The sequence below is a fragment of the Oxyura jamaicensis genome, chromosome 18 (genome assembly GCF_011077185.1).
Source record: "Oxyura jamaicensis isolate SHBP4307 breed ruddy duck chromosome 18, BPBGC_Ojam_1.0, whole genome shotgun sequence".
Taxonomy (NCBI): domain Eukaryota; kingdom Metazoa; phylum Chordata; class Aves; order Anseriformes; family Anatidae; genus Oxyura; species Oxyura jamaicensis.
The window spans coordinates 12,499,168-12,570,529 of record NC_048910.1 but is presented as its reverse complement, the minus strand read 5'-3'; the positions used below and the strand labels follow the sequence as shown (position 1 = coordinate 12,570,529).

The 71,362-nt window shown below is 38.5% G+C and overlaps 3 protein-coding genes across 18 annotated transcripts in view; 2 read left to right on the top strand and 1 right to left on the bottom strand.

Moving 5' to 3' along the window:
• The window catches only part of CSNK1D (casein kinase 1 delta), a 22,876-nt gene extending 7,064 nt beyond the window's left edge, over positions 1 to 15,812 (top strand). Inside the window, exons 3-11 of one of the 5 annotated variants that reach the window (XR_004755158.1) lie at positions 267 to 415; positions 845 to 1,073; positions 1,448 to 1,618; positions 3,097 to 3,245; positions 3,788 to 3,959; positions 4,237 to 4,376; positions 9,564 to 9,630; positions 11,191 to 11,253; positions 11,400 to 15,812. Coding sequence is in view for 4 of the 5 variants with exons in the window: in XM_035342461.1 (XP_035198352.1) it covers positions 267 to 415; positions 845 to 1,073; positions 1,448 to 1,618; positions 3,097 to 3,245; positions 3,788 to 3,959; positions 4,237 to 4,376; positions 11,400 to 11,450 (1,061 nt within the window). In the remaining variant the exon portion in view is untranslated. The remainder of the gene's footprint in view (positions 1 to 266; positions 416 to 844; positions 1,074 to 1,447; positions 1,619 to 3,096; positions 3,246 to 3,787; positions 3,960 to 4,236; positions 4,377 to 9,563; positions 9,631 to 11,190; positions 11,254 to 11,399) is intronic. The other 4 variants (XM_035342464.1, XM_035342463.1, XM_035342461.1 and 1 more) reach the window with 4 other exon arrangements.
• A 4,282-nt stretch (positions 15,813 to 20,094) lies between these two features.
• On the bottom strand, positions 20,095 to 30,901 carry SLC16A3 (solute carrier family 16 member 3). The gene is made up of 5 exons (XM_035342460.1): positions 30,772 to 30,901; positions 24,035 to 24,276; positions 23,484 to 23,627; positions 22,325 to 23,092; positions 20,095 to 21,108 (listed from the first exon to the last, which is right to left on the bottom strand). Exons 2-5 carry the CDS (start codon positions 24,255 to 24,257, stop codon positions 20,822 to 20,824), a joined length of 1,422 nt encoding a protein of 473 aa, XP_035198351.1. The 5' UTR covers positions 24,258 to 24,276; positions 30,772 to 30,901; the 3' UTR covers positions 20,095 to 20,821.
• CCDC57 (coiled-coil domain containing 57) lies at positions 25,855 to 68,374 on the top strand. Of its 12 annotated transcripts, XM_035342457.1 has the most exons (11): positions 37,832 to 38,127; positions 38,258 to 38,362; positions 45,069 to 45,177; positions 46,750 to 46,883; positions 49,316 to 49,530; positions 51,348 to 51,448; positions 56,416 to 56,644; positions 57,293 to 57,429; positions 60,153 to 60,275; positions 60,631 to 60,853; positions 67,416 to 68,374. In XM_035342457.1, the coding sequence occupies exons 3-11, from the start codon at positions 45,127 to 45,129 to the stop codon at positions 67,640 to 67,642; spliced, it is 1,440 nt and encodes a 479-aa protein (XP_035198348.1). In that variant the 5' UTR covers positions 37,832 to 38,127; positions 38,258 to 38,362; positions 45,069 to 45,126; the 3' UTR covers positions 67,643 to 68,374. The 12 variants fall into 12 exon arrangements, with proteins under 12 accessions (XP_035198349.1, XP_035198342.1, XP_035198346.1 ...); XM_035342451.1 differs by lacking the exons at positions 37,832 to 38,127; positions 38,258 to 38,362 and adding an exon at positions 25,857 to 26,176; XM_035342455.1 differs by lacking the exons at positions 37,832 to 38,127; positions 38,258 to 38,362 and adding an exon at positions 31,010 to 31,352.
• Positions 68,375 to 71,362: the final 2,988 nt, after the last annotated feature.

Below are 71,362 nucleotides of genomic sequence, written 5' to 3'. Positions count from 1 at the left end.
AAGCCTGGGAGGTGGCAGGAAAGAAGAAAAAGGCTGTTTTTAGATCTCTAGTTATAATTTTGTATTGGTTCTGCTATGAAGTGATGAAACTTTTCAGAACAGCTGAAGGTAGCATAAGGTACATAGGTACATCTTTGCTGTAAATACAAGCATTGACAATAATGTTTATGATGCTTAGAATTCATCTTTATGAGCTTTGGAGATTTGTGTATATGAACTCTATAAATCAAATTAGTATACTGAATAAACTGTTTCCTTTGTTCCAGTGGGTATTCCCACAATTAAGTGGTGTGGAGCTGAAGGGGACTACAATGTCATGGTGATGGAGCTGCTGGGGCCGAGTCTTGAAGATCTCTTCAATTTTTGTTCAAGGAAATTTAGTCTCAAGACAGTCTTGTTACTTGCTGACCAAATGGTAGGAAACAATTTTCTTGTTCTTGGCAGTGAAATACATTGGGCATATTAAAATTTCTTGAGTGACCATATCCAACTGTATTTTACTTCTTTAATTTAGAGGCAATTAGGATGTATCATTATAAGAAGGAAAAAAAAAAAAAAACCTTTTGAGTTTTTTCTCTAAATACGAATTGTCACATCAAAAGTAATGGAATTCCCCCAAGGAAGTTTTTAAAAACAAATTTAAAATAGACACTAATCTAAATCTAAGAAAGAGCTGGAGAGAAGGTTTACCTACTGTCTTCTAAATTATACTCTCTGTAATGTCCTTATATTTTTCATTAAAAAATCTTTACCTGTTTTATCACAAAGACAGTGTGGCTAGTGTTTTTCTAAGAGAAAAAGTGTATGGCTGATCTCTCCGTTGTTTCTCATCCTCTGTATTTAGATTAGTCGAATTGAGTATATTCACTCTAAGAATTTCATCCACCGAGATGTGAAACCAGATAACTTCTTAATGGGCCTGGGGAAGAAAGGAAATCTTGTCTACATAATAGACTTTGGATTAGCAAAGAAGTATCGAGATGCTCGAACTCACCAACACATCCCGTATCGTGAAAATAAAAACTTAACAGGAACTGCTCGTTATGCATCCATCAACACTCATCTTGGAATTGGTGAGCTGGGGAAAAGCAATAAGTAGAAACTTAAAAAGTGTAAAAAGATGATACACATACTTTTAGTGCAACTGCATGTTACTTTTTGGAGGCATAGAAGACAGTCCCTATTTCTGGCAATAACAGTGTGGTATGCTTGGGCTCTTAACTGTTGCTGGGGTGGGATTTAGTTGGTTTGTAATTCTAGGGAATTAACACATTTTTTAATAACTGCAAGGATGATAGGCTTTTTCTAATACTGGACGAATTTAACATGAACATAGTAATTTTCATCTATTTGTTATGTTTCTAAGGATTTTTATGACACGTTGCAGACTTGTGTTTTTCCACTAGATAATGAAACCTAATTAGTCCACTTTTTTATGCTGTTGTAGAGCAATCTCGCAGAGATGACTTGGAGTCCTTGGGCTATGTACTGATGTATTTTAACCTGGGCTCCCTCCCCTGGCAGGGACTGAAAGCAGCAACAAAGAGGCAGAAATATGAACGTATCAGTGAAAAGAAAATGTCTACACCCATTGAGGTTTTGTGTAAAGGATATCCTTGTAAGTTACTCTTTTATGTCACTGGGCCCACGTGTTCATTTTTTAGTGGTATTTCTTTTTTATTTACACTATGTAGTTCGAAGGGTAGCATGGTATGTGTGATCTGCACTATATTGTGTGTACATGCATATATGCTGGCTGGATAATTCCAACAGCCAAATAGCTTTTTGAGAAACTGCCCATTTCTTCATATGTGTGGATACTGTTTCTTTGATAAATCAGATTGTATACAGAATTGCAGTTTTTATCTGTTGCTGTTTTGTTTAGGATTTGTCATTCTAGGTTCATCCAGTTTGGCCTGTGGATGGCCAGCATCTGTGAGTGGCATAAGAAACCCTCCTGTATCTTAGCGTTGTCCCTCAAAACTGTTCTGTTTCTTCATTTAGTATTTACACCACACTATTAATTAGGCATTTTTAAGCCATGCAAAATGATACATTTGTTTTAAAACTTGTTAACATTAGTTACCCTCAGAGAATATTGTTCATATTTCATAAAGAGATCTCTGTTCTATCCTTGCTCTTGTCTTTAGCAGCTAGGTATGATAATGAGAACTGTAGTTATTGTTAAGGATGTATGGAAGCTCATTTTCTTCAGTTTGTTTCACAAGTAATTTCATATATGTTCCTTTACACTCCTTTACTCATAAGGAGTTGGACTCAATGATCCTTATGGGTCCCTTCCAACTCAGGGTATTCTATGATTTACTCTTTCTTTTCTCTGGGGTTAACAGACAGGGAAGACTAGCCAACTTTTCTTGTGCTGTTTGTTAAAACTCCTTACTTAACATGAATTAATAATACATTATTTTATCTGGAAAGGCTTGAATTCAAAAGCGGGTAGTTTGATAATGTTTTTTTCTCTGGGGCACTGAATTGACAACAGCATTCTGTTTTTGTTGTGTAGCTAGTATTTTGTGTGCCATGTTAAAAACAAAACAAAAACCACAACAGGTGTTCACACTATTGCAAGTTTAAAATTGTAGCATAATTTACATGGGAGATTTATATTGGTCCCCATTCAGATTCTCTTCATCCTTCCTGCCCCTTGTTTTTGTGAGGTAGCAGACATACATCTTCATGTAACTTAACAAGGGAGAGATGCTTTTTGATGTCCTAAAATAAATTAAATTTAAATACAGGCAGAGCTAAAAAGGCAAATAAATCTCTTCTCTTTTGCTCAAATGTAGTTTTAAACCTGTTTTTACTCTCTCTCTCTCTCCACCCCTCCACGTTTACTATTCAGTCCTCTCCACTGTTGACAAATGGGGTCTTTACCTAATCTGTGATAGACAAATAATTTCCTTTTCAGGCCATATTTGATCCCAGCACTTGGGATATAGTGTTGCCTTCAGTAGATGTCTAGTATTAGGTCAGTATTTTTTTTCTTATGTTTAGCAGATTTTTTTTTTTTATGGTTCAGATTTATAAAAAGCAATTGTGAAGCTGAAGGAAAAATGCGGCTTTCTTGTATTACAGCTGAATTTGCCACATACTTGAATTTCTGCCGTTCTCTGCGTTTTGATGACAAACCGGACTACTCCTATCTAAGGCAATTATTCAGAAACCTCTTTCACCGACAAGGGTTCTCCTATGACTATGTGTTTGACTGGAACATGCTGAAATTTGTGAGTAGTTGGTGTAGCATTCTAAAACAATTTCTGTAATGATTTTTTTTTACTACATTTTCAGATTTAAGTTCTTAACTGATACTGTAAGAGTGTTTTGTCCCAGAAGATTTATTGTCTAAAAAAATAAATTTAAAAAATCGGGAAAAGCAAGAGATAAGGGAGCCATTAGATTGGGGTTTAATGACAAAGTTGCGGTTAACAGTGTAGTAAGTGTATAAGACTTCTGAGATACCTCCTTCAAGACAGTTGCCATGTAATGTTACTGAATTCCCATTTTCTTATATTTTGGTCTTCAGCACATGTCCCCTGCAACTGTTTAGATGTCTAGCTGCCATAACCATATGTGTGTACATTTTGAAGACTATCCCAACAGTTGTATGAACTGAATATATGATAGTTCTTGAGAAAATTTACCAAAAATTTAGTACCCTAGCCAACTTTAATTTATGGGTTGTCTAGTTCTTTTTTTCTGCACTTATCCAAATATATAGTTGTAAGCTCAATAATCCCCTAAGTTGTTCACTAGTCCTGACCCATAGGGTGCAAGCAGAGCGACTGAAGATGCTGAACGTGAAAGGAGAGAACGAGAGGAAAGATTGAGACATACACGAAATCCAGCTGTTCGTGGACTACCCTCCACTGCTTCTGGCAGGCTGAGGGGAATGCAAGATGTAGCTCCTCCTACTCCTCTTACCCCAGCTTCACATGCTGGTAAGTAAGCAAATACTTACTTTGGAGTGGTATTTGTCTCTGATCAGGGTTTCATTTTTTTTGCTTGTCTGATTGTCTTAGTTTTCCCCCCCCCACTTTGCAGTAGATTGAAGATAATTGTATATATTCATTACCTGCCAATTGCTACTTAGAGGTAACTGAGGAGGATGAAAACCTTGGTTTCTGTGGTTTGATGTCGAATTTACATGGGCAAACAAGAGCTGCACTTTAATCCCATTTCTTATTAGGAAAATTCTAATGTATTTTTTCCTCACAGCCAACACTTCTCCTCGACCAGTGTCTGGTATGGAACGAGAAAGGAAAGTGAGTATGAGATTGCATCGTGGTGCCCCAGTCAATGTCTCATCATCTGATTTAACAGGCCGACAAGATACTTCTCGCATGTCAACTTCGCAGGTAAGAAAGATTTTTACGTAATGGAAGAATAATGGTGATTTGATAAAGTTAATTTACCAAAACAACATGCCAGCTAATTGATGTTATTTCATATTGATTTGATAGTTGACTGAAATAAATACTTGAAATTTTACCTGAATGTAGGTGATGTTGCTGTAGAATATTGTAATATCTTTTTAACCTTAGCAGCAATAAGTTTAACATTCTCAAAGCAGTATGGAATCACTGTTTTATGAGATCATGCAAAAAACTAGAGATTTTACCTAAAATTACAGTTCCTTTGGTCATTGAATATCTTATGTCAGTTTTCACTTAAGAAGCAGAGCAAGTTGGAGGCAGTTGTGAGAGTCGTGTTTTCAAATGAGTAGCACAGAGAATATTGGTGCAGAATAGACAATAAATAGTTGGTAAAGAACAGGAAAGAGCAGAAGTCAAGAAATGCAACGCAGTACTGTAATTCTGAGCAGAAAAGAAGCCACATGCATAGATGATTGAGAGGTTACACGGGGTAGGCTCAGTTGAAGAGGATAATGAGGATGAATGAATGATAGTTCATTCATAGAATGACAGTGTTTCATAGCTGTTGTCTGCACTGAAGTCATTCTCATTGGTCATGGTGACAGCAAAGAGATTTTAAGATCTTGTTTTTAGGATTGGCAAATTATGTTTAAATATATTTTAGCTCTTCATGCTACAGCTGAAACATTAATTCTTCAGGGTATTAACACAGACTTGTCCTAAGTAGTGGGAAGCCTAGCTTTGTATAGCTTACCTTCAGTCTTACCTGTAGCACGCTGTTATACTGCAACAGCACTGGGAGATCGGTATGTTAGGAGGACTGGTACAGTTGCCTACAGTTCTTTTCTTCATGCCTCAGAACTCTGGTGGAGATGTAACTGCATAATTCTTGCTGTGGACTGCTTATTTGTTGACAGAGTATTGATAAAAATGAATTCAGTTCCTTTTGGCTTCATAATTTCCTTGTCAGAATTAATTATTTTGGATAATACGTGTTATGTATAAAGTTTGAGTGCTAGAGAGGGCACTCTTTTGGATGGAGGTGAGATAGTAAGTGAAGACTGAGGGTGCAAGGTTGATTTGGTATATGGCTGCTACATTCTGGCCTGCAGTATAAATCAAAAAGAGGTCAGTGAAAGGATGATGGAATCAGATAAAATACAAATCTGGAGCTGACTGACTTCATTCTCTTTCTCAGAATAAAATGAAAGCGTGTGAGATAGGTTGTGTTTGCAAAAAGAATGCAAAGATATAATTATCTATGTCAGAGAGGTGTTTTCTTTAATCAGTTTCAAAATGCTTTTAAGAAAGAAAGGTAATTTACTTCCCTGAACTGTGTTATAGCAGGAATAGAAAGAGCCCAACAGCTGAACAAGAAGTTGGAAACAGTATAAAAACTATTTCAGTGCTTTTAGGCATATCCACATCAAAGGGATTCAAGTGTAGAAGGTGCCATGTATCCCTTTAGAAATGGTCCTGGTAGGAGATCAGATATGGTTAGTCTGAACTTGTCTTAAATTCTTTTGTTATATTAATGACTTGTGTATGTGACAATTTTTTCTGAATGTTGTAAAGTATGAGAAATACAGAGGGGCTCTCGCAGAGCGTACTGTGAGATTGTGTAGGAACATGAGGTTTTTAAGTAATCTTTGAATACACAGATATATAATTTGTGGCGTGTCAACAGTATGGTCTGGCTTTATCGCACATTTCAGTACCTGCCATTTAACACTGTATTCCGTGTATGGAATTTGACTTCTTTACAATTCCAATAACAGACTAGTCAGGAAGTTCTCGGGTTAAAATTTATCATTAATCATTTGTCATCTTCATTTAATTCTTACCGAGGCAGTGAACAACTGCTGGTCTCCAGTTGTGGTGGCTGAATAACAGTATTCAACAGTAGTATAATTCTAAAAGTTTCCCATGGGCCTCTCAGATTCGGAAGGCAATAGAGATTTACTTAGATTTTACTTTATAACACTTACCTGTGAGTTTATCAGAGACAACTTCAGTTTTCATTTTCACAGTTCTCACTCGAGCCATCTTGACTTCTATGGACTAAGTTGCAAGTTTTCATAGCCTATGCTTTTACTGTTTTCATATTGTTGAAGTAGTTTTTCCATAGTCGAAAATTATCTTCGCATGTTAACCAGGTTATAAAATAGACTATGGATTTCCCATTGTCTCTATACCTTGTTCTTAGGAAAACCTAAAGTATTTAACTTGGATGTCCTATTAAGGACAACTTTTTTTTTGAGTAGGTGTAAAGAATGTAGAAAAATATCTATTCTATGTCATATCACGAAAATAGTAAAGAAAAGCAACTGTTTGTCCATGCCTGTTACAATTATATTAGTTTCCTATCAGAGTCTTAAGAGAATATGTGACCAGTGTCCCTTTTTCAGGAAGTGCTTAGACTAACCATACTCCTGGTAGAAAACAACTTTTAAACTTCACTATTCAGATCTACAGATGTCTTAGTTTAAGAGCTAGATTTATTAGAGTTATTTATAACTTGATTAATTAGTTTTGTTATGTTATTTGGATGGCTTGGTTTGATAAAGCATCACTGCATCTATAATCTCCACCTCTTCATTCAGAGGAAGAGCTAATGCTTGTTAAACTCTGGGGAATGGAAATTTGCTGATGTTACTCAATCAAGTAGAATTCTTAAAGGTGACTCCATGTTTGTATCTATGTTTCTTTCAAACCGAGTTTTGATGAGTTTATACTGAAACTGAAAACTAAGGCTGGGAATGTAGATAATAGAAACCAAACTTACATTACAGAAAATAGCTCTTCTCAAAGAAGTTTAACACTCATGGAAAAATTGTGATTGGTAAAGATGGCAAAATAGATGTCATACATATTCCCCACCTCCAGCGCTTTGACCACATAGTACCTAAATCATTCCAGTTGAAAATACTAGCACTTTGTAATAATACATAAGAAGAATTTATTCAAATAACAATTAGTACATCTCCAAAAGGATTTATGGAACTTAGGGTTTCTGGTGAAATTATGTAACTTCTATGACAGTACTTTTCTTGATGATGTGGAAGTGAATGCAGCAGCTGAAAACCTGCAGGTTTTGAAATGTTTGACAGTGATAAACACTGGTGAGAGTTGGGCAGTCATGTAAATCCTAATCAAATAAAATATATATTAAGGCAAGACTCCAAAACCTAAAGAGCATCAAGGAGTGAAGCTAATTGGCTTCTATGGGCATCAATCACAGCATTGATAGCCTGTCAAAGGAGTTGATTGTTCTGCTCTAATCTGTGCTCTTGCAGTCTCACGTCAAGTGCTGTGTGCAGTTTTGGACACCACAGTATAATAAGGACATAAAACTATTAAGAGAGGCTCCAAAGGAGGTTGACAAAGATGGTGAAGGGTCTAGAGGACAAGACGTATGAGGAGTGGCTGAAGTCACTTGGATTGTGCAACCTGGAGAAGTGGAGACTGAGGGGAGGCCTCATGGCAGCCTGCAGCTTCCTCACAAGAGGAGCAGAGAGTCTGACACTGATCTCTGCTCTCTGGTGACAGTGACAGGACCCAAGGGAATGCATGGAGCTGCAACAGGGGAGCTTCAGGCTGGACTTTTGGGTAGTCCTGTGCAGAGTCAGGAGTTGAACTCAATAATCCTTGTGGTTCCCTTTCAATTCAGGATGTTCTATGATTCTGTGATACGTGGGAACTATACTGGTGATGAATGATGACTGAGAAGGCTTTGGGTGTAACTTTGGAGAGGTTGGTGTGATGTCACAATGAAAGGGTGTAATTTCATCCTTGAATGCATATATAATACAATAATGAACAGAAATAGGGAGGTTATTTTATATCATTCACGAGACAGATGCTATAATATAATGTTCAGTTCTCATGATCTTGATCTGCTGAAGAACTGAAAGTAACAGAGAACAGCTGTAAAAATTGTGCTTGGGAAAACATACTGTACAATACTGGAATTTCAATTTAGTGTCTTTCAGTTTGAAAGATGAGAGATCATCCTGAGTTAGTTGGAGTAGTGTCTTAGCAACAGCAGTTAGATCAGGAAATTCAGTTTATATAGAATATATACATAAAGCACCTGTTGCTTAGTATTAAAACCTCTCATGTTTAAAGAAGTGTGATGCAGAGTTCTAAGTGAAGGCAGTTAACTACTGAAACATCTTCTAAAAGACATATGGGATCTTCTGTCCTCTTTGTCTTTGCATCAAAACTGGATTCCTTTTTAGGTGTATTCAGGTCCAAAGCAAGGCTAAATTACTAGTCTCCAATGTAGTGAAGAGTTGTGATCTGAGCTGGACAGAAAGTCATACTAGCTGTTAAAATACAGTTCTGCTCTTAAGCTGCATGAATGAACTGTTTGCTAAGTCTCCTTTGTGTAGTCAGTCTATAAACACGAAAAAACACAGTGAAGGAAGGCATAAATATTCCAGTAAGCACTACTTTAAAGCAGTTCTGTCAGTCCAGACTGCACAGGCTGACTCCTGAAAGCGTGAATATGCAGTGATCAACTCAAGAATCTAGTTACAGGTGAGTAGCCTTCATTTCCCTTCACAGAAGGTTCAGTCCTGAAAACAAGCAAACAAACAAAACAGAAATCTACTTCAGTTGGACTGCTCATGGTGTACAGTAAGTTATTTATTCCTCTTGAATGTGTCATGTTCAGCACCTGACAGTCAAAGCTGTTCATTATTCCTACTGGTAATAGTCATATCTCTCCTTAGCTGGAAGAAGAGATTGGAGTGCTGCACAAAGAAATATTTGAACAAATATCTTTGAAAAGAGAAGCTTTTGGAAAACTATAGCCAACACTGGCATTGAACAACTCAAGTGTTGTGCCCACTGGGGAAAAAGCAACATTCTTCCAATGCCTTTGCATTTTTCATCTCCTTGTGAGCGAATCCTTCTACACCTATGAGTCTTAATAGGCATCATACTCTGCATTGTTCTTCTGACCCTGTCAGCTTTCTTTGAGAACTAATGATTTTTTCCTTTTACGTATGTCTTAATATGATAGAAATGTCGGATAGAAATCTGAAATCAGAGCTCTTCTAAAGATACATTTGCAACTGCCAATTTAGGTTGGATATTTGTAGACACCTTTATATATTGGGGCAGTGGAACCATTACAAATTGCTGTCTTTTCCCCTACCTCAGAATAGCATTCCTTTCGAACACCATGGCAAGTAGCTGCTCGTCTCCTTTCGTTGGAAGGCAGCACTGGGTGAGTGCTTCTCATTAGACACCAAAACTTTGGATGGGGTGGGGAAAAAAATCTTTAGAAACATCCAACTTTGCTTCTCCTCACATTATCTCATAGTGGTACTGTGCCTTCCAGTCAGATACTTGAGGCAGCATTATTTTTCTCTAAAAGAAAAAATAAATGTCCTTCCAAAAGCTGAAATAGTACTGCTATTCCACTTGGAATCCTCAGCAGAATTGACAAAACAGCAACTTGAAGGGTCCATAAAATCACTCAAGCATCAATAATAAAATAATCAACTCTACAGTTTAGATGGTTTACCGTTACATCTTTCCAGGGATGTTTATGCAGCCATGTATCATCCATTCAAAAACAGATCAGCTTCAGAACTATAAAAGCAAAATGCTTATATGAAGAATCAGTTAACTATATTACTCACACAAGGCTCTGCCTTGTCGTGAATCAAATGTTCTACCACAGCGATATCTCATTTTTTACTGTTTTATTTTCTTCTCTGTTCCTTAAGAGCTATCATTTTTAAAATATTCAGGTACTAATGAGAATAGTTTGAAATGTGAGCATCTTAGAGGCAGACAGACTTGGGTTTGGGTAATTAGAACTCCTTTCCACTGTTCAGTGTAGTAGAAGTTTCTGCCTTTCTGTGTGCAGCTTTCAGCTTTTTAGTCCATTCTGCTTTTGGCATTAACAGGTTTCATCAGACAAATAACAAGTTTTAGTTGGAATCTGAACTTTGATAGCTGAAGGATGCTTTCTTATGTATTTCAAGAGCTTATTCTTTGCTTTGCTTCTTGCTTTAAGAAAGGCCATGAGATTCTGTTCCTTAAGAAATTCTGTTGTATATAACTCCATCTGCCAACCTCACTTCCTATATAAAGCCTCAGCTTGCACTAATCCTGTATCTCTGATTGAAGAATCCTGCTATTCCTCTTTGTTTTCTCCTCCTGCTTTGTGTGCTTGGCTGACTGTGCACAAGCTGTTTCCTAACAGTTTTAATGTTAAAAAGGTCCAGCTGTAAATTGCAGCTTAACATTTTAAATTCCAATATACAGACCTTATTTGAAAATAAAATTAAAAATAATTCTTAAAAGAAACAAGCAAACAAACAAGCTTTGCACTGAAAAGCTTGTGTGGGAGAAGTCCAAATTCTAGTCTGCATAGGGTTGTGTCTGCATTTTTTGGCCTTTACTGTATATGTTACCATTTGTAGCTGTTTACAACTTAAATTAATACTCAATACTGATTCCGCTGTTTAGGCATTTCTTGCTTCTTAAATTGCAGTGATGTATAAAAGTAATATTGGAATAATATTATGCTGTTACTGAAATAGGTCAAGCTACAAAAATTTGTGCAGTGTCTTTTAACAAAATGTTTCATGATAAATGAAAAGCTATCGAGAGCAATTGTTTTTTTTACCCTCTGATTGGGACTTTTTTCCCAAGCTTTATTATTCATTTAGTGTATTTCTACACATTGGCAGTGTTTTCATCTGGTTTGTTCTTTCTTCTATGCATGTTTATGTTCTGTTTACTTTTCTTCAAAACATCTCCTCTGGCTGGAAAGGTGAATTTTCCATGTTAACTTCTAATAGAGGAGGAAAATACAGGGAACTTCGTGTAGCTAAAGGTGGGTGTGAAACATTATGTAGCTCATTGGATTATAAATTCACTCTTTCACTTTTCACAACAAAATATTTCAAAGTACTTTGAGAGCCACTTGTATGTTAACTAGAAGGATTTGTGCTGATGTTTTCTTGTTTTTGGCTTTGGTAGATTCCTGCTCGGGTAACTACCAGTGTTCTTCAGTCCACTGTGCACCGATGAAAATTTATTTTGCCATGGAGGGCAGATAATGCATGGCTGATCTCCTATGTTATCAATGGCTTTACTAGCAAAAATACCCTAAACTAGAGTGGAAACAATACAACTGGAGTTCTCCATGTGACTTAAAAGGCACTTGGAGGAACATGGACAGACTCCAGCAGCTGCCATTACAGGACGCTTTTGCCAGAAACCCAGTGACCTTAAGAGAACCCTGTGGTAACAGGGCTGGAAAAGAAAGATGGTTTACAGAGTTGACCGCCTGTTACTGGATGGCCATTTCAGTTTTCCCTTCACAGGCGGCAGACTTTATCCCCTTTTTATTATTCTACTGTAACTATAAATCTTTTACTTGGTTTAAGAAAGTTTTTGTATCATTTTGCTAAAATTATTGGGTTAATTCTCTGTAAAGAACTCTTGCTTTTCTCTGATTTAAAAATGTAGAATATAAACAGTCCTAAACTAAAGACAATGACTTGAAATTTTTTGTTTAAAAAACTTAGTCTGGCAGGGAGCATGTAAATGAATCAAAATCATCTGACTGTATTTAAACTGTTCACTTATTTGTATGGTCTTATTCTGACTGAGAAGTTTTTCTCACAAAATTTTTAAAACTGTTAAGCGTTTTACTTTACTGTTTGCCGTCTTCATTCATACTAAACATTTCCATGTATTACAGAGGAATTTTTAATATTCATTCTTTTGCATAAAAGAGGAATCAAGACCCTGTAGAGAATCAAAGTATAGTATAGATGGTAAAAATTGATATATTTCTTTCTCATTTTTTTTGTAAAGTATATGAAGAACAAAGTGAAAGACACTGGCATTTAAATGGATTGTTTCAAATACTGTTTTTATTGGTAAAATTTTGTTTCCTGCATTCTGAGGCTGGTTAGCTTGGAGGGTACTATAAGTGGACAATGCATGTTGCCACTGAGTCTTTAGTGAATTTGCACATTTAATTCAGCATCTACATGTTCAAAAAAAAAAAAAAAGTAATGATGATGATTCGGGCCTTCTGTTTCATGCCAAGATTCAAAAAAATGAATTATAAAAAAAAAAAAAAAAAATGAAAAAGTGTTCTTGCTATGAAATCCAGAAAACTTTTAAAACTCAGGTGCATACCATATTTATTCCTGACTGTATTCCACGTGAGTACTTCCAGAGTCATTAGCCATTAGCTTAAGAACGAATGACTCATGTTGTCCAAAAGAATGTTCGAGGTGGTGTTAGCAAATGTCCACATGGAATATGGGAAATACTTTGTATTTTTTGTTACTGTAGACAGTTTCATAAACTAAAAATAGTTATGTTGTCCATGTAGTAATTGGACTGCTATCAGAAATACTGTTTACGCTAGTATCAAAGAAGTAATGTGAAGTTCTGTGTTGGAAATGAAAGTACGTATGCAGAGTTTGCTTGAACAGTTAGTTGTTTTGAGAAATTCCTCCTTGCTTAAAAACAAAATTTTAAAGGATTGCTGGTCTTAAGAGTAATTTGAAGAGTAATTTTTATTGTTTCAAGGTTTGCAGACTCCTCCTTCCCCAAAGAAAAAAGTCCACATACTAGATATCAGTCATTTTTCTTTGGATGTCTTTGTGACATTAAGTATTTGCTTGTGTGTACTCTGGATCGGACAGGGGAAACTTGTCTTGGAGAATACAGTTGAAGAGGTTAAGAGTTTAATCCATGGATAAGTTTGCAATAGAGAATTATTTCCTCAGTCACTATAAACTTCAGTATTTTAGGCATGTGCACTACCATTTGAACAGTTCTACACTTCACTGTGCTTTCCTTGTAAATATCTGTGGTTAATAATGTACTGTTAGAGGGACTTACAAAGGCTGCCTCTTTATTCTCTCTGTATCTGGAACATTAGATTGCTGTGCTATACTTAAAAGTTGATTGCAGACTTCTAGAATTGTACTCAGTTGTGGGCAATTTTTGTCCTTCATAATAGTTAAAATTCCATCATGTGGAAAATAGTTAGACTGTCTGTATAAACCTGTGTATTGGAAACCAGTATCTCAGAGCACTTCATTTGTACTACCACTGTATTTGTGTACTTTAACGATTGTGTAAATACATTCATAATGACTTCTGTTCTTCTTTGGTGTAACTTACTTACAATGACTCTTTACTTGGTGTAAATTTTGTATTATTATTTTTGTAATGGGTTTCTGTACATATAAAGAACATTGTCAATTCCAAACATTTAAAGAAGTGGTGACAGGATTTAAGTAGTCATGGTTAGATTGCAGCAGCTAGGGTATGCAGGAAAAAAGAGAGGACGTTAATTGCTTTGCTCACAAAGAACATGTCTTTTGTCTCTATAAAGGTAAATGTTTTTCTTTAGATATTACTTATTTTGTGGGTCCTTTTTTTTAAAAAAAAAAAAATCATTTTTCAAGTAATACATGAGAGGAAGTATGGAAAGAGAATTGCTATTGAGACTTGATCTGTTGTTAGAGCTGGAAAAAAAAGCAATAAGAAATACTGAGCTCTATATACAAAGCCTTATATAATAAAATTACCGGCTTTTGGTATGTAATCCTCAAAAGTCTATTCAAAATCTGATAGCACACATACCTTCAAAATTACTGTTTCTGATTAGTAGGCCTTTAAAAGCTGGAAGGATATTTATTTTATCTTCACATTTTTATTTAAAACTGGCTATGTGTTTTTATGTGGGAAATCTCACATGTAATGCAGTTCTACAGAATCATAATGGTTAGCAAATCCCTGAATTCTGTGTTACAAGTACCTTGAAAACAATTGAAAATAAGTCCGATGCTTTAACTTTTAAGCTTCTCTTAACGTTACTCATTTCATATATAGAAAATACTAAGTGAAAACAAACAATGTTTCTGTTCTCTTAATAGTGCTGAGCCATATGGTTAGAAATCTAAATTTAATCCAGTTGTGAGGAAGTGTAATCCCCAGTGAACTTAATCTTGCATCAGAGTATCTTCTACACAGAGTAGTTCCTACAATTCACTGGATAAGACAGGTTAATAATAAAAAGTTTTTGCACTTCAATTTGGGAAAATTCTTGACCAAAAGTTATGGGTAGGATTTAGCCATAAGAAATATAAACATAATAAATAAATAAGAATGTGGAAAAGGGGAAATTTGTGTGTAGCATCCTAAAGCATTAAGCACGTGTCTACTCTGTCTTTGTCTCCTGTGACCAATTCAAGATACTTGAGGAGGGTGGAGAGGGGTTGGTGGAAGTAGCACAGAAATAATTTGGTACATCATGGACTGGGAAGATGTGTAGTCCTGATTGCATAACCAGACCAAACATTTAGTTTAACTACAGTCCTCATCTTGGCTCAAACCTGCAAGTGTTAAAGGCATGAAGTCAATGCAGTGCCCCTAGTATCTCCCATAATCCTTAAGGATTCACAGGGTTTTAGGGTCATGCAGTTTTTTTTTCTTGAAAGGCCCCAAACAGATGTACCTCTGTTCCCACTGTAAATTATATTTTAAGTTTGTCTGGCATTGTCGACCAGTGGATTTTATGCAACTTTTTTCAGCAAGACTAAAAAGACTTTTTCTACTTAAGATTTTTAAATACTGAAGTTTAGATGCACTTCTTCATTGGCTTCAGAGTTCTCCACTGAAAACATTTAAACAGCTGAAACAGTAGTAGACAAAGAGTCAGAAGGGCAAGAGCTATCCTCATTTCTTAATGCTCTGAAGCATTCATCTAGGACTAATGAGGAACTTGCCAGATGGAATATGGCTGAGATGATGAAGCAGGTATTAAGATTGGTCCAAGAACAAACAGTATATAACTAGAGGTAAGTAGCTTTTTACTCTGTGTACCTCTAACTTTACATACTTTCTCAGACAAGTGCAGGATCGTCGATCTCAAAGACCAGGTCACTAGAAGATTTTAAGAGCTCCTACTTTTTCAGTAGATGCATGTTCTTCCCACTAGCACAAAGAGTAGCTCTGTGTCAGAAGTATTGAGAGGATATGTTGATGTTGCTTCTCATATGCAATGACTCTGCTATTGTCAAAGTTGTTTACTCTTCAAATACCAGCAGATCACCTTCCTTCAGGTTTCTTGTTTTGGGTCCGGCTGCAGGGAACAAGAGCAGTGCAGTTCAGATCATGCCCATTTTCCTCCACAGTGAATGGCTGGACTCATTTCAGACTTCAGAGAGTACTAGATGCAAAGATAAACTGTGGTTTTCCTTCACAAGGATGTGCTGTGACTGCGTGCTATTAAAGTCTGTCGTTTTGGTTCACCCAGTAACACTCATTCTTGTAGTAGGATGTGGCTTGAGCTGGCCAGTAAGGTAGCATAGCATTTGATTAAACCTTAAGTCTTACCACTTTTGGCTAAACTAAAAATATATATATATTTTTAAAGTAATCATGCATTTATTCAAACATATTTTATGTAAATAAGACCTAGGATCTTCAAAGTGTAAATACACAGAAACTTTTGAAGATGCACTTGGAGAGATTTTTCCCAGATGGCTCAGCAGAGATGCTTAGTGTTGGGCACCAATAGATGTGAACTTCCCAAGTATCCATGCTTTTAGATAGCAAAATGCTTCTCTTACTGCATTGAAGAGACTGTAATTTTGATGGACATAGTGCAGCCTTGAAAATATACTTTGAGGAGGCAGTCTCAGCTGGGTATCCAAAAAATACCAAAATAAATACATTATGAGGCAATATTTTTTTAGGAGCTTTCAAGTTCTAAAGAGCACACTAAAGGGTGTCACTTGATGATAAAGACAACTTACTGACAGTACTCAAAATATTTAGGGCTTTCTAAGTCAAAGCAGCTTGTAAAACTTCACCTGCAAATGAAACCTGGAGCACTGTGTAGAGGACAAGAAAAACTCCTAAGACAAGCACCAGAAAATTAATAGCTATTATTTTAAATAAGTTAATGCTTAAAAGTGATCTTCAGAATCATTTCCAGAAGGGAGACCATTTCCATTTCAGAAGCGGTCAAACTGAGTCATGGCAAAAGCAGTCCCCTTGCATACATCGAATTCTGTCTGCCTGACAGCTGTTTCCTGTTATTTTTCTCTATAAGCACACTGCTCATGTCCCCAGTTATTGACAACCAAATAAATATTTATTCACTATATTTGCAACTGTTTACTAGAAAGGCATAAAACAAATCTAGGTAAATGTACATATAACATTAAAGTGCATTAACAGGAAATAAGTCATCTTGCACAAAACTGAAGTGTACTCCCATAATCCCCAGGAAAACAATAGCAGAAAGACAGACAGGCATACATAAGTGAGTACTTACCATCTAAAATCTAAGAGTTTGCATGCTCCTGAAAACCCTCTGTTTATGATTGCCTACAAAATTTGAACTTTTCTTTGGCAGGTAACAAAGGTACATATGTGAGTGTACTTAGGGATTTAAGTTTGAGCGCTTGACTTTTGGAATCTTTTCATTTCTTCTTAGAGAATGATGTTACATCACCTAACACATGCTTGCGTGGGATTTAATATTAACAAGCACAAGAACTGTCCAATCTTTCATACTATCTACATTTTTCAATTCTCAGCTTTAGGAAACTAGCTGCTATAGGAGCTTGTACTACTGAAGACTTGCTGTAATGTATATAAGGACCAAAAAAAAAAAAAAAAAAGAGACTGATTTTTAAACAGAAAGCTCCATGACTTCAAGATTTTTAGTTCTGCAGGGATCTTGCGGGTTCTAATCAAGATCTTTTATTGAGAAGTGACAATAACAACAACAAAAAGTAAACTTATGTTTGTGTAGGAGGAAGAATAAAATAGTTTCAACTATGGATTGCTCATTGTCCAGTAAACAGATCTCTTTTCCACTCTACTTTGTATTTTGCATGTTTGATACATACATACATACGTGGTCACCTGTTGATATATTCTCTGTGTTACAGGCATGTATACACACATCTTTTTGCATTAAGAAATTACGGGCCTAAGATCCATTATATGATCAAGCATAGAATATTTTAACCATAATTCCTATAGCTCACAATTTATAGAATGTACAAAAATCTAAAAAACATTCAGCATTATGCTAGCCTGTGCACTAAGAGACTGTTAGTTTCAGAGAAATAATCTATGAAAACAGTTTTTCAGCTGTTCTGTATTATACTAGTTAGATATTTTGCATCTCGGATTTCAGTTGTTTCTCTTACAGACTTCTTAAATAGATTCATGAACTACATGTAAAAAAAAAATATATATATATATATTTATATGTACCGGTAGCAGATGCAAGAGCAACTTACAGTATTGTCATTGAAATGCTTGGTAATTCAGTTGTATAATTACCTGTCTTCCAACCTTTTCAATTTTCAAGTCTCAAAATTTTTAATAGGTGAAGGCTGAACAAAGGTTCATCTACATCTACGTTGCACGGCACTATTCTGCTTGTGCTTCCAAGCAATCATTCTCTTTAGCAATGCTTTCTGACTCCAACCATCCCCATTCTCAAAATGAATTAAAGAGCATGTCTCACAAACTGCACATACGGGATTTGCATCCCTACAGAGTTGAGATTAAAGAAGTACTGTACCAAGATACCTGGAGGGGTGTAAAAGCAATTTTTTTGTGAATTTGTAAGCAGAATAAAATTAATGAGAAGCAGGCTAATCTTGCCAAGAGAAAGGGATTCAGATACAATCTTCTTCTGCATGTAAGTTTCTAACTGTTGTTCTTAGACAGCACTGGGAGTCTACTGATTTTTTTTTTTTTTTTTAACATAGTGGAGGAGGAGGAGCTCAATATAGAGGCCTTCGTGGCCATGGCTGTAGAAGCAGTTGGATACATGCTTTTAAGGGGTCTTGCTGAAATGTGCTTCCCTTGTCTTAATAGCTCCCTCATCTGCCCCAGTCATGTAAAAGTGTAACCTAACATTTCTGGTTTCCATTGTAACTATGAAGTTATCTATGGAAAATGAAACATAGTCCATAAAGTCAGTATAAGCCAAAATTTTATAGAAGTTAAAATCTGAATTTAGAATCACAGAACATCTGAATTTAGAACAATTTAGAATCACAGACTATCCTGATTTGGAAGGGACCACAAGGATCGTCAAGTCCCAGTTCCTGCAGAATGTATTTAAAATTGTACTGAACCCTGAGGTCACAGAAACAACTATTTGGTTCCATGGTAACAGTATAGCAAAGAAGTTTGGTGATCAAAACCCATAATAGGACAAAAATTACTATTTCAGAATCTGCGTTCACATTTGGAAGGTTTCTAGTCTTTACTTTTTGAAACGGAATGCAAAACTCCAATCTGCAAGCTGTATTGGGCCTTATTGTATCATCTGAAACAGCCTCTGTGGTTTCCATTTTCCTCTTGCCCTTTGACATGGTGACCTTCTGGGGCTAGCAGAGTAGTATTCCAAGTGCTTATTTAACCTTTGGCAAACTAAGTTATAAGCTAAGTTATATGACTAAATTCTGATGACTTGGACATGCCAGTGGAATTTCTGCTGATAAATAGGAATTTAAAAATAAATAAATAAAAGTTTTAATGTACTATATGTAATATAAACCTTTTAGTTTCGTACAGCATCCATTTCCATTTAAGATCAGTCCAAAAGGGGGGGGGGGGGGGGGAATATGATCCTAAGATTTCAATTTCTGTGCAAATTTTTCCTAACAATGCAAAACCATTTTGAAAAAATTACCAGAGTGGAAGCTGGTGTACAAAATAAATTAGGGAATGGTTCATGGTTTTGGGGGCCTTCCTTAGTTTTACTCTTATGTTTCTGCTAAAATGATGAAATATGAGACAACTAATGATGTTACTTTGTTATGCAGGAATACAGAAGTTTAGGGATTAGTGTCTTACATATTTTAATAAGAGATGTGGAACGTCAAAGCCATTGTTCCTGCTACCAAGAAGAAAAATTGAATCCATTACAAGTAAGCCTGTTTTGAAGATTGTTACTGCAGTCACAAATCCTGCAGAGCTTTTTATAAACATATCCGAAAGTTGGGTTGAAGTAGCGTGATTTTGTAGAGAAGATTACATTTCTTCTATGTATTTGGTTGGAAAGAAAAAAAAGTGGAAAATGTAGAATGCCTTCCTTTTACCTTTCTTCTCAATGTGAAGTTTTCACAATGAATCTTTTGTCTTTCAAATCTGCTGTCCCACAGACTCCCTGTGCTGTTTGTGCAATGCACAAGTACTAGAGCAGACCCCATTCTTGATGGGCTCCTATGCAGTGCTGTCATAATGTGATCAACAGTTCCACAATGTTTCCTCAAACAACAAGAATGGCACCCTGAACTTCTATAGATTAAGCAAAAGGGTAGGGAAGTGGGGTAAAAATAAAAAAATATATATATATATATATTTTTTTTTTTAAAAAAAGCATCTTAAGTCCTTCCTATGTTGCTAACATTGCATTTCAAAGACAGCTAATATGTTTCAAAGTAGTCTCAACCTTTTCCCTCGGATAACAAACATACATCTATCTCCTTATATGTAATCTGGACACTTAAAATGTTTTATGTACAAAATGGATACTCTCAGAAGACTCTAGAAAACCTAATTTCCATCTTCTGGATATTACTTGTAATATTTTCAAATGTTACAGGGAAACTATACTGAAAACTGTATGTGAATGAAGGTTAACTTTGCTTATTGTCTGTTGGGATTTAATCTGCTCATTTTATTTTTCTTTCAGCATTACCTAGGAATACCGCTTGTGTAATCTGCTGAAGACAGTATTCAGCAATGTGCCTTTCTGTGTACAGTGTTTCCAGATGATAATTACAAAGGTTATGTGTTTAGACAAACTCATAGAAATACGTTGGAATAAATCAAAGTAACAGATAATCAAAGTAACAGATAAGAAAATTATATTAGGGCTGAGCCAATTAATCTGAAAATCTAAAAAAGTAAGAAATTCAAAGACCTAATGGAGACCTTTTAAGTTCCTGAGATTTTTCTCCATCTCAAACTCTTTCTCCTTCACAAAGAACACAGCAAGGGAAGGTACATTTAGCTGTACAACACAGCAATTTCATCCATATTGTCTGAAAGCATACATATAGTGCCACTTTTTTAAAGATATATTCTTCCTGTATCTCTTAAAGTGAACAGTTTCTGGTGATGCATAGCAAGATTCTACTTGTGTTTATAAAAGCTTTTTAGTTTACATAAAAAGTATAACCACGCTGTTTCACCTTTTACCGATAGAGCTAATTTTCTGATAACAGGTTGTCTAATAAATCAGCTTTCAGAGAGCTGATCAGCTGACTGTCTTCCAGTTAATAAAGCAGATGGCCCAGCCCTAAACTAGTTCTATTTCTAAAATAAATAGCGTTGAAAATCTTTGACTCTCTTCTAAAGACTTCGTCAGTTTTCTGCCACGCTCACACACAGGTTTCTGGGTTAGTTACAACTTCGCCATTTTTTTCAGGCTCATCTTTTAGAAACTGTTCCACTTCAATAGAGTCCACCTTGGCATCTTCAGGAGTTTTGTCTTCAGATTTGTTTAGTTCCTCTCTTTCTGCTGCTGCTTCTTTTGTATGTGGTTCTTCTGATTTTTTCTTAATGCAGAAGAAATTTCCCAAGGCCAATACAAGTGCTGAGGTGGTAACTTCAATTCCAGCAATAATAAAAACAAACATGTACCTCCGTGTTACATCCAAGAGTTTTCCTGAAAAAAGACAATATTCCAGGTAAATGACAAGTGATTTTCTTGCAAATAATTTTTCTCTGCATTTTAAAGATTTAAATGTCTCCTGTCTAGAAGTACCATAAGTATAACCAAGTTTTTGAAATAGTACTTTAACAAGCTCATAACAAATATTTCTCACACACACACAATCATGCAATTCAGCTGAAATAAAACCAGCATAGTCTTCATATGCAAGAGATGAGACAAGTGTCACGTATTTCAGCTCAAAATCCATGGCCAGAATCTGTATGGTCAGCTTCCTCTCCCAACTTCCTTTATACTCAGGCAGTGCAAATGTCTGTGGAGTCAAATGGCCTGCTAAAATGCATGTCTTACTTAATAGGCAGCCTGGGGTAACTGACTGCTTCTGATGCTTTAGTCAGATTTTCATGAGACTAGGTGAAGGTGAAAGAAGAGGAGAAAGGATGTGAAGAAAGTTTCCCTTTAAACCTGAAGATCAGAGGAAGCAAAGCACAGTACTGTTTTTTTCCATAAAGGATTCTGTCACAACAAAGACAATAGGTGGTTTTCAGTGTCTGGTGTAAACAGTAAACATTCTGCGACAGTGAACTGTTGTTATTTGCAGTGCAGTGTCTGTTAAATTTATGTACTTTGAAATTGAATTCGTGATTTTTGATTCAAATTATGGCAAAATAATATTTTTCAATGTTCCCTTATTCTTGGGCTGTAAGACGTGAAGCAGAAGCAGCCAGTCTACCTTCCTGAGGTTTTCTCCTTGTAAGTTTTTCCTCTTTGTCCTCTGAAACTTTTCCTCCTTCAAATCTACTGTGGTTATACAGAATCTATCCTAGTATTTTCCAACAAAAATTGTCAGGTTTCACAGTCTGAATTCCAAATCCACAGAGGTCTGAACTTCATCAAATTTATTCACTTTGTGTGAAACTCATACAATGCCTTCTAATAAGAGGTCCAGGTCATGCTTAGAGGGAAGAAAGAGCAGCATCTCCAGCTGGCAATTCAACCAATCCTGAAATAGATTCAAGAAGGATCATCCCACTCTGTTTTGGAATGTTTCTAATTACAGCTGCAGAAAGTTGTGTAAGCATGTGCAAGCATGAGCAAAATAAGCACTTCTTTAGTGCCTCATATTGTCTTTTTTCTCCTTTATCATACAATTTGTATAAATAGATGCAACACAAATGATTTTGAATGCTGGAATTGACCGAATACTTACCTGCTGATGGTGGGCCAATTAGAACAGCCATAGCTTCTGCCAGGAGCACTAAACCAATAGCACTGGAAAACTTCTGGGTACCAACAATAGCCATGAGAACTTCAAACTGAAGAGCACCTACCATTCCATAAGAAATGCCAAAGAAAATGCAAAAGACCACCAGGCCACCATAATCAATAGACATAGAACCCATGAGATCTGTAAAGCCATTAAAAATCATAGCAAAACTGAAGAGGTAGACACAACGTGGTCTAACCCACTTGAGACCAGCTACCATTCCACAAATAGGCCGAGCAAAAATATCAATGAATCCCAGAATAGTCAGAAGAAATGCTGCTTTGGTGTCCTGATACCCTAAATCCTTGGCATAACTCACAACAAAAACTGGGGGAACAAAGAGTCCAAGCACCATGATAGATGCTGCTAGTGTGTATATTACAAAGCCACCATCTTTAAATACACTGAAATCCAGAAGTTTTTTCTTTGATTTCTTCTCAGCAGTTTCTTTGGTAGTGTCAGACTTTTTGGGTGGCTCCAAAGGTCTCATTAGTGCTCCACATACACAACAGTTGAGCAGCATCCCACCCAGTATAAGGAATCCTCCTCTCCAACCATACTCGTGTTGAAGTATCTGCCCCAGTGGTGAAAGGGCACAAAGAAACACTGGGCTCCCAGCAGCAGACAGCCCATTGGCCAAGGGCCGGCGTTTATCAAAGTAACGGTTTAACATGATGAGTGAAGGCTGAAAGTTGAGTGCCAGACCCAAACCTGTAATAGAATGTACAAAAACCAAATCAATACTGCCCTCCAATATTGCTTTAAAAAAATTAATTGCATGGTTTCTGATTCATAGTGTAAGATCAGTTTTTCTTCAACTGGACAAAAGAATTCTCAGGTAACATTTGTAAGAGAATTTCACCTCTGTTATTCTTATACTCTATGGTTTCACTTCACTGATAACAGCAGTGGCTATTAAACATACCAGAAAAGATAATATTCATTAAAAAATAATTTAAAAAAATTCAAATTTATCTGCTGTCTTTATAAAAGCCCATGTCTTTATAAAATCCCAGTAGTTTAGATATTTGTCATTTATATGAAACTTCAGCCTAAAGCAAACACATTAGCTAAGTCATTTTCAATCATGCACATTACTTACCAGTAATCACACCTGCAGTTAGATAGATCTGAACGATACTTGTGCAGAAGGAGGCTATCACCATTCCCATTGATGCAAAAAGGCCACCCACCAGCATGACAGGCCGACAGCCAAAGCGATTGACACATACACTACAGAGCGGACCTGGGCAAGAAGACCAAGTTACAGTTGTTAAGATAAACCAATTTTTGCAATTGATTTCATGTCAGTTCACATTTCTTTCCTTACTTTGCCCACACTGTGAGGCCAATCCAGAAGGTTGTGCTTTTCTCTGGAGTCAAATACTTCATCTTTTTCATTTTCAGTGTCATGCAACTTTTCTTTTCCATCATCTTTAGTTATGGAATCTTTAGTTAAGAAGTTACAGAGATTTTATATGGAAGCTGTATGTGCCTAAATAATTTCTGGATTTATGTGTTTAACAATAATTCTTTGAATGCCTTACTTGTACACAAGTAATGACACACCATCATGATTCACACTGTGAATCTCCGTATGATTTACAAACATTGTATGATGCAACAATGGTTCAAAACCAGAGAACTACCTACCTGTTCCATAAAGCATGGCCAACAAAATGGAGGAAATCCATGCAGTGTCACTATATCCAATACCAAATTCACGGATAAGTTCTTTGAAGAAAACACTAACTGCCTTAGGAAAGGCATAGGAGAATCCTGTGATGATAAAACAGCCAAAAAGGACAGCCCAGCCCCAGCCTCCATCAGGGGCTTTAACACCAGATGGACCATCATCAGCTACTACGGCTCCCATGACAAAGCTCTAGTGTTCCCTAAGAAACAAGAAACAATTAGTTTACAGACATTAGGGCAATTATCTACCCAAAATAGGCAGAACCTGCACTACAATTAAAGTTACAAACAAGATATTAGACTATTTTAAACAAATTTTGAAGACGCAGTGCTTTTTAACTATTCCTTGTTATTAAGGCTTACAAATCTACAAAAAATTACACAAAAATGAGACAGTAGAATTTTTAATGAACATCCCTTCACAGCTCTCCCAAAATCAAACCTGTGTTTCAACTGAACCACCATTTCATAGAAAACACAGAGCCATTACAGCAGGTCAGTCATGTATTCAACTTTCCTAAATATTTAACTAATGCATTAAAGCCTGGGATTTTTGTCACAAGACCTTTTACATGAAACTCTTGGACTATTCACTTAGAAGACCTGGATGCAAAATCCCAGTGCATCACAAGTGTTTTGTGTAACACTGGACAAATCGATTTTCTGAGGTCAACAATACAGCCTTGATGCACAGGTATCTTGAAAAGATGGACATCTCTTCAAAATTTTCATGAGCTATTAGTTTCCACACATGAAGCAAGCACCTAAGCTAAAATGCAATGAAAATCAGCATGGGCAGTTTTTGTGGAAGATCAGAGTTAGTAACTTCAGCAATGTTCAGTTTTATTGTGTGCCTGGATGCAATGCTTTCTACTGTTGTTATTACAGTATCAGTTTATTTGTTAAAATATTTTATTTACTGAATCTCATCTTTTACACCTTCTATTTGTAGCCACAAGCTCCTTAATAAATAAAAACTTTTCTTGTGAGAATTTTATGTACTACACAGAAATGCCACAAAGCTTTGAATGAGGAAAAAAAAAATCTGAAAAGGCAGAAAGTGTTACTGTTAAGTGAAGACAGCAGAGAGATACTAGGCATCACATCAATTAAGTTTCTGTAAGGGGTCCTTATTACAGAAGACTTGACTCGTAAAGTGAAACTTCAGAAAAATGATACATAAAATGTGTGAATAAAATGTGGCAATTTCTTTAAAGGACAATTAATACTCCTGTTGGCTCAATGTTCCTCTGTAGTACTACCTAAAAGAGGAATGCAAGCACGGTTGCACATCAGGGAGGATGTTCATCACCAAAGAATGCTTCTGCTTTGAGAAACGTAGGTCTGCCTAACAATCGTTGTGCTAGGAATTATGTGACCCAGAGAGTAAAGTACATCCAGACAACCTCAGTGGCAGATGACCTGAGCCAAATCACCCTCGAAAGCTATTCGACAGCACGCTTGTTCCTTCCAGAAAAGAACTGCCAAAGATTCTCGGAGTTTCTCCAGGGCAGAACACACCGCAAACCGGCACACCGCAAACCCGGCCCGGAGGAAGGCCCGGCTCCCCCCCCCTCTGGCTCCACTAGGCTACTAGCCTCCGAGCAGGGAATGCGCGGAGCCGCTTCCTCCCTGGTGCCGCGCGGGTCGGGCCGGGCCTGTCGGGGCGCTTCCCCTGCTGGGACCCAATCTCCGGCCGCGGACCGCCGGCGGTGGCACAGGGCGGCGCCCGCGGGGCGGGCCCAGTCGCCACGACCCCGCGTGATCCCGCTGCTGCGACGTGCGGCATCGCGAGCCTCCACGGCAGTGCGCGCGCCGAAGGCCGCCGCACTGAGACGTGAAGGACGTGACTGGGCGGGCGTGCGGGAGGGGCGCCTCCTGTAATTGCAGGAGACGCAGCCGACCGCGCCACCCGGGGACGGCGCTCCTCCTTGCAGCGCGCCTTCCCTGGCGCGCGGCGCGAACGTGCGGGCAGGGTTGACGCGGGGCCCCCGTGCAGTGCTCGCAGCCCGCGGAGCCTGGTTCGCTCGGGACAGGTAGAAATAACCTCCTCACCGGCCGTTCACGTGCTCTTCCGCGCCTAGCAGAGCAGGTCACGCGGTAAGCGAAGTATTTTGTTCCAGCTGGCCTACATGACTTACCAGATTTGTCTGCCGCAAGACAAACAAGCTCTAAGACGGCTTTATTTTCTGTTATGGTGAAAAGGCCAGACTTACAGACATGGGGGAACATGTACTACTCCCAGCATTTCATAAAAATAAGGCTATGGGAAACAATAACATCCATTTACTCTTCATAGTATCTACTAGCATGTATGGCTAAGAATCACCGTAAAACAACATACCAGACCCTCAGATGCCACCGTGTACACACTCATGCATCAGTCTTGGTCTAGTTTAATCCATGCATAGTTCATGTTAACACATCAGAATTAAAAACCACTGACCTTAGCTAAATGAACAACATCCCTAAATACAGAGCAGGAAATTCACTTCATCCTGTTCCCTTCATCATGTTGCAGAGTGGCTTACTAGGCTTGTCTGTATTTACTTCCTGAAGAACTGAAAAGGAAGTAGCAGTGAGGTTCCTCTATAAGGTTGCGCAAACTAGGGCCAGCACCAGAGGAGGTGGGCTCATGGTTGATTTGCACAATTTTTTTCTTATAATTTTGCTTCCAGTACTTGGTATGGGGGTATTGCCAAAGTCTTCCACGTCTTGAGGCTACTGCGTAACTACTGCAAAAGATTGCTTTTCTTTTTTTTTTTTTTTTTTTTTTTGCTAGTTCAGCCCTGTTTAGAGGCAAAGGATCGCATTTTAGCTGTCTGCAGATGAGTTTTAGTATCTACACAAACAGATGTGATAGAATTGCCAGTATTTATTCCAGATTCCTTCCATCATAAATGGAATGGAATTGCTCAGAAAAGCTGTGGATGCCCCATCCCTGGGAGTATTTAAGGCCAGGTTGGATGGGGTTTAAGCAACCTGGTCAGGTGGAAGACGTTCCTGCCCATGGCAGGGAGCTGAAATTTGATGATCTTTAAGGTCCCTTCCAACCCTATCCATTCTATGTTTCTATGATAAATGGGTTCTTCCTTTGGTAATGTGTGAAACAAAGGGAGCAAGTGTTAAATCTGTGTTTTCATGCTGTTGCCATGGGAACTAATATAGTCTCTGAAGGAAATCTGAGGTGGTTGTAGGTAGCATGGTCAGCGGTGGGTTTGGTGTGACAATGCATGTAGTGCATATATAGAAAGACATTTGTATTATAAAAAGCAGCAGCTAGAAATGGCAAGAATCTAACATTAGCATTTAACCAACTTTACACGGTACTTTGTGGTCAGCAGTATGGGTGAAAAGGACATTTGTGAGTCTGTAGGCTGATCCATGTAGCTTGAGAACTTCTCCAGAATGTATTTAACTAGGACAGATTTGCTAGAAATCTAGCCTAGGAATTCAAGGCTGGGTAGAAATAAATAATGATGATCAAAGAGAAGAGATGAACTTCCATGTAGGAGTCCCAGTTCAGCCTGGAACCCCACTAGATGAGAGTTGTATAATCACAAAAGGCAGTCCAAGCTGAGCAAGGTAGAGATCCTTGTCTAGTTTCTTATCCATGGAATGAAAGCAATAATGATTGTCTCTTTATAGAGTGTTGTGAGGGCAATGGGTTGCCCTGCATCCCAACTGCCATTGGTCAGACAGCACTGTCTGGGCATTGAGCAGATCTGGTGCCAGCCAAAGCTCTGCTCTGGCTACTGCAGAACATCACTGCCTCTGGCTTCCTCCTTCAGCATCTGGTCACACCTGGGAGTGCAGAGCTACTGGCCCCAGTGCATGAGCAGTGCTCCACCAGTGGCTCATGAGGCACCCACAAGATAGACTTTATTCCTGCCATCACTGGCTTCAGGCCGGTTCCAGGATTTGAAGGTCTCCACATTCAGCCTTGCCTCCTTAATCCCTTTGCTACTACTGCTCAACTTTCATTTCAGTTTAGAGCCTGGGGGCTTACATTCCTGAGTTCCCATTGTCACAACAGTGACAATTTAAATCCACCAAGGCAAGCAAAGCACAGTCTGAGGGATTGTCCCCGTAAGGACATTGCCACAGCCCTGGACATTAATGCTGTTACTCGGCTCTACGAATACTCTGAAAATGCTTGGTTAGGCAATTGGGCGCTGAGCCTCGCAGCCGTCCCTCTAGAGTGTGTCCGCAGCAGCGGGGAGGGGAGCACCCTGCAGGCATCTTCTCGGCTTCAGGCTGTGCAGCTCTGTGCCTGCCCTGGTGCACAATGCCTGCCACCATCGTGCTCCTGGCCCCTCCTCACACACACGGGGGGCAGCCACGGCCCCTCTATACCGGACTCTGCCTCTGTGGATTTACTGCTTGTAATCCACATGGAAAGATCTTTGACTTGCCTTACTCTAAATGCTTTGCACAGGAAAAAAAAAAAAAAAAGCACACAAACAGCAGATTGAGTGGCAGCAATACGACTTCCTTACCAGCACAGAACACTGGAACCGGCAACTGCTAGAAACAGTGAAAACATGCTTGGAAACATGCTCTCCTGGATGGTAGATTTAAGTGCTTTTTGGATAAAGCAGTTGGTAAACAGTTTGGTTTAGGATGTCATAGGGTGAAGTCTTGTATTGTTTTGCAATATTTATTTCTGAGGGAGTGGAAGTTTGTTGAGGTGTGGCACTCAGCAGTTTAAAAGGTAAAAGAATCTGTTACTACAGTACACCTGTTGTGGTTCAGTTAGAAGTATAACTCAAGGGAAATTATAAAGATATTAAGGTGACTTATATTGTGAATGAAGAGTGAAGTCACATATATCGATGTGTGATACCATGTTATGCAGCTGCACTATGCAGAGTGATTGTGTAATACGATACCCATGGGCCAGCTGATCTTTTCCCAATACATTCAGCTACATTTGCTAGCCCAGCTTGAGATACAATGCATATGCATGTGAGCACCTTATATATCAAACCAGTCCCATGGTATTCCACAAAAAATAAGCATGTAGGTACTGCTGGTGATGGGACTGAATCCTTAATTAGTATTTATCTATCCTTATCAGTTTTTGTTTTTACACAAAGTAATTTCTCTACAGTAAACTGGAAAACCAAATTGCAAAAGCACCACAACTGCAGGGCCAAAATTAATTCTCATGATACACAAAGAATGAAATTTAATACTGTAACTTCTTTTTTTGAAAGCATACTAAAAGCAACTGGATAATTCAAATACAACCTAAGTCATGTCTGTCATTGCTTCTGTGCACACAGAAAGGACATGTCGTCTGGTCTCAAGGTCCCTCAGTGATGCTGACAGAAACGAATTTGTACTTATGGTAATAGGTGTGGTATAAAAACAAATAAACAAACAACATTGGTTTCAGAAAAATAAGCCCAGTTCTCAGAAACTGAACATTTGATATAGAGACAATAATTACTGAGGTCAATGATGCTATTGTTACAGAACTAGTGTATTTGTCTCAAAGGCGGTACCCAAGAAGACTGAACTGTTCGTTACAAGTTGTATTTGTAATTAAGGAAAATATTTATCTTGAGATTAAAAGAGAGTTTTCTTGGTAAGAAGAAAGTCACAATAAGAATTTGTCTTTCATCTTCAAGTTATTATGCAGATCCATGACTTTTTTGCTTTTAGACATTTAAGCTAGGGGTACTTGCTGGCAACATGCTCATTAAGGAAAAAGAAAAAAGGCTATAATATAATCTGATTTCCCCCATCACCATTCTTTTGTACAGATAAGCCTGCAGCGGGAATCTACTGTGTCATTCTAGTCTGCTAGTAACTCATGATGTGTGTTATTGTAGCTGTAGCACTGAAGCAACACCAAAATGGTTTGAGGCAAAGTGGGAACAGGAGATTGATTAATAATAAGCATTGGTATAGAACACCACCAGCAACTATAAACAGCACTGAATTACTCGTTTATCCCAGGAGTTTGGAGAGTGAGATAGGAAAATAGTGAAAGCTGGCAAGCCCTTAAGAAAAGCAAATGCAGCACAGCCAGAAAACTGATAAAACAAAGAAGACCAAAATGGGAGAATGAAAATCATGGTGGGGCCTATTGGGGAGGACAGGAGGTCAGGGAAGGCATTGGCAAATATGATGCTTTTGTAGGAAGTGGGATTTACAGCAGTCTTTGGAAATGGATGTTTGATTAAAATGGCTGGCATTTAAGCAGATAAGCCACAAGTAGTGCGCTACTGTGTCAGACAGGGGCCCGTCGGGATGGTTTGTAGGAAGTACCTAAGCATGAGTTATAATAAATAAATTGAATTCGAGTATGTGCATCAGCGATTGAGAACAGCTTCCCTCGCGCCGGGGAGAACCGGGAGCCGGCGCCCCGCCGCGGGGCCCCCCAGTCCCGCGCGAGGAGCCCGGCGGAGCGGGGGCAGAGCGCGCCGTGCCCACCGCCCCAGCGGGCCCCCGCGCAGCCGCGGGGCGAGGGATGCAGCGGCGCCGCCCGCGCCGCACTCGCACAAAGCTTCGGCCACGCCGAGCGCGTCTCTCGGCCCGACTGGCACCAGGCGGAGGCGCGCCCGCCTCCCGCCCGGCGCTCCGAAGCGGGCTCGCCCAGCTCGGACCCCCGCGCTGCCCGCGGCGCCCGGCCCGTCGCGCCCAAGCGGTCGGCAGCATCGCGAGCGGCGGCTCCACCTCAGTACCTGAGTCCTGTCCCGCGCCTCGGCGTGGGGATGCCCTGCGCGCGCCGGACCGCTGCCCGCTCACCCCGTGCGCCCGCGCTGACCTGTCCCAGCCCGTCTGCGCCCCGCCGGCTGCGGAGCGCTTCGGCGAGGCAGGACGCGTCCGCTTGCCCCTCCCCTGCCGGAGCGGGGCCGCCCGGGTCCTAGCGCCGCCACGTGACCCCTTTCCCGCCGCTACTGGTCGGCCGGCGCAGGGGCTCCCCCGGCCGCGTGTAGCCCGGCTCCGCGGCGCGCCGGGGCGGCTTGAAGGGCGCCCGCTCGAAGCGGAGCCCCCGCGGGCGCCTGGGGCCGCGCAGGCCGTCGCGCAGGGCACCGGCGCCGGCGCGAGCTTCCACGGGGCGCCACGCGGGGCTGGATCCAGCCCGCATGGGATGTTGCCCTAGCTGCCCAAAGGAGCCATAGGCTTTCATGAGCAAATCGGCCTCTGTAGCTGAGGTTTGTTCTGTGCTGCCATTTGTGTTTTCCACTGAGCGATCGCAGTTCCTCTGTTGTTTCTTCACATAAGAAGGACTTCTATGAGCTTCCTTCTTTTTAAAATTCAGATGGAGTGACCTGTCTTTGTTGATCTGCTGTGGCTCTACTGGTATTCATACAAATGTTGAATTATAAAACTCTGTGTGTGTAAAACTGTGAACAGCTGCTATTGTGCAGCATCCATGCAAGTTGTGATGGGTTCTTGAAGTGTAGCACAGACAGTAGTATTCCTTGGACTACTCAGGGCTTAAGAAATTTAGGAATATGTGCTCCATTTTATAGAACACTTAACAGCACACAGTCCAGTCCATGTTTTTATCATTCCTATCACCAGTGTGGAGATGCACAGGTGTGTTGTAACTAGTAGAGGTTATGAGAGTTGGTATTGTATAGCTTAGTAACATCCAGTATTTTAGAAGCTACTTGATGAAACGGGGTAATACAGAGGGAAGATCTGAAACCCTCTAGACTCCATAGATTTTTTTTCTTTTCATTAGGTTGGCTCTGACTTTTGATTCAGGTTTGGTGTAGTATTAATTTTTACTCTCTTAGCGATTAATTGCAGAAATAAACAACGATGAACATGGCTAGGTGGATTGTTTAGGTAGACAGCATTCAACCAGTGAGATACACATTGCTAATCTTAAAAATAAGTAAAACTAGTTTTTACCCATCTACTGTTACCTGAATTCGGGCCATTCACTTACAGGTTAGTTGAAGGCAATTGCATAAGAGCAACAAACACAAAGTGTTGTGGAGCTTCTGAAGCAAGTGGTACAGTGCCTGCAGCCCAGCAAAATTGGTGGAGTCCAGCAACTAGAGACACTTTTTGTCTCTACAGGTAATCTTGGTTCTCCAGGAAAAAGTAGGTTCTCTATTGCCAGACAGGAAAAACAGTTACAGTTCTTGATAAATGGAACTGCCTCCCACACATTGCCCCAGTCTCTGACTAATTTCTTAAGGAGGGGCAGTTCCATCCTGCAAAACGTTTTGCTTTATTATTTTACAGTACTTGAGTAACTATATCATAGAATTGTATAGCTCCATAGTAGAATTCTTAAAACCTTAGAGATTTGTACTGTTGAGATATTTTCAGAATGGATGGAGGTACCAAGGAATGGAGAGAGGAGAAGCAAAGTCCCTGCCAATATATCATCTGTATCCTGTAGGTGCACCTACATTATGGTTTTTTTCTAAACCGTCAGTATCTGTTATAGGCACTCAAATGATATAAGAGGCTAGATAAGGAAACCGGTGTTCACCAAACACGTTAAAAAGACAAGAAAAAGAACTGGTGTATCTTCATGTCTGGGAACACTGCCCTTTCCAGATCCTCTATCTCTGTGCAGACTTCCACTTCCTCCGACCCAGTCAGAAGAGTGCAACACATGCTGTCTGGCTTGAGTTCAGTTCTAGAACACTTTTAAGAGGTTAGTTGTAAAACTATTTAAGAGGTCAATGTCTTATCATAGAGGCAGAAGTGTGACATGAGTCTATTTTTCAGAATGGATGTCCATAGCCATAGTCCAGCTGCTGAGAAAATTGTGAACAGTGTTTTCTGATGTCACTTTTGTATCTGATTACTCCCATTGTTTTTGAAGAACGTTTTCTCAAAGTGATGTGCTCATAGATGATGTGCCAAGGTACCAGGATCATTGGATTTAATTCAGTATTCAACAAGGCACTAGTGTAATTGAGCAGAACACAGGGTTGCTGTGCTTGCAGAAGCCTGAATAGAGTCTGGATAACCTCAGATATATTTGGAACTGAGATGAAGGCACAACCCCCCTACCTGTTAAGTGGAGTTAAATAGCATGTGTTTAAGCAGTAAATTTGCTGTAATACATGTATGAGTAGAGGGAATGTTAAGGTGCAGCAAAGAAAACTCAAAACACAGTGACTTACGGCATCTACCTCTGACTAGAGCTTTGAAAAGAAAATCTACAATTCTAATTAAATAATAGTAATTTAAAAAAATCACACATCTTTTCTGCATCTTGTTATTGTTCATTTCTAAGTATGCCAGTTACAGATAATCTCAAAGTGTTGTTAAGACAAACTCATGAGGAATCATTAACTAGGCAAATTCTCTATCCAGAGTAGACTGAGAAAATCTCAGTTCAGTTTTTTGCTAAGGAGGATTCTCAATAGGAAAGTCCTGCACACTGTAATTCCTTACAGATTTCCAAATAAAGATCCCACTGTGTTCTTTATTGACATACTCCATTTGACTTGTCTTTTATGGTTTATTTTGTGCCTTTGCAGCAAAGAAGGCTAACGGTATCCTGTCTACCAAATAGAAGAGTACATAGCTGGCTCATGGGCAATTTGTTGTCCATCAAGACCCCAGTCTGTATCAATGCATGGGCGTTATTCCTTGCCAGGGTCAGTACTTTGCATTTTCCTCTGTTGATCTTAATGAAATTCATGGATTGTTTCCATTAAAGATGGAGTATAGGTGTAGTGAATCTACTAACTTTGCTATTCACATCAGTAAAAACAGCAAGAGAATGCTGACAATTTTACCTAGTCAGGCTTACAAAGAGTAAAAAGTGGCTGAAGGATTGTTACTGATTGTAGGAGCAATAGAAATAATATAGCGTAATAGGAATAAAGTAACTAACATACAAAGCTTAATTTCTGTTAAACTTAGGTCTTCCTATGGCAAATGTCTTCCTTAACACCTAAACTGTAGAGATGTTTCTGTCATAACATTTTTGATTGGCAGTTGTTTACTATTCCATTCCAACTGCAGTCTTTGCTGTTCCATTTGTAGGTAAGTCCCAAATATTACCTTCAAAGTGCCTGTAAATATTTATTCTTATTAGGCTTTTATAGACATTTTATTTTTGAGGCTATATTTTCTCATTTAAACTTGAATTGAGCATGTTATATTAATTACAGATTTCTACTGCAATGTTTTTAAGAATGTTAACAATAACATCGAACATTTCAAATGGTTTCAGACACCGCTAACTATACCGTGTGGGCATATATCTCTGCATTTGCTTCAGAAGGTACATGTAGCAGACCATGTTATACAAAGAGTCCTTGTAAAATCTTTACTGCAGAAAGACCGGTAATATTCAGAGTCAAGGTTTCAACAATTTTTAGTTTGTTTCTAAAGCAAGTATGAAAATAAAGGCTTTTTTATTACTCTCAAGATGCATTTGAGGAACATGAACTGTACCTACAAAGATGTGTATAGTCTTAAAAATAAGAACCCACAGTTATTGTACAGATAGACATGAAAATCAAATTCTTCTAACCTGGATGAAACTGGAATTTAAATGTTTCCTAAATATACATTTAAACGTTGCTTAGTAGCAGCGCCCAAATTTCAGAGATACTGGGGATCAAAAGTTCCTCTAAAGTCCCTTGCAAGCTGCGCCACTTTTATTTAGAAGATGATCTTTAAAATGTTAGTTTTGGTTTATTTATTTTTGCTTACATTTACTGTTTGTCAAGTAGTATTCTCTATACCAAAACATTCCTTGTGGTTCTGTGGAAACAAGAAGTTTATTCATTTGAAGGAAAGCTCACTTTAAAAAAATGCTTTTATGATGCATATTTTGATTTTTAAGTTTAATTAAGGTAGACTTTGTATTTACTTACTGAACCCCTGCCTGATGTTTCTCATAAGCCTGTTCCTTTGACTGTCCAGATAGGCATCTTTGGAGTATGCCATGGTTCTCAGGTGCCTTGTGCCCTGAACTATTTTATTCCCTAGAAACAAAGCTGAGGGAGGCAGTGTAAATAGTTTGTGTAATCATGGGACTTGTCTTACTGAGCTGGGCCATGATGAGTTGGACGTCGCCTTTGGAGCAGAAGCTTAAAAGTGCTCTCAAGCATAGTAATATATTTGTAGCCCAGATATACTGCTTTTATCTCTAAAAATGGACCATTTTCAGAGGTTAAGTTCATTTTATTTCTTCATGAAGCCACATGTAAATACTGCTATTTTGCAATACAGTGATGGGGCCAAAGACTTATACTTAGAAGCTGTGTCTCTGAAGGTCTCTCAGAGGTGGCTGAAATCTGCCTTTAGGCTATATCTTCCTGAACTCACTAGTGTTTGGTAAGATCAGAAAGTCTGGTTCTCCATTCTAAATTCCTGATAATTTTTGTTATAAAATAAAATGCTTCCTTTCATTTCTGTCTATGAAACCAGGATGTCTTCTGCATTTATTTTGCTTTCTACCTTGATGTGAAACTCCATGTTGTGTAATTTTTTTTTGACTCACTGTTAAGATTAGATTGACCAATTCTAAGCAGTATTGAATTAGTAGAAGTTATCAGTCACTCATTTGGGGAACCAACGTGCATTAATTGTGTGACTAGGGACTATCTGAAGGTACATCAGAGAAAATGACAGCTAATCTGAATGAAGGGGGGGAAGAGGAGGAGGAAGTTTTGCAAAAGATAACATAATTGATAGGCTGAGCAACCCCGGGGTAAGACTGAAGGAAAAGGAGTATGCCAAAATGGTACATGGATTTAAGCATTCACCTACTATGTATTGATTCCGATGAATGCTTTGAGAGGCCCATTGCAAAGTGGAAGTTATGTTTGGACTTGCAGTAATTTTTGTATGCTCAAAAGATTTTGAAGATGATTTGAGGCCAGATTTCACTGTGTATTTTAAACCAGAGGTGATTTTTATAAACAAATGAACAAAATCCCTTTATTAATTTTATTTTTTTGACATATGTAGATACACTTTGTGTAGCTAAATGAAACAGTTTATTTCAAAAGAGTGGTTATTAATTCTGATTCTAATTTTCAATAATAGCTACCGGTGGAAATAACCTATCCTTTCCTTAGGTGATGTGGGCTCAGGATTTTTTTTTCCTCTGACGACGTAAGGAAACAGAAGTAAGGACTTTGAAAATATTCTACTTTCTAAAAATTAGTATACTTCAGGTATAATTACAATTCATGCAACATTCATGTTTCTGAAAGGTCTCTCACCTGGCAAAGCATTTTATATAATCCAGAAGGACGACAAAAAAAGAAAGCATTACAGGAAGTTTGCCTCGTGACTTCCAGACAAGCAAGTCATCTAGAATGACTAAGGGAAAATCACACTTTACGTCCAGTTAATGCATTACATCTTCCTCAGTGTCACGTAGATGATGTACTCTGTTTTAATTGATGGATACATTTGTGAATAATGAAGTGGCTTGGTAGCAGAACATACTTAACTGTGCTGCATAACCTATAGTTTCAGTTTGCCCAAGCTTAGGTTTTAGAAGCTTTTTGAAGCTTTTCAAGCAATGCGCAGCAAGTTAGGAGAGAACGGAAAGCTTGCTCTCTGACAGCTCCTAGTAGGGAGAAATTGTTTAATACTAATGAATGATAAATATAGGAAGACAAGCGAACAGCTAAATGGTATTTGAGACTATGACACAAGTGTTGGCTGCGTGTTGGGAGAAGTGGGTATTATTAAAAGAGGCTGGAATTAAAAAGGGGTGTGTGCTTACTCGCACAATGTGAAGGTAGGACTGCTGTATGTTAACGGGGAAGATGCGAGCAAGAGATTATGGTACTAGGCGGCTGGGAGCGAATGCTACGAGAGAAACCGATTAGCACTGGTTTATTGAGCGAGAAGGGGGGAAGCGAGGGGAACCAACTGTCAGTACCGAACAAGGCTGGAGCAGGCGGCAGCTCGCGGCTGACGGCCGCGGGGCCAGCGGAGGACGGGCGGGGCCGCGGCCGGCGGAGCGCGGATTGGGTGCGAGCTCTGCTCGCCAGAGGCCCGCCCGGGGCTAACGCTGGGACGGACGTCAGGGGCCGCGGTTTCCATGGTGACGCCCCCCCCCCCCCCCCCGCACCGGACAGGCGGGGCCAACCACGGTTCCCATAGAGACACGGCCTACAGCTGCGAACAGGAAGACAGGTGGGTTGGCGTTGGTAGGGGCTAAGCTGTGTACGGGTTACACCGCGTGCGCCATCAGAAGGCATGTCGTCCGCGCATCTTCCGCATGTCCTTCAGGGCTGCCACGCGGCTCCCGTGCGTCTTGTGCCCCCCTCTCTCTTAGGGGACCTGTCTTTCTGCTCTCTTCCTGCCATGACGTGCCCTCTATCTGCTGCCTCTAAGTCTCAAGCATTATCTTCTGTTATGCTCTTCTCTACTGCCTTCTTTCAGGGTACTCGACCTCGGCAGTCTGCCTGCCATCTGCATGTGCTCTTCTGCCTCAGAGCACTAGACTCAAGACCCTCTGAGCCCTCTACGGGACTTCTCACTCCTCATCCCACAATCTGCTTCCCGCCAGCTGGCTTTCCTCCAGGCAGTGTTTTCATTCTCTCATGTTTAATTCTGTCTTTTTCTCCCTCTCTGCACTTTAAGTGTCCCCCGGAGTACTTGGTCCCTGGCTTGCCAGTAGCTTTCTTTTCTTCCATGCATGTATCTGTCTCTTCCTGTCATTCCTGAGAATACTTGTTCTAGGGACCCAGTTTAGTGCTTCTTGTAGTGCATAACTTTCTATTTATCTTCCTGGATACTCTTTAGCACATGTACCTGTTTCCCAGTCTCAGGGGTAATTGTTTCTTACAGTCATACTTTATCTTTTATTTATGCAGTCCCTTATGCCTTCCATTCTTCTGCTTGTCCTGTCTAATAGTAGAGCCTGACATCAGGCAGCCATGAAGCTCCATAGTACAGCCCATCATGTACTTTGCTAGCTATGCGTCCCTACTTATTACCAGACATCCCAGGTTTCTTTTACATGCTGTTGGTCCTTAACCTATCCTACAGTTTCTGCTATGTTTTGTCTGCTCTGATAAGATTGTGTAATGCATGATGTATGTTTGCTGTTTTATATGTCTGACCTTACTTGGAAGGTAAATAGCAGAAGAGCTACTGACAGTGAAGAGAGAAACAGCACGGAAGTGATGCTAACTAGTATAACTGACTGTAGTGTTTTTTTTTTTTTTTCTAGGAACTGCATGTTTTTTTTTGCAACAGTGATAGGACACAGAACTACTTAATGCTGTAGCTGTACATATGTGGCCTGTGTTACTTGGATGTCTTCCTGTGACTTGCAGCACATAGTGAAATATCTGTGATAAAATTCAGGTGGTCTTTTTTTTTTCTGTCTCTTAATGCTTCATCAAGGAAAACAATTGTGACTAGATAGACACTTAATGATTACAGGCTCTGTGGGAGTGTCTCACTCTTTTTAGTAGTTTTGAAAAGAATCCAAGCAATACTACTGTATTAGTGCTACCAGTCTGTTATGCATATCTTATTCTTGGTGCAATATGCAATATGTTACAAGGATAGCTAAGAATTTAAATCTATTTGACAAGTAGGGGTTGTAAGGAAGTCTGAAGGTTACCATAGGATCATTTAGGCTGGAAAGGTTCTCAGCTGTTATGCTGAATTGTTCTTCGGCATCACCTTGTTCTCTTTATTTAGTTGAAAAGTGACTAGCTCAAATGTAGTATCTAATCTTGTGTCACTGAAGTAGCATTTTATTAGTAACAACAGTGAAATCTCCACTGAATCAGATATGCTAGCTGCATTCAATTCTGTTTGATTGAGCACCAAGCCATAATTTTTCTTTGGTAAAAGAGGCTGATATAAATTCCATTAAGCCCATATGTGGAGCAACAGGAGTACCTATCAACCTGCTCTTTATGGATATTCTTGAAGTAAGTGATTGGATTTTAATGGGTATCTTTGCAGTTTATGTTGTATGGCTAAGCTGTTCTTGTTGTAAGATGTAATCTCATATCTATGCTGCTTCCTTCTTTTAATGTCATTAGATGTATTTTTACTGTTCTTCTCTTGACTGTCAGACATCCAGGTGATTTATGCAAGTTATACTTAAAATTGCACTGTGATTTCCCCGGAAATCCCACCCCCAGAAGTGTTCAGGGCCAGGTTGCACAAGTCATTGAACAACCTGGTCTGGTAGAAGGTGCCCTGCCCATGGCAGGGAGGTTCCATTCTGACTCTGATTTCTGATATGGTCATTACTCAAGTTAACTTGCAGTTATAAATATGACTGCTATTAATGGCAAAATACTCCCTTATCTCCCATTAAAATGCATTTCTAAAAAAAAAAAAAAAAAATGCAGGTCTCTGGTGGAAAGCACATGTTTAAGGCTACTGACACCTTTCAGTTTAAGGCAGTAAGCAGAGATGGGCATAGATCCTGATAGGACGCTGTCTGTGGGTCATATTGCAATAACAGCAATCTTCCATCTTTACTTATTCATATTTTTCTATGAAGGTGGTGATTCTCATGTTAAATATAACACACATCCACTTCAGAGTACCTCTTTCAATTTACAAGTGCCATTAATTCAAGTAAGATGTGCTGTTGGGGAGGAAGTATATTTCTAGAGGCAAGCTATTTTTATGGGAAACTTTGCATCACTTTTTAATTTTGAGATGGTTGTAATAATAGTGCTAGTAATAGTTGTAGTAATAGAAAAAGTATTATTGTTCTTAACCACTTATTTCCAAAAAAGTAAAGTGACTTAAGTTTGATAATTTCAAGGATTTAAAAAGCTGGAGATGTGGTTTTATTTTTGATTCTTTACACAAAGGTAATGTCTAATAATGTATTGCTAAAGTTAGCTAATGAAGCATGTGTCAGTTTTTTTACATGGCTTTTACAAAAGTGTTTTGATACTTTATTTGGTTTAGACTGAGCATAGTTTCTTTCAGTGTTAGAGTTCAGAAAGCATACCATAGGTGTAGCTTATCTTTAATGTATTTATGTAGCATTGCATGTAACAGGCAAAGAGGCAGTACTGCTCATGAGTATCCACTTCTATATGTTTTACAAAAAAAATCTATTTCTGCTTACACAAATGAAGAAGATACTACTTATACTATTCTGTATACTGTAGCATAATTTGAAGATTGCTAACAAAATGCATAATATGAACAGAATACTTAATTTGATTTTGATTGCCTTAAAAGTAAATGGGAATTCTATGCCAGCAGAATTAGGACCATTAGACTGTTGTCTTCTAGCAGTGTTTGTTCTGTTATTCAGCATGCCTGAGAATAGTAAGCGTTTGTTTGTTTGTTTGTTTGTTTTAATGCTTATCACTTTCAGCTAGCAGAGACTCATTATTTGAACATGGAGAATTAATTTCTTTAGTTTATCTGTGAGGAAAAATGAGGTTAAAATTGTGCCAAGCTTTAGCATAGAGATACTGCATCACATTTGCTGATCTGGAAATCTCTTTCATTTAAGGAGATTAAAAAGCCACTATTTGAAAGGCACACTTGTCTGATTTGTACTCTGCAACCCTGTTCTTATTCAGATGGGATTATCTGGAACTACTGACACAGAATAATATAGTGTGACAAGAAGCTGCAATGACTCCAGAGATTTTTTTATTTTTTTTTTTAATCAGAGCAGATATTTATTTATTAAAGTAAAAATCAGCCATGATATATATAGTACTTCTGGAAATAATAATGGCTTCTCTTCTGCCGAGTTTATCATTATATATAAGGTAAATATGGAGAACAAACAATAGGAAGAGATGGAAGTGAAGCAGATAGTTACACCAGAAAAGAGCACTACTTCTATGTTGTTTACTTGCTTTTTAAGTTTAAAGATGTGGTTAACGTGTTACTGAAATAAAACTATTTCCTCATATCTGTTGTAATTTTTGAAAAGTGACTTAACTGAGAACAGAACAGGAGGTTTGTAATTGATGAGTAAAGTATAATTGGGAAGCAGACACAGGAAGTATATCAAGATGATGGTGGCAAGAAAAGACTAATGGGACACAGCAATTAATATTGTTAGTGGATGGAAAGATCTAATAGGCAGTCATTTGATTTGACTTGTCATAAATGTCTTCAAGAAAAGAGAAATGTATGCAGTTAACAGCTCTTCTTTTGGCGCTAGACTGCTCCTAGGTTCTTGACAGAAAGCATTTTCTTTGAGTGACTAAATTATTTTATGCCTCTGTTTTCCACCTGTATAAAGGCAAAAATTATATTTTCACACCCCAAAATGGAGTGGCATTTAGTAATTAGTAAGAGAGCTACATGATTGCCAGTTTGTTTGTCAAAAGAAAATGCTGCAAGATGTCATAAAGCAACTGCAAGACATGCATGAAAATTTTAACAAGCTAAAAGAATACAGCTGAATAAACTGAAGGAAATGCTTGTCAATGAAAGAAGAAAAAGAGACAAATACTATCAACAAAACCATGAAGAGCATCAGTGAAACCTGTAACAATTTTGCAGGTGAGATGCACATCATCTTGAGTGCCATCACATGGCACATGCAGGACAACCATGTGATTAAACCCAGTCAACATAGGTGGATGAGAGGCAGGTCCTGCTTGACTAACCTGATCTCCTTCTATGATACAACATTGTGCTTGGTGGATGAGGGAAAGGCTGTGAATGTTGTTCTCTGGAACTTCAGCAAAGCATTTGATACCATTTCCCACGGCATTCCCCTGGAGAAAATGGTTGCTCATGGCTTGGGTGGATGTACTGTTGGCTGGGTAAAAAACTGTGGATGGCCAGGTTGAAATAGTCATTGTGCATGGAGATCAATCCAGTTGGTGTCTGGTCACAAGAGGTGTTGCCCAGGGGTCAGTTCTGTGGGCAATTTTGTTTACTATTTTTATCAGTGATCTTGATTTATCAATGATGATCCATCCCTGGAGGCTTTCAAGGCCAGATTGGATGGGGCCTAGGCCAACCTGATCTAGTGGGTGGCATTCCTGCCTATGGCAGGGGTTTTGGAGTTAGATGATCTTTAAAGTCCCTTCCAACCCAAGCTGTTCTATGATGATTCTATGATTCTTGATGAAGGAAACAAGTGCATCAGTGAGTTTGCAGAAAACACCAAGTTGTACAGGAGTGCTCATCTGCTTGAGGGTAGAAAGGCTCTGCAGAGGGATCTGGACAGGCTAGGTTGATCAGCTACATCCAGTTTTATGGTATTCAACAAGGCTAAGTGCCACGTGATGCACTTGGGTCACAACAACCCAAGGCAGTGAAATAGGCTCAGGGAAGAGTGGCAGAAAAGGACCTGGGGGTACCTGTCAACAGCCAGCTGAAAATGAGCCAGCAGTGTGCCCAGGTGGCCAAGAAGGGCAATGGCATCCTGGCTTGTATCAGAAATAGTGTGGCCAGCAGGACCAGGGAAGTGACTGTTCCTTCCTATTCAGCACTGGTGAGACTGCACCTCAAGTACAGTGTTCAATTTTGGGCCCATCACTACAAGAAAGATATTGAGTTGATGGAATGTGTCCAGAGAAGAGCAACAAGGCTGGTGAAGGGACTTAGAAATGAGACACATGAGGAGCAGCTGAGGAAACTGGGGTTTAGTCTGCAGAAAAGGAGGCTGAGGGGAGATTTCATCACCCTCTATATTTAACTGAAAGGAAGTTGTAGCAAGGAGGGTGTCAGTCTCTTTTCTCAGGTTGCCAGTGACAGGATGCAAGGAAATGGTCTCAAGTTGTGCCAGGGAAGGTTTAAACTGGAAATCAGGAAGAATTTCATCAAGGGAAGGACGGTTAGGCAATGGAATGGGCTGCCCATGGAAAAGGAGTTCCAATCCATGGAGGTACTTGAGATGTATGGGTGTGGTGCTTAGGGACATGGTTTAGTTGTGGACCTGGTAGTGTTAGGTTGGTGGTCGGGCTTGATGGTCTTAAGGGTCTTTACCAACCTAAATGATTCTATGTGACATCCTTAGAATGGTATGCAGGAAAGGGAAACTTAGCTCCTCTAAGACAAAACTTGCATTGGGTTAAAGCAGCAACACTGTTCATACAGTAGAGAGCACTCTGACTATGGAGCTAAGGTTGTCTATCCTGACAGAGGGATGCTTAGAGCATGAACAGAGTGAAGGCTAACAGAAGTGACCCTGGCTATTTTTACACTTCCTATATCTTGAGTTCCACCAGTGACTTACCCAATTTATAGCAATGGGTTAGAGACAGTGTAGCATTATGTGAAAATTAGAGTGCTTTCCCTATGGAAAGTGTGCTTTCCCTAGGACAGCATGTCCCTATATAAGGGGTGTGTGTTGGGGAGCTGGCATGATTATAGGGGACACATTGTGGGGAGCAGAAAAGGATTTGTCAGAAGGGAACACTTTTTCCTTGGGGATTGATTTCATAATTTATCATTACGATACCAGAATTTAATTTGTAACAATCATACATGATGCTTGATTTTTAGGGGGTAACTTATTGTTCTTCTGCTCATAGCAGTAGGCAAAATAGTTACCCAAATTAAGACAAGAAAAGCAATAACTTGCTGGACGCTAGCTAGATCAGATACTGACAGGTCTGTAGATGTGTTGCTAAGGAACTGGGAGAACAATACTGTTAGGTCAGACCTTTAATCAGAACCAAAGTTGTGGCTTTCTTTTTGAGCAGTGAAACATCTCATATTCAAGAAAGGGAAGGAAGCGATTGATACTGAACAAGACTTTCAGAGATGAATTATATTGTGAATGCAAGTATGGATAAGGCTTCAAATGTTTGTAAGTGAAGTTAGAAATGTTCTACCATGCACAGTGATATAACTGTTGGGAGCAGCAGACTTAAACAGAACTTGTCCTAACACAGCCTCCTCTGCCTGTCCTGTATGGTATGGTGCTGACCTTTTCTGTATGACAGGAACTTCTGTGTTTTCATCGTAGCCATAGTTTAAAATATCCTACCAGTAGCTGTCTGGAGAAGTTATTACGATTAGAGTCTAGAAACTAGAAAGACAGAAATATATGATTTTTTTCTCTTTCCTTTGCTTGCTTACTTAAAATATATAAAGCTTTATACATTGTACAATATATGTAATGAACTATTTTTAAAAGCTTATAATTAGTCCAAACTATTTTATACTTAACTTTCTGATGAATCCCTATTGATCAATAAATAAAGAGGGTACAAATATGTATCTTTAACATAATGTGAGGTCCAATAGCTTCTAACAAAAAGAGATCATATTATATTTACAAGATGGTGCTGAATGCCACAATATAGCCTTACAAGTGCGCTTGAGAGTCACACTGGTTGACCAGTTCAAGAAGGTCCAAGGCTGATGCAATGGCTAATGTACTTTATGGAATGTTCTGAAGTATCACCAAAGAAATAGCAATAGGATTGAATAAGTATTATCATTCGACTTTGGTAACGTGGCAACATATGCTGATCACAAAACTGTTCAAAGAAAAGGGGGGTGGGAGAAGGCAGGGAAAGTGGAGAGTAACTTGAAGCGTGGAAAAATGATCCGCTTGAACTCATTCTCAGGGAGCTTCACCAGTAGATATTCTCTATGATGGGTTAAAGGGGAGGTTATCTGAGGGTGTCATCAGCCTGTGTGAGAAGAGGACATCTAATTTTTAAAGAGTACTGTTCAAAACTTAATACAATTTGGTAGCTGAGAACTGTTGAAATACTCATTTTTTACATGAGGGAAACATACTGAAAGTATTTACTGAAACATACGATATACTTTGCATTGTGTGACCTTTTTAATTGAAACTGGACATCTTGGAAAATCAGTAAAAACTTGTATTTTAAAAAGGATATCAAATAGTATGCACATAGTGGATCATGTTGCTTTAAAAGGTTTATTTATGTAGGTGCAAGATAATTTTTAAAAAGTGATTGCTAATTATGAATAGTAGGAGGGGGGAAATCTATCTGACTGTTTCTTTAGGAAATTCTGGCATCTTGTATTTCTAGTTGTGTTATTGTTCAAAAGATTTTTTCATATGTATGCCTCATTAGCTCACCAGAGATGCTCTTTAATATAAATTTATTTTTGTTTGTAGTTATAATGACAGTCACGTAGGTCGCCAGTGTGAGGAGTATATAAGCCTGAAGCATCACATGGAAAGAAAAATCCAAGAAGTAGAAGGAGAGCTTGCTTGTCAGAAACAGGTATAGGAATGTAGAGAAACAAAGTTGTGTTGCTACGATGCCACCTATCAATCATTTATGTATTATGATAATATTATGTTTTAATATTGCTATCATTGTGTAAGTGTGTATTTTGTTTTGGTTTTGCCTTTTCTGTTTAAATTTGTGAGAGGTATAATGACAATTAAAATATATATATGCACTACTTGTTTAGTAGCTGTTGCTTTACTTGTCTGGCAGCTGCCTCTTGTAACGAACTGTTGGGAATGTGTTTAGTAATCTGAGATCGTGTAAGATTTTTTTTATGTAGGCAGCACACTGCTAAATTTATTAACCTTGAAACTGCTGAAAAGGTCAGCCTCAAAACTAGAAGCAGTAATATACTATATATATATTGTATTTTTATATAATAAAAACTAGAAGATGGGTAATATACATTGTTTGTTATACATCTGATTACAAGTCACTTTTTTCCCATTCTGCCTCTTACATTGCTGTAATTTCATCATAAAAGAATAGTCTTACTAACTGTCAGTGGAATTTGACCTTCAGCTGTGAAACCTTGAGGAGATTGCAATTTTCTCACCTGTCTATATTTTAAAAAACAACAAAACCGTCTTTCCTTATTTTTGTATGAACAGGATATTAAAATAATATTTTAAATTATTTACATAGCAATGTGGTCAGTCATTATAACTAGGATGTTTAATTTTTGGCCTCTCATCCAAACAAATACAGTATATAATTGGAAGTGAGCTTGTGAAATGAAACTGCTTTTCTCTTGACGTTAAAGAAGAAAAAGAAGCAGTGTCAGGCCAAAAATCATAGAATGACTTGGTTTGGAAGGGACCTTAAAGATCATCTGGTTCCAACTCCCCTGCTGTAGACAGAGATGCCACCCATTAAATCAGGTTGCCCAGGGCCTCATCAAACCTGGCTTTAAACACTTCCAGGGATGGGGCACCCACAGCTTTTCTGGGCAACCTGGTCCAGTGCATCACCACCCTCTGAGTGAAGATCTTCCTTCTAACATCTAATTTAAATCAACCGTCTTTTATTTTAATACTGTTTCCACCTGTCCTAACCTATCCCCCTGTGTAAAGGGGGGACACCTTTATTTTATGAAGTATAAATGTTCCTGAAAAACAAAATACAGTATCAACATGTTTATTGCTTAGAGACAGTTACACAGTGGACTAACTAATTCTAAATGACCAGTGGCCAAGTAAAACCATGGGTACAGAGGAAACTCCTGTTCATGAAGTTAATAATACAGACATTTACTCTGGTGTTTTACTTTCCCATTTTCTGAAAACGATTAATAGATATTAATAGGGGTAACATAGGAACACTTTTGGGAAATGAAAAATCGCTGTCCATTTTGCAGTAAGAAGATGAGATAATGAAGTCAAATTATTTTTCTGCGGAGGCATTTTTTGACAGAGCCAAAAGGTATATGCTTTGAGTCCCTGTCGTGTAATTTAAAGAAAAAAATCATTTTCTTTGTTTTCCTTTTTAAAAAAAAAAATCTCTATTCTCTTTGTACTTTAGATACTGATGTCCTTTGCTTCCCCTTCTTTCCCTCTCTCCTAGGCTGATGCTGATCTACAGAAGACAGGCTACAGGTTGCATGAAATGGAAACTCTTCTTTCTGCTATGACTGTTGAGAGAGAACAGACGATACAAGCATCATCGTTGAACTATGGTATTTTACCTGAAGGAGAGAAGGTTAGACAACACTTCATGTCTTGGCTTAGATAAATTCATTCTGAGATGAAAATTTTATGGGCCTTGTTTCCACTGGATTTCTTGTAAAGAGTTCCTCTAAGGCACCTGTTTAATTCAAAATACAGAAATACGTATCCTGGAATACACACATGGTTGGGTGTCATGGGCTTCATTATGACTGATCTGCTGCCTACTGGGAAAATGAACAGTCTGTATGTAGAAAGACAACGTACAGTACCATTGTGGCCCATCTGAATGGAAAGAATTGTTTTCTGGAATGTACCTGAGACTCTTCGTTAGTTGCAACTTGGGGTCAATTTGGAAGCTGTCAAGTTATATTTTGAAGCTTTGCCTTTAAAATTCTTAATTTGCCAGCTGTTTAAAATAATGTCCTTTATTTTAGTCTCAGAAACAAATTTTCCTTTCATTCCTACTTAAATGCATATGTTAAAAAAAAAAAAAAAAGAGTTCAAAATTGGAAACATAATGCCAGCTTGAAGCCATGCTGGAGGGTTGTGCATTAAGAGTTGAAAATGGTCTATTTTAAAAGAGTGAAAGTAATGACTGTGCTGCAGTGCATCCTACTGGGCAGTTACAGATACTCAACAGTAGACTATTAAGTGTGTGTTATCTGATCTTGCTGAAATAAACAAAGTAGTGTTAGGCATGCCCAAGTGTTTTCTACGGAAAGTAATGTATTCAAGAAGATATCTCATGAAAACATTTTTTATAATAAAATAGGCAAAGGTAGACTGGAGCACACACTTCTTACGGAGCAAGTTGTTTTTCCAGTTTCATCTGAAACTGGTCTGATTTGTAAACTGTTCATTCAAATACAGAGAATAAAGATTGGTAAGGGGACATTATTTTACTGTTCACTTTCACTATTCTTGCCCACTGTAATCTGTTACTGTTGCTGGTATAAATTTGTTTTCACTTTCACAGTTTTCTTTATGTTCTTATATTCTCTATCTGTGTTACATTTTTGGCCTGTAGGACAAGCAGTACCCATCTCAGCAAAACTGTTTTTATCTCTGATGTGAAGGGTCACTGTTTCAAAAACAAACAATAAAAAATATGTAGTATTCTGAACTAGGACCTTTTCTTTATTTTTTTTTCTGTACAAAGTGAATTGTAAACAAACATGAAAAAAAAATGATTAAAAGTTAAAAATTGGTAACATTTGCATCAGTGATTCTTCCTAAAGAAGTAATAGTGTCTTGGCTAGCATCTTCTTTGCACTACTGAGACAAGAAAGATTAATGTTTAAATACATTGTAGTACAATATCATCAGCGTATGGTTCCTTTCTTCAAATTGGTCTGAGACCCCCCTGAAAGTGCTAGAAATATAGCACTAGTCATTCTTGGGCTTTAATTTAGCAACAGATATGAAACACACCAGCCTGGAAAGTTTTGCTTGTGATTGCTTGAGTTTGAGTATGGCTTCGATCACGTGCCTAGAGTACGCTAATACCATACAAGTGCATTGATAAGGAAAGATCACTTAGAGTAACTCTGGATGAAAATGTGGTCTTCCATTTAGACGCTTTTCCACTAGCAAAGACCTGGAACAGTTGTATTCCTGTTTCAGACCATAATGGTTCATATGTGTGTTGCAGATTGAGATGCATTTCTCGTCCCTAGAATTCAGAATACACATGGTTGATATACTGGTACCTACTGCTACCTTTCTCTTCAAGTCTTTTCAGTCTCCCTTTCCTCAGTCCTCACCTAAACAACCTTGGAGAGATTGTAAAAGCAGAATAGAGATTATTCTCATATTCTGGATACCCCATACTCTTAGGGCAGAAAGAGCCACAGGAGAGGGACTGTGAGGCGGCCACTGTCCTTACAACAGGGAAATTTAATTTGAAGTCCATTAGCGTCCCAGCTTTTAGATCACTCCCTTGGAATAGGTTTGCAACTGGTAAGTAAGGGGACTGAGGAAAGTGGGGAATAGTGGAGTAGACTAAAAAGGAGTAGTATTAGAAGCCAATGCAAGGCATAAATGTTGAATTTTAAGTATTTTGTTGACCTGTGTCCTATGCACAGAGCCTTGAATTGCCTTTCCCTCTGGAGAGGCAGGACTGCTACTTTGCAATAATGAAAGATTAGGGTTGAATACAAAGAAACATTTTGGGGGCTCAGTAACATAAATTAGCAGCATTCAATACAAATATTACAAACACATTAGACTCCTTTTAAAAAAAAAATCTGATCTGGATGGTTTGCAAATTAAGATTAATTCAGTGACTATAATAGTGTGTATTCTATAATTCTAGGGCTTTATCATACTCCTGTACCAAAAAGTATCTGGTTTCCCCTAGTCTATTCTTGGATTGAAAGTATGAATATCTGTGTGTGTGGTGGTGTGGCGTGATCTGTATTGCTCATGAATGAAGGATTGTTATTGTGTTGTGCTTTTATTTTACAGATACTTCAATATGATGATAAAAGTTATCTTAGAAAAGATATTCCAATCTTGGAAATGCAGAAGCTGAAGGAGCAGAATGCCAGCCTTCGGGCTGCTGTTGCACAAATGAGGAAAGAAATGGAGAGTCTTGATGAACAGATGCAGTCCTCTCTTCCTCTGACAGAACAAACTGTCATTGGCCTAACTACAGAAATCTCGTCACTCGCTCCTGGTAATTTGATGGAAAGGGCTGAGGGTGTTGTTACATAGATGTATGTGTAACTGTCCTGCATGCTTTTTTTTTCTTCCCTTAGGTGACACTCTTAGCTTAAGGAAACTAACATTTTTAAAATGTATCAGAATTAAAAATACATAGTACTTTCAAATGCATCCCTTTTATCAAATACTGTCACAAATCAGTGGGTGACTAACAGACTTGTATCCTCTCTTAGAAACATTTTAGTATATCACTGATTAAAAACTTCCATCTTTTTTCTTTTTGCATCAATCTTTTTGGGAAAAAGCTGATAACAGAAAATAAATACATGAACTACAGAAGGCTTGTCCACTACATTTAGAGATATTTTGTAGTAAATTTATGAAAATTTTTGAAGTTTGATTTTGGTTGGCACTAGTACAGGCCTGCTTGGAAACAAACGGCAATTTTTCTTCATAAACATTCTTGTGACTCTTAGAACTTTGGAGAAAATAGGGAAGGAATCAACTATAACTTAGTAATGGAATAATGAGCTCTGATTTGTTTTCATTAAAAAAAAAAAAAAAAAAGAACAGATGAGAACTTTTTCAAGGACTTGTGTGGAATAGCTAGCCCTGTTTTTTAGCACATTTTACCAGTTATGTAAGTGCAGGTAGATAGCTTTTTTTATGCATCTTTCTATGCGTCGTTTATGTAAACATTTAAGTTCTGATTGCTCTAAGCTATTCCAGAGCCACTATGAATTGTTTTCTGTATTTCAGAAAACTAAGGTAACACTGGTAAAAATTACTATGTTGTACCAAGCTGTCATTAACAAGCTGTCATTAAGCTTCTCTGTTTTAATTTTGCAGTAAGGTTGGATCTGTCACATCAGTTTGCAGAATTAGTTTTAAACTGTTAACTTATAACGTGAAATAATGAGCTAATAAAGTCTGCATTTTTATTAAATTTAAGCATATTTTTCTTGGTAGCCTTGCTAATAATGAGACATTAGCCTTGCTAGTAATGAAACATTAATAACCACTTAAAGCAAAATTTATTATTTTTAAATAAAGTTCTTTCTTACAAGCGGTTAAAGTTGTTCCACTGTTTTTTAAAGATACAGTCCAAGATGCAGAAAATTTTTGCCTGCCAGAGTTTATCAGTGTCCAATAGAACCAGTCATTTTTGTCAGCTGATACATGTTTTCAGAAATTAATTATCAATTTCTTCTTTGGCTGAAATTATTTATTCATCTAAAAGAATTCTTCTTATATCCCTTTAAAAATATATAGAGATTGTTTGATCTCTAAAAGAGCTTATAATGTTAAATGCAAAATTTTTAAGACAGTGGGAGAGTAACTTAGAAGGGCATTTCTGGTTTCCAGAAAGTCCCTTGCCTTGTCCACATAATTCAAAATGTTCAGACTCCCATTTTTACTGTAAGTAAAGGAAACATTTTTCAGAATTGATTTAAATTTCTTGGTGATTTTTTTTCAGCTGTGATAGAAAGAATCTGCTATGTCTTAACTATTCTTGCTATACTGAGTATTGACAGTTTCCCAACAATTAAATGATGCAGTATTGGAAGAAATAAAAACTTCTGTCTGTGCGCTACTTACCCACGAATTGAACTTTGTAATATGTCGTTGATAGATACTTCTGTATTTTGTAGATGACTGATACTTACATATTGTGAGACTACTACTTTATTTCCTCAGCTCTGTTTACAATACATCTACTGAAGTAGTATAAATGTATAGTAATAAGAAAAAGTTCTGCAGCTATTGCTGTGAAAGCCCAACTATATAAATATGTATACGTTCATTTTATACTCCTCTTTTTTTTTAAAGGTTCATTTTGCACAGACCAAGTTTCAGTTAGAACCACATTGAACAACATCAATGTCAGCTCAAATAACTTGGGTTGTATAATAAACCCAAACACAGAAAAGGTATGAAGAGATTTAAACTACCTAAAATATGTATGTGTAATTAATAATTAGCATATTATTTTATATACTCTTATTTAGTCAGGAATGAGCTAGCAGTGTTTTTTTCAGACAAACTTATGCTCATTCTTTCTAGGGAATAAATTTTGACTAATTATTCCCTGGCACAAGTCATTTCTGATCTTTCAAGCTCTTTTTGATATTTTTCCTCCCCCACTTTCAAATTGTTAAGCTGTTGTGTATCACCTGAGTTTTCTGTTTCAAATTTGCTAGCCTTTTTTTAATATCTAAAGTTTTTCAATATGCTTTGAGGTGGGTCAAGATGATACTGTAGATACTGTATCAATAGTGAACTGTAACCAGCAGCTACTGTGAAGCTTTGGTTTGCATTTGCTTTTTGTTTTATGAAAATATGAATTTGAGCTCCTGCCTTGTCTTTATTCTTTTTCTTCACTTTTTCTTTTTTTAGCCTCTTCTTATTCTACCCTTTGTCCTCCAGAAAAAGGAACTGGAGATATTGTATGAGATGTATGCGTTTTCCTTTAGAGGAACTGACGTGCAAAAGCATTTTCACAAAACAGGCTCGACAACCTGAACTGTCACAGAAGCGCTGCGGGGTACTCCCTGAGGTGGGCTGGCTGGCTGCCTGGTGGTTTTCCTCGGAGAGCCTCGTACCTGCCGGCTCGCGGGGCTCGCTTCCGCCAGTCCATCTCTAGGGGGCGGTGCTGACTGGGCAGCGAGGCCCCGGTTCGGCGGGCCGGCCTCGGGGGCCTTTTGCATAGCTCGTAGGCCACCGAGGGGCTAAGGACCTGCTCGGTATGACTGGGAGAAACCGCTGAGTGCCTTCGTAGGTTAGAGTTCACACCACAAAAGAGGAAAAAGCTCATTGGCTCTGGAAGCGTTTTTATTCAGTTCTAGGGTTTGCAAATGTTAATTCTCATTACGTTGTTTTAAAGGGTAGGAGCAATGTTGGCATTAAATTATGACAGAGGCATCTCTCAGTAAAAATAATAATGGGATTGAGAGCTGAAACAATAAAACAGAATACCAAGTAAGGAGTAAGTCATTATACGTTCTCCCCTTACTGCCTCCCAGAGATTTCATGGTATAGCAAAAGAATTTTAAAGTACGACAGGTTAAAATACAATTTCTTTTTTTTTTTCTTATTATTAAGTCATCTGTAAAATCTACCGATATCTGTTTTCTGATTTAATTTTACTGCTAAGACTCACCACTAACTTTCTGAGTTCAAGAAAATTGAAATAATAACTAAGTAATAAAGAATGATGAGAGATAATTACATTAAAAGCTAATAGGTTTAAGGGTTTAAGAGCTGAAACAATAACAATGTTTACATAAAATCTCAGAACCTTCTGAACCGTGTGTGAAAACGTGCACAACCTACCATCCACAATGATGTTTAATATGTTTAAATATTGCATCATTTTGCTGAATATAAAAGTAGTTTTGTTTGTTCCTACTGTGAAATTACATTTAGGAACTTGTGTGCCAGTATAGAAAGATCTTTTTTTCCTCTTCTGCTACTTCCAGAATTAGTTGAAAACTGAATTATATACCAACTATTCTTTTCTTTGGCAGAAAATATTTTACAAGCTACAGTCCCAGATGCATTCTTATTTTCTTTGTGTTCCTTTAATTAGGGATGAAACCTCAAAAAAAAAAAAAAAAGTGAGTGTGGCTTTGCCTTGGAGACACTAAGATAGTTACTGAATGTTCTCTGTGCCAGAGATAAAACCTTTGCTTCATGGTGCTAAATTGTAACTGAATTCTCAGGGCTGGATACGAGAATAAGAATATTTTGCAGGCAGCAATCTGCATCTTCAGTATGAAATAGTGAATTACTCTTGCTTTATGTGTATAAACAAGTAGTAGGACAAGGACCTAAAAAGAAAAAGATTTCTGAATTTCAGTCCTAACTCTACATCTTACAAGCTGTCATTGTGTGTAATGCTGTTGAATATTTTTATGAAAAGGTCATGTAAAATCATTTTTAAGGAAATAGTATTCTTCTCAATGACGTGCATTGCACTTTTGCCTCTTGGTACAATGGAGGTGGTACATAGTATGACAGTTGGTAGTACTGTAAGTGGGCATTACCTTTACCTCTCTTTATGTTAAGCCTCGGTGTTTTAATTTCACTGTGTTTGTATGAGGACAGAATGTAATAATTTTCAGCTGCTTATGTTGATAGCTTTGATATAAATTACTTTCTGTACACCAATGTGACGTGCTTTCCTTCTTCCACTGTGATGTCTTTCATCATGTTTTTACAGATTCTACCCCTGCATTTATTTCTCCACCCTTCTGTCTGTCCTGGTTTTAGCTGAGATTGAATTAGTTTTCTTCACAGAGGCTTGTAGAGTGCTGCATTTTTAGATTGGTGATGAAAAATAGTGTTGCTAGCCCACTGATATTTTAGTTGTTGCTGAGCAGTGCTTGCACTGAGTCAAGGTCTTTTCTGTTTCCCTTGCTGCCCTGCCAGTGAGGACACTGGGGGCACACAAGAAGTTTGGAGGAGCCACTGCTAAGACAACCGACCCAAACTGACCAAAGGGTTATTCCATACCATATAATGTCATCCTCAGTAATACAACCTGGGGAAAAGGAGGAGGAAGGGAGAATGTTTAGAGTGATGGCATTTGTCTTAAGTAACTGTTATGTGTGATGAGCCTGTGATCCTGGAAACAGTTGAACATCTGCCTGCCAATGGGAATCACAGAATCACAGAATTTTCTAGGTTGGAAGAGACCTCAAGATCATCAAGTCCAACCTCTGACCTAACACTAACAGTCCCCACTAAACCATATCCCTAAGCTCTACATCTAAACGTCTTTTAAAGACCTCCAGGGATGGTGACTCCACCACTTCCCTGGGCAGCCCGTTCCAATGTCTAACAACCCTTTCGGTAAAGAAGTTCTTCCTAACATCCAACCTAAAACTCCCTTGGCGCAAAAAGCAGTGAGCTAATTCCATATTTTCCTTTGCTTGTGTGCACAAGTAAAATATCTTAAACCATGAGTTCTTAAGCTTGTACCTTTTTGTTTTTTTCTGCAGTCCCACTGAGGGGGAGTGAGTGAGAGACTGTGTGTTGCTGAGCTGCCTACCAGGATTAAACCACAACACTTACCCACAGTGTTTGTGGACTTGTATGCTTTCTGTTTATGTTCTCAAGGGCTTCCTCTTTTATTCTCCTTTTTTCAGATATGTGAATCTGAAGAAGTAAGAGAATGTTTGGGAGTTGCGTGACATACTAAGCCAATGTGGTGGTTTTGTTTGTTTTTTTGCTAGTATGGTGCGGTGGTTTTACCGTGCTAGGCAGCTGAACACCACAACCGCTCTCTCACTCCCCCTCCTCAGATGAGAAGGGGAAGAAGTAAAGGAAAGAACAACTCACGGGTTGAGATAAGGATAATTTAATTAAAGAGAAAAAAATATTATTAAGGAAATATTATTATTAATTAAACTATTCAACTAAAGGGTAAAAGGGGAAAGGGAAAGAGGGAAGGGGAAAGGGAATAACAAAACAAAACAAGTAAAGGCTATGTGGAAGTGCAGAGGAAAGAAATTACTCTCTACTTCCCACAAATGAGCGATGCTTGACCACGTCCTTGAAGCAGGGCCTCTACGCACGTAGCCGGTGTTCGGGAGGAAGACAGACGTTTTTGCAACGAGAGCCCACCCCTCCCCTCTTCTTCCTCTTTACACCTTTTATTGCTGAGTGTGACATCATATGGTATAGAATATCCCTTTGGTTGGTTTAGGTCAGCTGCCCTGGTGATGTTTGTTTCTCACTTTTTTGCCCACCCCCTAGGAGGGTTAGAGAGAGTCCTGATGCTGTGCCAGCACTTCTCAGCAGCAGACACAACACCGGTGTGATACCACTGCTGTTCTAGCTACAAGTGCAGAGCGCAGCACTGTATGGGCTGCTGCAGGGAAAGTTAACATCCCAGCCAGACCCAGTACATATGGATAACACCTTTCAGTGTGTACTCTTTGAATCACAGTGTTCAGGGTGATTTTAGCTGAAAGCTGATTGGGACAGCACCATTACAGTGCGCTGCACAGTTACAGTGTATTACACTTCTATTTTGTTTATATACAGAAGAGTAAACATGTAGATGAGCAAGATTTTTGCAAAACTATTTTAACGTGGGTGATGTTTAGATACTTGTGGTAATGTATAATATTAAAAAAAGTCTTTAGGGAGACTATTTGTTTGGTGAATGATGAGTAGTTAAATAAATATTGAAACATGTCCCCCTGCAAAGGGGCTGAAAGAAGCCAGGCTCTTGAAAAAGGTGGATGTGATTCTATGATTCTGTTCTATTCTATGATTCTACCTTAATGATTCTATGGTCTTTTGGGTAAATACTTCGTATGTGCAAGACTCAATTAGGGTTGCAGAGACAAAACCGATTATAGAATCTACTTTTTATTCTGCAGCCTTTCTCTCTTAACAATGTTTTAAATCATATCCACCCCACATGTGCATATGCACACAACAATTACATAAAAAAGGGTTTGTGGTAGCTTGTTACTTGCAGTAGAATGTTTTTTCCACGTTTTATTTTGATATTATCCTCTCTCTTGTTTACAGTTATGTGGTGTGTATCCTATATGTATTACTTCACACTTACAGTTAACAATATGGAGCATACTTGTTGGAACTTCCTATTCCTAGGCTGTGATAGTGATTTATTCCATGGTTTAAATTTGTCCTATATTGCTAACAAAATCTTGAAAATGAACCCTCGATAACAGGTCATAGATTTCAACTTTGCTCTTTTTCTTCAACTAGCTTCTAATGCATGTTTGTATGAATCTCTGAACATGCAGACCACATTTTCAAAATACTTTAAGTTCTGTTTTTTTGTTTTTGTTTTGTTTTGTCTTGTTTGTTTTTTTTTTTTGTTGATGTTTGTTTGTTTGTTTGTTTGTTTTGTTTCCAGGGGTCAAAAACCAAAGCTCTTGAAGAAAAGACGGTAGATTTTGACCCTACCTCAGATAACTGTTGTCCCGATGTTAGTCTTCAGTATGGTTTCAGCTGCCCTCTACAAGGAATGCAAAATAAACTGAATGAAGCAGCAAGAAAAATACCAGTTCTGAGCCAAGAGAAGCAGCAACTGATTGAAATGGGAGACAGACCCAGAGCAGATATTGGAATGATATTAAAGGAAGGTAAATGTATTCTAGAAAAGAGTGCTAGCTTACACATTTAGAATAAAAGCTGTGAATCAGTTGATTCTTTGAACTGGAGAGAGCTAGGTTTTAATATGAAAACAAAGTGCTGGACCTGGCTGATCCTTGAGCTGGATAGTTTGTGAGACTGAAGTGCTAGCTGTTCCAACTTAGGTTATCCTGTGATATAAGTCTTAACACAAAACCGTGATAGTTTGTAGTCAGAAACTTTTTGGTAATGAACATCTTCGATGTAGGATTCCCTGGTGCTTAGATGTCAGTTTGGGAACTGGAAGTTGAACTAATACTTTTAAGAACAGAAGAGAGGTGGTTTATCTCTTAGGATGACAAAATTATTTATGAAAGTAGAAAGGAAAGCTTACTATAGGATAACATAGAATCAAGAGTATATAAAACGTAAGAAAACTTCACTGTAGACATTTAAATATCATGCAATAATTGCTCTGTCAGTGAAGCAAAGGTTAAAAAAAAAGGCACTAAGCATGTTTTCGCATAGTATTGAATCCATCTCCAATGAAGGCCAGCGTTCAGTGATTCATTTATACTGGCTATAAATACTTGTTGGAAATGTAATATTGATGATAAAATATCTGAGAATACCTCCTTGGTATCTTCTCTCCTTTATAGGACTTTGGCATCCCATTACCTCTAAGCGCTGCACAGTTTGTGTTGCCTCTGGTAGCCTTTCTCCAAGAGAACTTCTCAAAAGAACACAGTGTCAGCTTTCAGCTTTAAAGCATCTACAATACAGGCTTGCAACACAGGTAATCACGCACCTCTAGTGATAATGAACAGTTAAGCCAATTCTAGTTCCATGAATCTAACTTTCCTCAAAACTCTGCATTTAAATGCCTTTTACTAACTTCAGCTCAAGTCCTCCTTTGGTACCTGAGAAGATTTATACTTGAAGGGTTACGTTTGGTACTTCAAAATTAACTTTTAAAGTCATGGTTTTCATTCAAAGAAATTCAAAAACACTTGTGTTACTGCAACATAAATGCAATCCTGAACTACAAGTATGAGTTTCATCAATCTTAGTCTTAAATGAGTAAGATAAGGCCATTTGAAGGATTTGCAATATGTTCTAAGATAAACTTGAAAATGATTAATCAGTGAGCATAATTCCAAGTATTCACAGTGGTGGGATTTTAAAGAAACCTTGCCAAATTATTGCAACAACACATTTTCCATATATGAAGGCAGAATGTGTAATTAACCTGTCTGTAATCTTTTGTAACTAAATTAGAACTTTTAATACTTAAATTGCAGCTCGCATGAGAGAGACAAATGGATAAATTCTGGCTCCCCCAGTAGTTAGTGGCAGACCTCCCAATGACTTCACTAGAATCAGGATTTCACTATGTACTTTACTTAATTGATCAGCAGATTTGTTCCTGTGAGGATTGAGTCAGAGCAGCTGATTGTCGTTGTAGTTTTGAGGGCAGCAAACAATCTTCTTTCAGAAAAGGTGAGGTTGTTGCTCTGAGGCATAAAACTCAGTAGAATTATTAACCAAGTTCAACTGGGGAAATACTTCCTCTAGGAACCTTTCTTGGTGGCTTGTTCCAGTGTTTGATCACACTGAGTAAAGAAGTTTCAGATTTGGTGGTGGGTTTTGTGTTTTGTTTTTCTCTCCCTTATGCTTATGTGGAGTGTCCAGTATTTCATTATCTGCCTGTTGCCTCTTGTTCATTCACTGTATACTGCTCAGAAGAGTCTGGCTCAATTGTCTTTGCCTCCTCCCACTTACCCCATCAGGTGCATATAGACGTTAATAAGATCCTTCCTGATGTAACTCTCCTGGAGATAAACAAGGCCAGCCTCCCCAGCTTCTGTTTTTATGTCAGATACTCCAGTCTGTTAATTATCTTTTTAGCTGTTTTTGCTCCAGTGTGGCTGTGTCTTTCTTCCACTAGGGAGCCCAGAACTGTAAACAATTCTCAAAATGTGGTTGCACCAGTGTCTGATAGAGAGAAATAGTCACTTCTCTTGACCTGCTGGCAGTGCTCCTGATGCAGCCCAAGGTGCTGTTGGCTGAAGACCTCAAGGATGTATTGCTGCCTTACGTTCGACTTGTAGTCTACCAGGATTCCTGTCTTTTCTAGTGAGCTGCTTTCCAGCAGCTTTTTTTTTTTTGGAGGGAGTGGCAAGTATTTCTTTAGAAGTTTTTTCTTATGTATTTTAAAGCATTCAACACATTTTTCAGTTTTTTCTTCCCTGTTCACCTCAACTCTTTAATTTTTCTTCCTTTCACAATTCATCTTAGAGCTTAGCTGACTTTTGAACTGAGATCAATCATTGCCCATCCATTGCAGTCTTGCTTTGCTTTATTTTTAATGAGGTATGTACTAATGCATGGTATTTTTCTTACCTCTCATGTCTTCCTTGTTAAAAATCACTTAAAGATTCTTCTTGCTTTTGTAAAAATAAATGAATGTTGAAAATCCAATTTGGCCATGGCTCTTGGTGGGTCAGCATTTGACTGTATGTTTCCAGGTGGTGTGTTAAACTCCAGCAGTAGTTGTCCTACCTCTTCCATTCAAGGATGGCTTGGAGCTCATGATTGAAGTGGCTATCATTGAGCATCTATCCAGCTCTAGAAAATCTTGGGATAATCTCCATTACTGCTGAAATTTGTCCAAACTAGAAAGAAGGATGTGCTTTCTTACGTTGAAGCTCTTCATCCTCAGTAGTCTCATTCCAGGCTGCTCTTCATCCAGAAAATACCTGATGATGCTTCCGCTCCTGAACTGAGGCTGAGCTTCCAAGCACTGCTATTCTATTTGCTTGTTTTGTTTTGTTTTCATAATCTCTCTCACTAGTCATGCTATGTTTGTTCCTGTGTTTGGTGTTATCATCCTCACCGAAACCAGACAATTTATTACTATAGGCTACCTGCAGAAATTTCAGTATCAGTTACTTTATATGATGGGCTGCTCACATTTCTTGAGTTTTAAATATATAGCAGAAGACTTATTTTCACCTCCTTTCACAGGACTGAAGCAGTTCACTTTTCATCAGATTTCACTTGAATTGAAACATGTAGAAAGTTGGTGAAACCTAATGGGATAATTAGTTTTTGTTTGTTTTGTTTTACATCTTGACAAATCACCTTTCTATAGCCATGGTGTTGTTTTTTTTTTGTTGTGGTTGGTTGGTTGAAGTAATTCATTGGGGGTATTTCCTCTGTAATGTAATCATGGGAAAAGATGAAAGTGAAGAATAGCCCCAGCAACATAAACTTCAGTAACAAGCAGGATAATAGTAACAGTGATAAGAAATGAACATTTTGAACAGAATTAGCAAGAGGTTTATATTAGGAGGATAGTTTGGCTCTGTTGTTCCAAAGGGAATGTATTTTTATTTAATGTTATTTATAAAAGATTATTTTAAATCTATTAGTGTAACAGCAAACTGAGCTATAAATGTATTGTTGTTGTTTTTAGAGGCCATGAGTTATTTGTGTTAATGTAATATTTCATACTAGGAGCTGCAGCATGCAAAGCAACAACATCTCTCAAAGATCTCTTCCGTAATTGCCTGCCCTAACTTAAAGGGAGAAAAGGTTCCGAGCAGCTGTGGGGAAGACACAGAATTACCATCTGCTCAGGTACAGTGCAATTTTATCATTAATCTAATTTGTCTTCACTTGGATTTTTCACTCAGGGTTCCTCAACAGTCATTTCCTGGGAGACATGCATATATTTGCTAAGAGAGCTTTATTCTACTTCAGGTTTATTTAACCTAGTGTGTATCTCAATCACTTTTAAGATGTTTGTCTTATTCAACCTTTCAGAGTTATATTTAATAATTTTCTTCTTCAGTCTTGCCTCTTTGGTGCTGAAGCCTTCTGTCTTTCTAAAACCAAGATGCATCAAAGAGATTTAAATAATTTTCAGATGTCTCTGGTGTGAATATATATATATATATATATATCTTTATAAGATACGTTTGAACTTGCACAGGTTAAGCTTGATTTCTCTACTGGAAATTGTGGGCCAGAGCACCAAAAGGCGCATACATCCTCAAAGATGGTTCAAAGTCAGCTGCTCAAGGAAAATCCTGGTCAAGCCCAGCAGACCTGGATTTCTTCATCTAGAGCACATAGATCTTGCCAAGGTATTTGGCAAACTTTAGAAATGAGATCAAGCCCTTATATTCTCAGTTCTGAAAACAACACTAAACAAGGTAAGCATGCTGTTCAAAGTAATTCCACTAATTATTTTTACATAAGTGCTACTGGTGTTACAGTCCTGTGGTCAGAATTTAATGGTCTAATGAGTTACTTTAAGGTACTTTTCTCTTGCCACCTGAATTGTCCAACAATTAAGATGAATGCCAGTACAGCTCACTGGTGTTAATGACATTGTTACAAGCACTTCTCATACTTCTCTGCTTTTATTAAATACTAGTTGAAAATGCAAATACCGCTCTGTCTTGACATAGTCTAAACTTTATTTGGGACATACATGAAAGCATCTGTTTGAGAATTGCACTGTTCACTTGTTGCTAAGTGACTGTTAGATCAAATTGTAATTTGACAAATCCTTACTTAATAATTGTTTTTGTGAAAGCTTAATAGCCATAATACTACTTAGTGTGCTAAGACCTAATGGCTAAAAGTGAGATCATTAGTGTAGCGTGGTATATGCTGTGTGCCCACAGCATATAATGATTGTTATTTGCTAGTATTTTATACTTGACTGCAGCAAGTTAGAACATAAAAACAAACAACAAAAAACACACACACAAATCCTTATATGTGAGACAGAATCCTGACCTTACATGTCAGACTCATTAGGATTGGGATGAGAGGAGAAAGTAAAACCTAGGCAATAGACTGAAAGACTGAACATTAATCAATGTTATACTGTGACCAGAACTGTGCGTTCTTGGAAATTTTAGCAGGAGTGGCATTTCTAAGGCATGGGCAGCAAGGTATAGCCTCTTCACATGCAAATTGTAAAGGAACATTTTAAAGGGTAGTCATTATGTTGAGCACGGTATTGCAGATTAACGTTGTGTCTCCATAACTGTTAACCTGTTCATGAAGCAATCCTTTCGTGGAAAAACTTTGGAAAACTGTTTTAACCTTTGCCATGGATGGGACAGAACATAATGGCCTTAAATTATAATACTGGAGAAGATTTAAGGATTCACTGAACCACCTTTAGTGTCAGAAAAGAATGAAAACTAAGTAATATCTAAACGGGCTTTCAAAGTGAAAAATGGATTATAAAAATAGTTATTCACAATAGCAATACCTTGCTGTTGTGACAGGGACAAACTAATGTGCATTGACAGACCTGTAGGACTAGGGTGGATGTAGTGCTGAGAGTCATTATTTGTGTGCTGGTTTTGTGGGTCTGGGACTGAAATAGGAAGATTATTTCAGGTCAGGCCTATATTGACAGGATAAGGATGTCTTTGAAACATTATTGATAGTGCCATGCAGTTTCATGCTGCTGTGTGCGTGATGCAATACAATTGGCAGCCTTACAAGGACATCAGTTTCTTAACGTCTAGAAATTTCCAGCCACCATTGCAAAACTTACTATAGATTTTTGGGGATCTAGAGAATAGCAAAAGGAAAAGATGACACTCCCAACACAAAACAAGTGAAACATCAACAAGGGGTAACATTTTTCATGAGAACAACCTGAATTTGATGTCTGTATCCTGATTTACCCTAAGAATGCTTAATAGCAGAGCTTACTCATTGCAAGCAGGTCCTGAAACACTGCATTGCAAGAACAGGAATTAAACAACATAAAATATTTTTTTAAGCTTTCTCCTCCAGGAAATCATCCAAATAGTATTCTTAGCTCTACTAGAGAGAATTCTACATTTTAGAAAACAAGATTATGAAAACAAAATCTTTCTTTTTTGGAAGCATGTCACCCTGCCTTCAGAACCAAATATATAAAATTTTCAAGGAGTTCTGCTTCTTCTTTTAACAGAGGCTTACATTATTCATGCTGAGCTTTCTTGTTTAAAGCCACTCACTTGAATTTAGTATATCCATCAAACACATTGTTACAGTGAATAGAACCATCACTGAGATGGAGCAACTTTGTGGTTGCCTTTCAGATACAAGTGATGCACACACAAGCTTGAAAGCTCAGGAGTAGAAGATGAGTTGGAACAAAGACAAGCAAGTTAGTTTGCTTATTTAAACATCTATTTTGCAAGTTCAGTGCTGTACAGATCTGTCATACCAATAGCTATGTTTTATGGGCATTTCTGGTGAAACAGCAATGGTTATAGTGTGAGAATTATTTTCTGATCTTCTGATCTTTCTGATCCTGTTGAACAGCTTCGCTCAGTTATTTTTCATATACAAAACAGCCTGTTGGGACTTAAAATGGCTGGCATGTCAGATAAGCCCCGCAATTTGCTGTATTTCCAGTATATGACTAGATATATTTTGCAGTGTGAATGACATACATGTTAATGCTGAATTATTGAAATGGACTGTTACATACTTTGTTCATTTCATGATCAAATTGAGCCTGTGGAAACTTTGAAGCAAGTCAGAAAGCTAAGAAATACTTTGATTTTCTCTCTCCTTACTCTATCTGCTATTTTGTTGTTTGTACTGTAGGAATAACATGAATTAAATATTTCTGTTTGTGTTAATTCTGCAGATAAGTAGAAATAAGGATTTTAGAAAGGAGTACAGGCTCCTTGTTCAGGTGATCCTGCAACAGGAGTTGATGGATACAAGCTTTGATGGTATTAAAAACATCAGTGTTGTGTACATACTGTACTAGTAAGGAGTACACTTCTTTATTTCTTTCCCTCTCATATGTTATGTCCCTGAGAGCAGGTTGGAGACGTTGGTCTTCCATAACTTATGTATCTTGAATGCTTATGACAGTCCATCCTCAAAGGAAAGTTGCTTGTCACAAAAGGTGTGTGCTTGCCTCTCAAAATCGTGACACATACAACAGTGTGATAAGGGTTAGGGATAGCTCCTGTACAAGATGCAGGCTTTCTCTAGTCATCTGTGGGCTATAGGGTCTTTTTTAATTTTCAAATAATTGCTAGGTAGGAGGAAGGAAACTTTGTAAAATATTCAATTTTTTTTTTTCTTCAAGTTTAAATTAATACCATTTTTACTTGCTATTGTGGACAGTTACTAGTTTTTCTGGAAACAAGGGCAAACATTACTTATTAAAGTTCAGCTGTAACATCCCAGTTAGTATGAAGCCAGTACTGTGGGAGGTGCTTTGTGTTACCATGTGAAATGCTCCTGATCATTTAGGTTTCCTGGGGTCAGCAGAGGCTGGGGTCAGTGCAGAAGGAATATGAGCGTAAGGCAAGTTATGTCTGCACTTAGAGTGTCCCCACTTACTTTATATGCTTTTGGAGCAGATGAAATTTTGTATTTTCCATGTCAGAGTAGAGCTCCAGTTCTAGTGGATGGTCCCACTGTACATTTTGAGTAACTCCACGTCCATCTATCCAGCTATCGATAACTGTGGTCCTGGGATGTTTAGTTGACATCCCAGGTTTAGTTTACATCGTATCCTAACAAAACAACAACAACAACAAAAAGATGTTTTGAAGCAAAGTAACTTTTCTGGTTTTCTACTTGAACTTGGATACAGGAGTTTCTTTTGTTATAATTCTTACTGTTGCTGTTACTTGCAAAACATTGTGATCTGAAATTCTACACTTTATGGATCAAAAGTTATCTTAAGTGTTTCCACACTAGACAGAATTTCAACAGCTTTGACATCACTGACAGTTCTAAGAGCAATCCATGTGGGTAAAAAGCTGGCCAGAGAAAGAATCTGGTTAAACATTAACAAACAGAAAGAGAGCTCTGGCTCTGGCTTCAGTCTACCTCTTAATCAGGGAAAGACTCATGATTTCTTTTCTGTTACATAAAACTTCTCATCTTTGAAGTGATTCACAAATATTAACTAATCCCCTAGTTACACTTTCTTCACTTATATGTTCTTCTTCTGAATAGGAACTTGTTTGAGTTGGTGTTCCTTCTGAGGCACTGTTAGCCATAAGCAAATATCTAGTGAAAAGTTTTTTAAACGAAACTTTCCATTTGGGGAAATTTCTATTTGCTCATGCAACGTGTCTGCCTGTATCTTTCTAGTTCTAGAAAAAAGGAAACAATATGAATATTAATCTCTCACTGTAGTTAACACAAGTCAAATAGAAGATACATTACGCATTTACACAGACTAAATTTTAGGCTCATTTTCAAAAGCAATTTAGGCTCTTAACTGTGTTCTCACTAGTTCTTGTTGACAAGGTCACTTCTGAAAATGAGTTATAGGCTTATAAATTAGGTATGCCTTTTCATTATTTGTTTATTTGTTTGTGGAAACCAAGAGACTACATTTAAATGTCACCGCACTGTGCATATTCCAGCTGATTTTATTCAGGGTTCTTTGGACGTGAACAGTCCCAAGCAGAACCAGTAGTATATGACGGTCCTTATTCAGAGTTTGCTAAGGATATTTTACTTCAAATAGCATTTTGAATTCTGGGGTATTGGTTCTTTTTCTGTTTTGTAGATATAACCTTGCCTATTTGCAGTTTAAATTTGTTTAAATTTCTGTATTAATACAGATTTTTGCCAGCCCAAAGCTTTTCAATAGCCACCCATATAAAAAGCTTTTGTTCTATATTGTTATTCCAAATACCTAAGTAGCTTTTACCAGTTGCAACATGTCTAATGTCAAGAGACAAGCATAGTGAAAACTTCAGAGGAAGGAATGCATGTGATGGATATACACTGGTGCTCGGTTGCTTTGCCTTTGGATCTATAGGATTAGGGCCCTCCCACATTATGTCTGAAAGTCATGCCCTTGGTTGAATTCAAAAGGCCCTTCAAAACTGAGAAAATCTTTCATAACCAGACCATCATTAAGCAGTGTTGACTGTGTGATATTTATGGATATGCTCATTGCTGTTATTTAGACCGCAAAAGACAATGAATCTCATTTTGCTGTGGCTCCTGTTCAATCAAAATAATCTTTGAAGCTGTATCTTTGACTTTTCAAACACTTCCTCCCGCACTGTGATAAAGCATTGATGTTTTCATGAAATTCTGCTCTTTATCTGACAGATGTAGCAGACGTCTAAGGTAATGCACTATAATGTTTCAAGTCCTTTTTTCCAGAGGCAAATATACCCAAAGGGTTTCCAAGCTTCAGTTCTCTTTAATGTCTCCTACATGTGTAGGTAACCACTAGGTGGCAAGCTGTACAACATTTCATATCGATGGCACAAGACCACACTGTGCTTTTGCCACCTGTAATAACAAATGGCACCAAGCCAACCCAGCACAGATATTGCACGCTCATAAATGAACAACTGGTTCAGTCTAAGCCTGAATACAAGAATGATTTCGAAGTGTCATGTTTTGACATTTGCCATGGTGTCATGTTTTGCATAGAGCTATGAACCCTCCATAGATAAGTATTCTTGAATCATGGAATTAATTATTTATTTCCTTCCATGTAGAATTTGGTTTGCACTTTCTTCTATGTTCTGTTGACTATGAGAATTCACCTTCTCCTGCTAATAACCTATCTTTGTCAATTTTTGTACCTCTCATTCTTGCTCTGTGATTGCATAGTACCTAGGACTGAAGCCGGGCAAGCTTGAAAAAATTCAACTACAGAATGCTGTATTGTGTATTATCACAAGTATATTATGCCTACTTCTGCTGTCTGCTTTGGCTCTGTGTAGAAAATTGGAAGTTAAAATCTCAGTGCACTGAAAAATAAGGATTAAGTGGCTGGAGCCTAGCACCTGTAAACACTGCTTATAGTTTACAATGACTACTGTGACTGAACAATTCCACTTATCTTACCTAATGAAATCTGTGATAAGGCTGCAGTTGATTTAGTTGGAGATAGTGGTTTTCAGACAGTTATGTGAGAGACCGGAGAACAGACTTCCATTGGTATTAAGACCAATCTTGCTGTTTCCCAACCAAAGATATTACTTTTTGAATTAGCTCACTCTACTACACAGAAATATCTTAGACAAAGAAAACAAGAATTTCCCCAGTGAATGCCTTCCTGTGTGAAAAAAGATTGAGAGGGGGGAAAAAAAAAAAAAAAAGGTGGGGGCAAACAAACCCACATCATAGTGGTAGTAATGCAGCTTTGTCAAGCCCACAGAACTGCTGTTGAGCCTTTTGGATCATGCTTCTCCTAACACATTTTGCTACAGCTCTCATCTCCTGGTGGTTTCTTGAAAGAGATCAAACTATTGTAGCCAACTACTTTAACACCATTTCACAATATGGGAATAGGTAAGTCTTACTTTGTATCGTGTTATTCAGTGTGCAGGTACTGTGTGTTCTCTCACAGTGGAGAGAATAAGCTTATAAAATGTGATGTTTAAAAACAGCTGAACAGATAGGTAGTGCTTGAATTGAACAGTTTCATTGATCTTCCAGCTGTCTTCCTTTCTTCTCTGTCAAGTAGTCTGATGCTAATGGAAACTGAACAGGTACAGATAAGCAAGGATTGAGCAGGAGATGCTGAGATATACCACCCATGTGGCAGGCCTTAATAGACAGTTCTGTGTCCCCTATGTTTGCTACTATAAAAATGGCTCTCTAGCCTGATAGAAAATTTTGACAATGTGCCACTGTGGCAGCAGTGTGTTTAAAGGAAAAGTGTAAACCAGTTCTTTTCAGTTCTACAGTCTTTTGATTAAATGCAAACATAAGTGTAACATTTGTTTATTTATTTATTTATTTGAGCATTGGAGTTTGAAGTTACATGTTCAACTGAGCAATCTGAAGAATCTCAGCAAAGTATCAAAGCCAAGGATAAACTTGAAATGCCAGCCGCAGGTTTGACAGTCAGAGGTATAAAGCTGGAAGTTCAGCAGAAGTTAAAATCAAGGATTTTATCTTGTACTTATCCCATAAAACAAAAAATCTCTTCTAATATGTCAAAAATCCGCAACTATAATATTAAAGACTGATTTTCTGTTGGCAGCAAGTTTCAGTCCATGTTTTCTATTCATTTACATTAAAAGAATATAAATTAGATCTACATATTACTTTGATGTTCATTTTTGTATGTCAAATTGGGATGTTTGAGGCCAGAAGAGAAAAGAAGTACTGTTCCCAGTTTCATGAGAAAGGGTTAATATGTGTACATGGTGAGATTATAGTCTTCAGTGTTAATACGTATTTATTTTAATTATATATGTTAAATATCGCTTGCATCATGGATTTAGAAATGCCCAGTTAATACATATGTAAATCTTTGTGCCGCTAGGCAGGGCTTGCAGGTCTTTAGCAAATATTTTGTTGAGAAACTGTAGATGTGATTTAAACTTAGAAGTGAGATGTGTCAACCCACTTGTTTTCTTATAATTAACAATGCAACCGTTAATCCCGTGCAGCTATCTTTCAACTTGAAAGAAAGGGTTTTGAAAAGATTACACATTAATCTATATTGTTTGTCATCTTCTGCAGTTCTTTCCACTTGTTCAGGGAGCATGAGAGAGTATAAAATCGAACTTCTATCATCACGCTACTACTAATATTTTTGTTAAACTGCCTAAAGTTTAAAGCAATGAAAAACTCTTAGAATCTTGCAGAAGTATTGTAAGAAATAAGCCTTACAACAGGTGAAACTAAAAGAAAACTTGAGTGGGTTGTGATGTAATGAGGGATATCTATGTAGTAATGAACATTCCGGGATGGTTTTTTTTTTTTAAAAAAAAAAAAAAAAAAAAAAAAAAAAACAAGCAACAAAAAAAATAAACCTCATTTTGTACTCAAAGAGTGGTCACGTACTGGAACAGATTGACCAGAGAGAAGGTTATGGAGTCTCCATCCATGGAGATACTCAAAACCCAACTGGATGTGGTCCTGGGCAATCTCTTCCAGATGACCCTACTTGAGTAGGGGGATGAGAACTGGTGATCACAAGAGGTCCCTTCTAATCTCTGTGATTCTGTGAGTGGTGTTCTTGAAGTAAAAAATGCTTCTCAGTTGCTGGTAAAAACATGTGAATTCTGAACAGGATTAATGAAGGAAGAGTGCTACTACCTGTAAGTGCCTCCCCCCCCCCCCCCTTTTTTTTTTATCCCTTCTGTAGTGCTTTGTTAAGAGCTGCTTTCCTAGTACTGTTTGCAAACAGACTCTCTCTGTGGCATCTTATGATATGTTAGTAACCATTTTGAGAACATCCTGAGTAATTGTTTTTCTACTTCCTGTTGATAATATTTTGCTTTAGAACAAAGGTGCTATGATATTACAGTTAAATGCTAAATCTGCAATTAAATTTCATTGGGATGTTACCAAGCCAATATGAGGCCTGAGAGACCTTGTGAGCTTTTTTTCTGAGCCGTTTAATTACTTGAAAATCCAGTCATTGGATTCAATATTTAACATTGTTCATGAGCTGGAAAAACATGATGCATTCCCTTGAACCAGGCCCTGAATGAGCTCTTTTTGTAGCTCAAAGCAGTGATTTCTAACAAGTACAGGAATTTTGGCCCAGATCACACCAGTTATGGCTCTCATTGGTTATTTCTAGAGCACAAAGTGTAAATTTCAATTTTTTAATAGCTGCAGGTTATCCTGTGAATTATTACTTTATTTCCAATTTCATATTTTTAATCGAAATGTGGAGATGCAAGTATTTTAATGCTATGAAATTCAGTGCATTTGCAATTGGCATTAAAAGCAGCGTGCTATTAGAAAAAAAAGTAGTTTGATTCATAATCTTTGTAACACTGCATCTGAGACTGGAAAACATTACTCTTTATCTCCTACATCGTCAAGATAATCTCATGGGCTGCAGGCTTCAGAAGTGCCTTTGTAGTTTTCTTTGTGGATATTTACTTGTGGGTTTTTGTTGTTGTTTGTTTCTTTTGGAGTGTTGTTTTTCTTCCCCAGTATGTCACCTGGCATGCTTGGTCATGCAGATCTCTTGCCAAGAAGGCAAATTTAATTTATTCAGTTTCCCTGAGAAACAGATTTTCTTAAGAAAATTGTACTAAGGGAAGAGGATGGCTCTTGATTTATTTATTTTTTTAATCTTATTCCTTGTGATAGGAAAAAAAAAAAAAAAAAGAAGAGTTCAATCATTGTACATTTTTAGAAGAATGTGGCATATAAGTATGCTGAAAAATTACAAAACATGGATAATAACAATAAATAACATGGACTTATTGCTTGGATCCTGTGGGGAGGTTGAACTGAGTCCTAATTAGAGGATGAGAATTCTCATAATTTTCTACTATGACCAAAATATTTAACAAACTGGACATTGATTCTTACAGAAAAACAGGTGAGAATTAAGGGTGATGAGGTAGTAATGTGGATGCTATTGAATTGTACAAAGAAAGGAGAGCCTGTAAAAGAAAAATAATCTCAGCAGATCACAGAGTACTGAAAAAGTAAAACTCCGAGCAAATTTCTGAATGGTGTTGTTATCAAAGGGTTGAAAAACTATATAGTATTGAGGAATGTGTGGATAAAGGCAAAAGTTCTGCAGACAGAAGGTTGTTGTAGTCCAGCTGTATTTAAGTGTTGGTAGCAGTGGAAAGCATGAATAGAAATAAGACCTCTGACTGAAACATTATCAACACGTGGAGAATAGAGAAGGGGGATGCTTTTTTGGCCCTCATTTGCCGACCAGAAGGCAGAACGGCCTTTTCGTGTCGTAGGTGATACTGAACAAAATTCTAATTTTTTTACTACTGTAATTGAACCAGTACAAGTTACGGAGGAAGTGGACAAAAGGTAGCTGCACACAGAACGAACTTTCCCCTTTTCCGTTTTTGGAAGGGTAGGTGCGCCGCAGACTGGCTCCCGGCGCACGAGGGGAGCGGGTTTTCGGCGCCTGTGGGTAGCGCCCTCTCCCCCTCCCCCCCTTTGGACCGGGCACGGGCCAGTGCATCCCCGGACGGCGTGCCCGCCGCCCTATGGTAACCTCGGGACCGCGCTCCGCCGGGGTGAACGACCGCTGCCGCCGGCATGTGGCGGGTGCTGCTCGCGACGCTGGCGGCCTCGGCCGGCCCCTCAACAGTCACCACATCGCCTTATCGCCTAGCAACACCCCTACGGGGCACACCATTGGCAGAGCCGCGCCCCCGCCCACACGCCCCCGCCTCCGCATTGGGTGCCGGCCCGGGACTGCGCGTCCAGCCGCGCGTCCCTTCTCTTTGTGCGCTGCCGGGTGTGCGGGCGATCCGTGGCCCGGCGCCCGCCCTGCTTCAGCGCGTCCTGCCGAGCCAAGGTGCTGGCGCAGTAGTTACTCAACCACAGTGTGCACATCCGCGGGGAGGGGGGAGAGGGACACAGAGAGGCCTGTGCCGGCGAGGAGCCGGCGGTCGCTGTGATGGGCTCGGGCAAAGCCAGGCGCCGGTCGCAGAGCCCGGCCTTCCACGGCCTCCAGGGCGGGGCGCAGGAGCTTGGCCCAGTGCCGCGGGCACGGGGGCCCGACCGGCTCCGCCCCGGCCTGCCCAGGACCCCCTCCTCCTGTGGAACGGCTCTGGCGGGCAGAGGTTGGCATCACCCCGGGGCCGGCTCAGGGCGGCCCTGCCCCAGCTCTCATTGGGCTGCGGCGAGGAGTAAACTGTCAGCCCATGTGGCGTGGCCGCCGGAGGTGGCGGCTGCTTAAATAGCGGTGGGAGGTAGAGGGAGACAGTGAGGAGAGCGCGGAGCATCGGACGTACGCAGCC

Coding starts and splice junctions, on each gene's coding strand:
- SLC16A3 (XM_035342460.1), bottom strand. CDS start 24,257: ATGGGAGCCGTAGTAGCTGATGATGGTCCATCTGGTGTTAAAGCCCCT. Junction 23,093..23,483: donor AACTGCAGGTGTGATTACTG/GTAAGTAATGTG, acceptor ATTCTATTACAG/GTTTGGGTCTGGCACTCAAC. Junction 21,109..22,324: donor AATTGGCCCACCATCAGCAG/GTAAGTATTCGG, acceptor GTCTTTTTTCAG/GAAAACTCTTGGATGTAACA.
- CCDC57 (XM_035342447.1), top strand. CDS start 37,089: ATGGTGACGCCCCCCCCCCCCCCCCCGCACCGGACAGGCGGGGCCAAC. Junction 46,884..49,315: donor ATTTTACCTGAAGGAGAGAA/GGTTAGACAACA, acceptor TGCTTTTATTTT/ACAGATACTTCAATATGATG. Junction 56,645..57,292: donor TGGAATGATATTAAAGGAAG/GTAAATGTATTC, acceptor TCTCCTTTATAG/GACTTTGGCATCCCATTACC.